At 38.7% G+C, this 66,246-nt stretch overlaps 1 protein-coding gene and 1 pseudogene across 1 annotated transcript; both read left to right on the top strand.

Annotated features, from left to right (window-relative positions):
- The first annotated feature begins 9,706 nt into the window (after window positions 1-9,706).
- Window positions 9,707-11,344, top strand: LOC114505540 (endogenous retrovirus group FC1 Env polyprotein). Its single transcript, XM_028523399.1, has one exon. It carries the CDS (start codon window positions 9,707-9,709, stop codon window positions 11,342-11,344), a length of 1,638 nt encoding a protein of 545 aa, XP_028379200.1.
- A 34,141-nt stretch (window positions 11,345-45,485) lies between these two features.
- On the top strand, window positions 45,486-46,471 carry LOC114505541 (annotated as a pseudogene).
- Window positions 46,472-66,246: the final 19,775 nt, after the last annotated feature.

Below are 66,246 nucleotides of genomic sequence, written 5' to 3'. Positions count from 1 at the left end.
ACCTCCCTCCCATTTCCACCTCCCTTCTAGTTTTTATCCTTATGTCCCTATACTTGTTAATGTAAACCCTTCCCCTTCTCCCCTGAAATTCCCTCCCCTTTCCCCTGTAGTCACTGTCAGCTTGTTCTCTATTTCAGTGTCTTTGGTTATATTTGCTTGTGTGTTTCTTTTGTTGTTTAGGTTCCTGTAAAGGTGAAATCATATGGTAGTTCTCTTTCACTGCCTGGGTTATTTCGCTTAGCATAATGCTTTCCAGTTCCATCCATGCTGTTGCAAAGGGTAGGAGCTCCTTCTTTCTTTCTGCTGCATAGAATTCCACTGTGTAAATGTACAATATTTTTGATACATTCATTTACTGATGGGCTCCTAGGTTGCTTCCAACACTTGGCTATTATAAATTGTGCCGCTACGAACATTGGGGTGCATAGGTTCTTTTGGATTGGTGTTTCAGGTTTTTAGAATATAGTCCCAGGAGTGAAATTGCTGGGTCAAAAGACAGAACCATTTTTAGTTTTCTGAGGAAGTTCCATACTGTTTTCCAAGTGGTTGTACCAGTCTGCAGTCCTACCAACAATGCACTAGGGCCCCCTTTTCTCCACAACCTCTCCAACACTTGTTGTTTGTTGCTTTGTTTATGATGGCCATTCTGACCACTGTGAAGTGGTATCTCACTGTGGTTTTAATTTGCATCTCTCTGATAGCTACCGATACTGAGCATCTTTTCATGTGTCTCTGGATCCTCTGTGTGTGCTCTTCAGAGAAGTGTCTGTTCAAATCCTTTTACCATTTTTAAATTGGGTTGTTTGTCTTCTTAGAGTGGAGTCATGTAAGTATTTTATATATTTTGAAGGTTAAACCCTTGTCTGAGATATCATTGACAAATATGTTTTCCCATACAGTTGGTTCTCTTTGTATTTTAATACTGTTTTCTTTAGGCATGAAAAAAATTTTATTTTGATGAGATCCCATTTGTTTATTCTTTCCTTTATGTCCCTTGCCCTAGGGGACATATCAGTGAAAATGTTGCTGTGTGAAATATCTGAGATTTTCCTGCCTATGTTCTCCTTCAGGACTTTAATGCTGTTACAGATTATGTTTAAATCTTTTATCCACCTTGAACTTATTTTTGTGTATGGTGTAAGTTAGTGCTTAAGTGTCATTTTTTTGCATGTAGCTGTCAAGTTCTCCCAACACCATTTGTTGAAGAGACTTTTTATTCCATTTTATGTTGCTGCCCCCTTTGTCGAATATTAATTGACTGTAGAGACTTGGGTTTATTTCTGGGATCTCTGTTCGGTTCCACTGGTCCATGTGCCTGTTTTTATGCCAGTGCCAGGCTGTTTTGATTACAGTGGCCTTATAATACAGTTTGGTATCAGGTATTGTGATCCTTCCTACTTTGCTCTTCTTTCTCAAAATTTCAGCAGCTATTTGAGGTCATGTATGGTTCCATATAAATTTTTAAAGTGTTTGTTCTATGTCTGTGAAATAAACCATTGGTACTTTAATAGATATTGCATTGTAAATTGCTTTGGGTAGTCTGGACATTTTGATGATGTGAATTCTTCTGATCCATGAACACTGTATATGTTTCCATTAGTTTGCATTGTTCTTGATTTCTTTCTTCAGTGTTGTGTAGTTTTCTGCATACAGTTCTTTTTATCCTTGGTTAGGTTTATTCCTAGGTATTTTATTTTTCTTCTTGCTATATCAAATGGGATTTTTGTCTTGTTTTCTGCTTCTGATGTTTCATTTTTGGTATAGAAAAATGCTATTGATTCTGAATACTGACTTTGTATCCTGCTGTTTTACCAAATCCATTTATTAGGCTGAGCAGTTTTTTGGAGGACTCTACAGGATTTTTTATGTACACTATCATGTCCTCTGCAAACAGTGAAAGTTTTGTGTCTTCCTTTCTGATCTGTATGCCTTTTATTTCCTTTTGTTCTCTGATCGCTGTGGCTAAAACTTGCAGTACTATGTTGAATAGAAGTGGTGAAATTGAACAACCTTGTCTTCTTCCTGATTTTAGTGGAAAAGATTTTAGTTTTTGCCCATTGAGTATGATGTTGGCTGTAGGTCTCTCATATATGGCCTTTATTATGTTGGGGAATGCTCCCTTTATTCCAACTTTGCTAAGCATTTTTATCATACGTGGGTGCTTTACCCTATAAAAGGCTTGTTCCACATCTACTGATATGATCATGTGATTTTTATGGTTGCTTTTGTTTATGTGAAGTATAAAGTTTACTGATTTACAAATATTGTACCATCCTTCCATCCCAGGGATGAATGCCATTTGGTCATGATGTGTGATCTTTTTAATATATTGTTGGATGTGGTTTGCCAATATTTTGTTGAGGATTTTAGCATCTATGTTCATCATCAATATTGGTCTGAAGTTTTCTTTCTTTGTTGTGTCTTTATCTCGTTTTGGGATTAGGATGATGCTGGCTTCATAAAAAGAATTTGGGAGTCTTCCATCATTTTGGATTTTTTTGGAATAGTCTGTGAAGGATAGGGGTTAGCTCTTCCTTCAATGCTTTCTAGAACTCTCCTGTGAAATCATCTGGTCCAGGGCTTTTGTGTATCAGGAAATTTTTTATTACTGCTTCAATTTCATCTGCTGTTATTGGTCTGTTCAGGCTTTCTCCTTCTTCTTCATTGACTTTTCAAGATTATATTTTTCTAGAAATATGTCCATTTCACCTTGGTTTTCAAATTTCTTGGCATATAGTTCTTCATAGTAATTTTTTACAATCCTTTGTATTTCTGTGGTATCAGTTGTAATCTCTCCTCTTTCATTTCTGATTGTGTTTATTTGGGTCCTCTCTCCTTTTTTCTTGATGAGCCTGCTTAAAGGCTTGCCAGTTTTGTTTACCTTTTCAAAGAACCAGCTCCTGGATTCATTGATCCTTAGAATTGTGCCTTTACTCTTTATATCATTTAATTCGGTCATGATCTTGGTTATTTCCTTCCTTCTACTTGCTCTGGGCTTTGTTTTCTTCCTCGAGTTCTTGTAGGCATAGGGTTAGGTTGTTTTGTTTGAAATGTTTCTATCTTTTTTTTTTTTTTTTGGTAGGCCTGTATTACTATGAACTTCCCCCTCAGAACTGCCTTTGCTGTGTGCCATAGGTTTTGGGATGTTTTGAGTTCATTTTCGTTTGTTTCCAGAAACATTTTGATTTCTTCCCTAATTTCATTGTTGACCCATTCATGGTTTAATTGCATGCTATTCAATGCCCATGACACTGAGTGTTTTTTTTTTTTTTCTTTCGGGTTTATTTCTAGTTTCAGTCCCTTGTATTCGGAGAAAATCCTTGGTATGATTTCAATTTTCTTGAATTTGTTGAGGTTTGTTTTGTGTCCTATGATGTGGTCTATCTTTGAAAATATTCGAGGTCCTAAGATAGCGGCTTAGTTGTGTGGCAGGAAAAGAAAAACCCCATGATAAGCTTCTGTGCTCTGCAGTTTCATTGGTAGGCAGTGCTCTCTGTAACACCTGCAAAAATTCACAGTGCCTTCTTTCTTTGTCTTCCATATATGGTAACCAGACCTGACTCCCTAACTACTAACTCCCTAACCCCTCTGCTTCTGGCTTCTGTAACTTTGCTTTGCCACGTAGGCAGGAAGCCTGGGGCTATTTAAACCCTGGGAGATCAAAGCTTATTGCTCAGGATTTGGGTAGTTAACCCCTCTGAGCCTGCGTGTAATAAAGGTTCTTGCCTCGCCATCTTCCCCATGTGTGTGAGTTATTTTCCGCAACATTTTGGTTCCCTGACCAGGAAATGCTCACTCGAAACAGGCATTTTGCCTCTGGAGAAGGCGATCTGGAGGTTTGGCAGGGGAGCCCCGATGCAGGGGAAGGAGCACATGCCCTGGTAGTTTCAGGCTTCCCGAGGAGGAGACTCCTGTGCCCCATCCCCGACTGTTCTAAGACCTGGGAGGAGGGGGAGAGATGAACCAGGAACTGTCGGAGGCACCAATCGGAATCGGTAAGTGCCCCAGGGACCGGGCCTGAGACCAGAAAGAGATTGATCACCTCTCAACCGGAAAATTCAGGAGTCTGGGCCAAGGCCCACACCATCAGACTCCTACTCGGGGGAGGAACAGTTATAACGTCTGTGTGTGGCTGTGTGTGAATGTGTCTGTGACTCCATGAGCCAGCCAGCTTATGGAGTCTGATTGGGCCCTTACCTGCGGTTCCTGGGTCGGTCCTACGGCATAACAGTTGTTAACCCAGATTCTACACAGGCAATCTCTAGCCAAGACCACCTAAGTTCTCACGAGAGGACAGGCCAGATGGGCGCGTGAAAGATCACCTCACCCTTTGTTTGTCTGTGTCGTAAGGGAGAGAGACATGGGGGCTGGATCGTCAACCGTCTTAGATTGTATGCTTCAGAATTTTGCCAGTTCCGAGGACAAGATCCCTCGATGAACCCAGGACAACTGGAAATTTTCTGTACCTCAGAATGGCCCTCTTTTGGGGTAGGCTGGCCCCCTGAGGGCACCCTTAAGCTGAGTATAATTAGAGAAGTTCACCTGATAGTCACCAGGAAGCCAGGACACCCAGATCAATATGTTTACATAGATAAGTGGCAGGAGTTAGCTCAGGACATGCCTAAGTGGCTCGAGCAGTGCACTAAAGCAGCCCTGAAGCATCTAGGCACCGCAGGGCAGAAGAAGAAGAAGTCTGGACCCCAAACCCAGATCCTAGTGGCTAGGGACCCAAAGCATCCGATCCACCAGGGGCACCCTGAGGATGACCAACCCTTTCTTCCACCGCCACACGGGGGACCTCCCACTGCTCCACTAGGGCCAGACACTCCTCCCCCATCAGTCTCGCCCCCACTGGAGGAGGCCCCACAAAAGGAGGGGGAGGCCCCATGAAGGCTCCCAGAAATTGCACCATCGCCAATCATGACCTGGCTAAGACATCACCAGGCCTATAAGATGCCACTGAGGGAGGCTCGGGGGCCCGGGCAGGTGGCAGACGACAGGACATTTAGGCTGGGACCTGTGGTTTTTTATTACCAGCCATTCACCACCACTGATCTCCTTAATTAGAAGTACCACACACCCTCATATTCGGAAAAACTGCAGGCTCTGACTGATTTAATGGAATCCATAATGCAGACCCACCGGCCCACTTGGTATGACTGTCGCCAGCTCCTGTTAATGCTATTTAACACGGAGGAGAGGCGCAAGATTTTGCAGGAGGCCCATCGATATCTTGAAACCCATCGACAGCAGGCACTGTCGATCCCACACAGTACGCCCGAGCGATGGCTCCAGAAGTTCAGCTGGACTGGGACCACAATACAGAGCAAGAGAGATTAGCTCTTGACAAATATTGGGAGGCCATCCTACAAGGGGTCAGGGCTGGAGCCAGAAAACCTACCAACATGGCTAAGGTTTCCAATATAATGCAAGGGGCAGACGAAAGCCCAGGAGATTTCCTAGAACGACTAACTGAAGCATACAGAATATACATTCCTTTTGACCCTGAGAGTACAGATAGCCAGCGAATAGTTAATATGGCTTTCATGACTCAGTTGGCACCCGATATCCGCAAAAAGCTGCAGAAATTAGAGGGTTTTGCCAGCATGAACATCAGCCAGTTAATAGAAGTGGCAAAGTTTATAACAATAGAGAAGAGGTGGCTGAGACTGCAGCCTTAGAAAAACAGAAAAGAAGAGCAGCACTGTTGGCAGCCACCCTGGCGGCCATGACAAACGGCTCACAGAATAAAGGGCAGAAAGGCCATTTTAAAGTGGACAAAGACCAGCATGCCTACTGTAAAGAAAGGGGCCACTGGAAATGGGATTTCCCAAACCGGAAGCAGAAGGGGGTCTGGTGTTTCGCCCAGCCCCTGGGATCCACAGTCTGGTGAGTTTGGATACTGAATGAGCAGGACTGGGCTCAATGAAACTCGGCCCCCATGAGCCCATGGTCCGAGCCAGAGTGGGGGGCCAACCATTGACTTTCATGATAGATACTGAAGCAGAGCATTCGGTAGTCACCGCCCCTGTGGCTCTGCCATCAGGCTGGGAAGTTTCCATCGTAGGAGCCACAGGGCGGCCCAGTGAGCCAAAGAAATTCTGTCAAGCCCGGACAATGGAGCTGGGAGGGCACCAGGTCTGCCATGAATTCCTCTACCTACCCGAATGCCCTGTGCCCCTCCTAGGCAGAGACTTGTTAAGTAAGCTTTCGGCACGGATAGCCTTTCACCCCTCCAGACAAGCCATACTCGAATTAGGTAGTGCAAGTATGGTGGCCCTCGTTATGACCTGAGAGGAAGAATACTGGATCTATGAAGAAGATAGAGGCATAGGCAGCCAAGATTCTCTCACGGAGGAATTTCCTGATGTGTGGGCAGAGGGAAAGCCGCCAGGACTTGCCACTGGCTGAACAGACTTAAAACCGGAGGCTCAGCCCCACTGCCTCAAACAATATCATATATCTGAAGAGGCCCGGCTAAGCATATCAGGGGTAATAAATAAGTACTTGTCTGAAGGAATATCGGTTCCCTGTCAATCACAATGGAACACACCGCTCCTCTCCGTGAAAAAGCCAGATGGGACTGGGTACCGCCTGGTACAAGACCTCAGGGCCGTTAATGAGGTCACCCTGACTCTGCATCCAATGGTGCCTAACCCCTACACGCTATTAAGTCAACTGCCCCCGACTACCTCGCATTTTACCTGCCTAGATTTAAAGGATGTTTTCTTTTGCATACCCCTGACCCCTGTGGGTCAGCCAATATTTGCATTTGAATGGGAAGATCCCCACACAGGCACAAAGACCCAATTAACCTGGACCTGGTTGCCTCAGGGGTTCAAGAACTCCCCCACTATATTCAGTGAAGCATTAGCCCGGGACCTGAAGCCCTTCTCAGTGCAGCATCCTAGCCTTGTTTTGCTCCAGTATGTGGACAATTTGCTGTTGGCAGGGCCAGGGAGTTACAAGTGCCAGGAAGGGACACGGGCCCTGCTCCGGCTCCTGGCATCAAAAGGCTACCGGGTGTCCAAAAGAAAGGCCCAGATTTTTCAAAAGGAAGTTCAATACCTGGGTTTCCGAATAAGCCAGGGGCAAAGGACTTTGGGAACTGAGAGGAGGGCTGTGATTAATCAACAATCCAGCCCAAAAACCAGAAGACAGCTCCGGGAATTCTTAGGAGCCATGGGGTTTTGTTGAATATGGATCCCAGAGTAAGCGGAAATAGCAAAGCCGCTATATCAAGCCCTTCAAGGGGCAGAGACTGCACCATTTAATTGGGGAACAGAGCAACACGGCGCTTTTGAGAAAATAAAAGAACTTCTGGTTAGCGCCCCAGCCCTCGGCTTACCCGACCCCGATAAGCCTTTCTCTCTTTATGTTCATGAAAAGGAGAAAGTAGCCTTGGGGATTCTGACTCAAGAAGTCGGACCATGGCAATGCCCAGAAGCCTACCTCTCCAAGCAGCTGGATAACATAGCAGCTGGATGGCCACCCTGCTTGCAGGCCATAGCAGCCGATGTTTCCCTCCTCCAAGAAGCTGACAAACTCACCCTGGGGCAAGAAATTAGCTTATATGTGCTGCATGCAGTACACAGCCTTCTTGAGGGGCAGGGACATTGGTGGCTATCCAACCCCCAGCTTACTCAGTACCAGGGAATGCTGCAGGAAAACCCCCGAGTACATCTAAAGGCAGTGTGCAAAATCAATCCAGCCACCTTCTTACCTGCAGAAACCGGGGAACCTGACCATAACTGTGAGGAGATCACGGATCAGATATATGCCAGCAGGCCGTATTTAAGAGACCAGCGTCGGCTCTGGGGGACCTCAACCTGTACACAGACGGGAGCAGTACTATAACTGAGAAGGGGGAGCGGATTGCCAGGTATGCAGTAACGACAAAGGACCAAATCCTTGAAGGGGAGCCTCTGCCCTCCGGGTGGTTGGCACAAAGGGCGGAACTTTATGCCCTCATTCGGGCCCTGGAACTAAGCAAGGGAAAGAGGGTCAACATATACACTGACTCCAAGTATGCTTTTGCCACCCTCCACATACATGGGGCCATCTATAGAGAAAGAGGGCTACTTACTGCCGAAGGGAAAGAAATAAAAAACAAAACAGAAATCCTCCGACTCCTGGAGGCTGTATGGAGTCTGGCTCAGGTAGCAGTTATGCACTGCCGGGGACACACTAAGGGCAACACAGAAGAGGCCGTAGGGAACTGGCTCTTGGATCAGGCTGCAAAAGCTGCTGCTAAGAGACAAGACTCTCCAAAAGCTGTAGTGAGCCCTTTGCTCAGTTCCCCCTTAAACACCCACAACTATCAGCCAGCTGAGGAACAATGGGCCAGGCAGAATCGGGCATCCAAAACATCAGAAGGCCTGTGGAGGCTCTCTGATGGACGAATTTATGTGCCCCAGAGCCAGGTGGCGCAGGTGGTCCAGAATTGTCACACCCTGACCCATCTAGGGAAAACAGCCCTAGAAAACCTGCTCCGAAGGTATCTATACATATCCAACCTCACCGCACTATGTGCCAATGTTTCAGCCAGATGTGTAACTTGCGCAAAGAACAATGCTGCAGGAAACAATTGGGTCCCGCCAGGAATACAGTACCAGGGAACTCAACCCCCGGAAGACCTGCAGATGGATTTCACTGAAGTCAAACCAAGCTGGGGATATAAGTACTTGCTTGTCCTCATATGCACCTTCTCAGGTTGGGTCAAAGCTTTCCCAGCCAGGACTGAAAGAGCCAAAGAGGTAGCCAGAGTTCTACTAAGAGAAATAATTCCCCAATATGGACTACCTCTAAGCCTAGGAAGTGACAATGGACCAGCTTTCATTTCCCAGGTGGTGCAGGATTTACTTAACAAGACTGCTAAATATAAGGTGGAAGTTGCACACTGCATACCGGCCCCAGAGTTTGGGGAAAGTGGAAAAAACGAATAGAACACTGAAAGAAACTTTGGCAAAACTCTGCCAAGAGACCGGGCTGCCCTGGACAGACTTGTTTCCAATAGCCCTGCTCCGAGTTAGGAGTACCCCAAATCTGGCAGGGTATACCCCCTATGAGTTAGTATACGTAAGGCCCACTCCCATAGTGAGAATAACAGGACCTAGCAATTTACCAGTACAAGGGGAGATAGGACAAAGAAGGTACTTAGAACAGCTAGGAAAGGCCTTAGACCAGATAGGAGAAGCCCAATTAGGGTTTGAACCTAAACCCCGAGGGGGGCCAGCACATCCACACCGTCCAGGGCAGTATGTATGGGTAAAAGACTGGAAAAAGAGGCCTCTCTAACCTGTGTGGACAGGCCCTCATTTGGTACTTTTAACTACCCCTACTGCCCTTAAGGTCACAGGAATCACGCCGTGGATCCACCATTCTCAGGTGAAGGCAGTGGCTGGGCCAGGAGGACCAGGAGAAGAAGCCGCCGAGTAGCGGGTGCCGGCCTTGAAGCTGCGACGACGGAAGGAGACTTCAGGAGCCCAGGACGTCTGGGAGGTTACAGCCTGACACCAAGATTATGGACAAATGCCCAGCTGAGTTCCTAGCCTCTATGGCCTTGGCAGCAGGAATCTTCAGGATAATACTGGTCTCTGTAACTCCTAAAGACTGGGGACTCATTGAAAATTCTCTTTTGGCTGCCACATATTTCTGTGTGATTTCCATTTTTGTATATCTAAACTGTTTCTTTTAGCAGATAGCCATGAGCAGAATTTTAGAAATATTATTTTGCACCCAAGTTTTATCTGGATTAGCTCTAAAGCAGCCATATGTCTGGAGATTCTATGCTAGGGAAACCTATGAAAAAGGCAATAATGTCATAACCCATACCGTGGGAGTCGTGACCTGTCCCAACTCAGGCTGCAGAGGACTCATGACTTTCACCATCAAAACCGCTGACCTCGAGTCCCTAAAAAGATGGTGGGGTCTATCCCCTGCTCTCCGCTTGCTAAAGGATCAGACAGAAGATTATTGCAAAAGGTGGGGAGACACTTATGGAGGATGTCCATACAACAGTTGTCGGTTTCACTCTGCAACTATATGGGACCAGATTTTTCCAATACAGGACCCTAATGACAAAGAATGGGAAAGAGGAGTAAAAGGGAAAATTCATGTAAATATCTGGCATAGTGGGCCGGTTGGAGACGTGTTTATTGTAAAGGTCAGAAAAGCACAAAACCCTGCCCTAAATACCATCTATCACATCCAGTCAGTCATAGGAGATCAAGAAAAGACACTAACTAGAAACTTGGAAGGTCAAAAAGCAGTAGGTCCTTTCTCTTGGATAAAACTAATACAGCAGGGGGCGCAGCTACTTAATCTAATCAGTCCAGGCAGTTACAATGACTGTTTCTTGTGTGCATATCTTAACAGGCCACCACTGACTGCAGTTCCACTTCAACAACCCCTCACTGTTTCCAAAGCTCAGGTCCCAGAACCCTTTTCTCTCCAAGGTGTTCCTCTATTCCAGGACTCATCCATCGGAGCACTTAAGTGCTACGGACCACCTGGTTCCTGCAATCAGACGTTGCCATCCTCCGGATCCATCACCAGCCCGCCAGGAACTTTCTTTTGCTGTAAGCGGACTCTCTACCGGTCGGTAAATCATACCATCCTAGCCCCTTGCTATCTCGTGGCCTTAGCCCCCCAGCTCATCTTGTATCAACCGGGCGAGTTGAGTACGCTGCTTGCCCAAGAACGTCAGAAGCGAGCAGTCCTCCTCCCCTTGATGGTCGGGTTAAGTTTCGCCACTTTAATCATCGGAACGGGACCGGGGAGTTCAGGACTAGCAGTCAGCCTCCAATCCACCAAGGAGCTCCGGGAAGAGTTAAATCAGGCCATGGATGCCTCAGCACTATCTATGGCCTTATTGCAGAGGCAAATAACTTCCCTAGCTTGGGTAGCCCAACAAAATCGGTGGGCACTAGACTTACTCACCGAAGAGACGGGGAGAACTTGTCTTCTCCTACAGGAAGACTGCTGTTACTACGTCAACAAAAGTAGAATAGTAGAGGAAAATATTGGCAAACTAAAGGACATTCACCGGAGATTGGGGAGCACGAGCTCCCCCACCGAAACCCACTCCTGGTGGCAATCAATCCTTTTTCCTATTTTGGCCCCTATTTTAGGCCCTCTTGTCATCCTCTTTCTTGCATTAACTATAGGACCCTGTTTACTGAGCACGGTAGTGCAACAGATAGAAGCAACAGTGACCCAACAAGCTGCTGCCAAGATCCTTTCTCTCCAGAGACACCACTACTGGAGATTACGGCCAACTCAAATGGAGAGTGAATATGCGGACTACGACACTGATGCTAGAACAGACACCAGTGCTGTTTAGCATCAAAGGGGGGAATGTGGCAGGGAAAGACAACCCCATGATAAGCTTCTGTGCTCTGCAGTTTCATTGATAAGCAGTGCTCTCTGTAACACCTGCAAAAATTCACAGTGCCTTGTTTTTTTGTCTTCCATATATGGTAATCAGACCTGACTCCCTAACTCCTAACTCCCTAACCCCTCCGCTTCTGGCTTCTGTAACTTTGCTTTGCCACGTAGGCAGGAAGCCCGGGGCTATTTAAACCCTGGGAGATCAAAGCTTATTGCTCAGGATTTGGGTAGTTAACCCCTCTGAGCCCGCATGTAATAAAGGTTTGTGCCTCGCCATCTTCCCCACGTGTGTGACTTATTTTCCGCAACAGCTGGAGGAATTGTGAACCCCTTCCTCTGTGCAGGGGAGAAAAACTTGTAATTGGCGGAGGAACAGAGCAAGGAGCATAGTATATCGAAATATTTATGAAAACAGGACATCAAAAATTATAGCGGACATTGAAAAACCTGATGGTAAGGAGACTGCTTCAGGAAACAGGGACCCAGGGATCAGTGCAGGGACCAGGAGGGTCGCTGCCCCCAGGCCCGGTGCTCCCAGGTCTGCCTCAAGGTACCCAGGAGAGCAGAGTTGCTGCTACCTCCCCGGACAACAGGGGTTGAGCAACACCAAGGGAGACCTTGTTGCTTGAAGGCACAGAGAGGGAAGTTGGACTGGCAGACAGTCTCACAGGGTTTCTGGGACCCAAACATAGCCCTGGGAGGGGTGAGTGTCCCCAGCCAGCATGACCAGAGGCGACCTGGACATGCACCTGCGGCCCCAGACTGGTGGGAGTGTTGATCTGTGGAAAACACAGACCTCGCTGCTCTGAATAAGGAAAGGGTGCGGGGGTTCGTGGGTTTCTGGAGCCTGTGGTAGTGAACTCCGGGAAGCAAGCGCCCCTTCGGGTTTCCCTACTCTTGCGCTGTGAACCCGGAAGGGACGCTGCGCTTTGGGGATTTCTGGAACTGGCAACGTGGAAATTGGCGGAAGTGTGTGCAGCCCCCTTTGCAAACCCGCAGCTTGCACGTGAATCCAGAAAAGATGCCGATGCTTACTGAGAACATAGAGCCTGCTGCGCTGAAATTTGGGGGAAGGTCGAGTCTCCTTGCGATCCCCGGAGCTTGCACCATGAATACGGAAAAGATGCAGGAGCTCTGCGGGGCCCCAGAGCAGGGGAAACCGAGGCAGTGAGCTCTGGAGAGCGTGCTCCAGAGCGCCCAGGGTCAAGCAGGGGGAAGTCAGATTGCCTCTGCGGAGAGCGCCCTGCTGGCCCTGGGGATAGTACCGGAGAGACTGAGTTTTGACTGTGAAGAGTAATAAGCATTTGCAAGGCCCCTCAGCCTGCTGAAGCCAGCAAGACCAGAAAAACTGGTTTGGCCAGTTAGAAACCAAAAAGAGTTGGGTTTTTTTTGTTTATTTGTTTGTTTGTTTTGCTGTTGTTGTTGGTTGATTATTTAATTTTATCTTGTTTTTAAGTGACTTTTTATTTTTAAATTATTATTTTTATATCTCTCAATTCGTTATGTTTCTCTTCCTTTCATCCTAGTATTATTCCTTCCACTCAAAATTTATCTCTCCTGCATTCCACCTTCTGCTTTTTTTCCCTTTTTTTTTTCTGAGCTTCCAAGTTACTGCAAATTTGTATTATCTTTTTCTCACTTTTCTGACATTTTTATTTTAATACTATTTTGGCATTCTTTTTCTTTCTGTATCATCTTCTTTGCTTGGCTGGTTATACTGTCATTTGATAGGTTCCCCCTGTTAGCTCAGTCATGGTGTGTTGATAATTTACTATCATTCATTTGTGTACCATTAGTACACCACTCAAGGTTCTATACTCCTTATTCTTGTTATAGATTCTGCCACATGATTGTTGCTTTAGTATTACTGTAAATAAGACCTAGTTCACACAATTGTAAATACTATTCAACACCCCTACCTGATCTCAGCCCACTTCGCAATTTCCTGAACAATATTATTGTGGGGGTTGTCTCTATTCTTTTACACACTACTCCTATTTACTAATCTTTATTGCCACCCTACCTCAGAATCTGACCTCCCACAGCCTCACAGCTTTCTAGATCCAACTAAAAATCCTGTCGTCTCCAATAAGAGTCTTATCTTCTTTCCATCTTTTCTAAAATGTGGCTAGCGGGGTGGAAAATCATGGTTAACACTATAAGTAGCCAAAGGATATCCCATCTCTTCTCTACTGGCTTCTACTGTAAATATCATAGAATACTGTCTTGCTGTCTTCAACCATTTTGCCTTACTCCTCCAACTCATCACAAAAAAGAGTAGGGGGAAGTTGTGAACACCAGGATACATGAAGGAGACTGCACCACTGAATCTCAGGTATTCAACCACAAAAGTTCATACCATAATCACAGGGAACAAAAACACATCAATTTAAGAAACAGAGGCTAACAAGAAGAGTCTCACAAACAACGAAAAAAAAGAAACAATGCCCAAATGAAGGGAAAAGAGGAAGCCTCAGAAAATATGCTAAATGAAATAGAGGCAACTCAACTATCACATATTGAGTTCAAAACAATGATTATCAGGAAGCTCACCTGCACAGGCTGAACTCAAAATGAGCTACCACAAACTAGAGGGAAGCTACAATGATCTCACTGCAAACTATATCAACATGAAAAAGGAAATAGAAATTATCAACCAGAGCCAAGAGGAAATGAAGAATGCCATTTCTGAACTGAGGAACACAGTAGAAGGAATGATAGGCAGGAATGATGAAGCAGAAGACCGGATTAGCGAATTGGAGGACAAAGTAGAAAAGAACACCCAGAAAGAGCAAGAAAATGAAAAGAGGCTCAGAAAGAATGAAGAGGGATTGAGAGAAATGAAAGACAAAATGAAATGTAATAACATCTGTATAATAGAGACACCAGAAGGAGAAGAAGAAGAGCAAGGGATAGAAAACCTATTTCAAAAAGTAATTTTGGAAAACTTCCCCAATTTGATGACAGAAAAAGTCCCAAGAATCCAGGAAACACACAGAGCCCAAATCAAGAGGAACCAAAAGAGGCCCACCACAAGACACATCATAATTAAAATGACAAAATTTCAAGACAAAGAAAGAATATTAAAAGCAGTGAGTGAAAAAACGAAGTGACATACAAAGGAGCCCCAATAAGGCAAACAGCTGACTTCTCAATGGAAACACTCAAAGCCAGAAGAGAATGGCAAGAAATATTCCAAGTAATGAGAACCAAAGACCTGCATCCAAGGCTATTTTATCCAGCAAGGCTCTCAATCAAGATAGAAGGCCAAATAAGAAGCTTCAGAGACAAAATAAGTCTAAAATAATACACCACCAATAAACCAGCTCTGCAAAAGATTCTAAATGGACTGCTTTAAGGAAAGGAAGGAAGAGAGAGAGAGAGAGAGAGAGATAGGGAGAGAAGGATAGAGAGAGAGAGAAAGGGAGAGAGGAACACACGTACATGAGTGGCAATAAATAAGTACCTATCAATAATAACCTTAAACGTAAATGGATAAGAAATAGAATAGCTGAATGGATAAGAAAACATGACCCATACATATGCTGCCTATCAGAGACCCACCTCAAGATAAAAGACCTGAAGAAGGCTGAAACTGAAGGGCTGGAAACAAATTTGCCAACCAAATGAACAGTAAAAAAATGCCGGGGTAGCAATACTCACATCAGACAAAATAGACTTCCAAAAAAGGGCCATAAAGAGAGACCCAGAAGGTCACTTCATAATACTCAAGGAAAGAATCCACCATGAAGACATAAATATTGTAAATATATATGCAACCAACATAGGAGCACCCAAATACATAAAAAAAATCTTACAGGACTTCAAGAAAGATATGGACAACGACACAATTACAGTGGGGGATTTTAACACCCCACTATAAAACATGGACAGGTCTTCCAAACAAAATATCAACAAAGATATTGTGACATTGAACAATACCGTAGATGAAATGGACTTAAATGATATATACAGGGCCCTCCATACCAAAGAAGCCAAATACACATTCTTTTCAAATGTGCACGGAATATTTTCAAAGATAGACCACATCATAGGACACAAAACAAGCCTCAGCGATTTCAAGAAAACTGAAATCATACCAAGCATTCTCTCGGACCACAAGGGACTAAAGCTAGAAACCAACCTCAAGGAAAAAAAAAACAAAAACACTCAAAATCATGGGGATTAAATAGTATGCTATTAAACAATGAATGGGTCAAGAATGAAATTAGGGAAGAAATCAAAAGGTACCTGGAAACAAATGAAAACAAATTCACAACAACCGAAAACTTATGGGACACAGCCAAGGCAGTCTTGAGAGGGAAGTTCATAACAATACAGGCCCACCTAAAAAAGTTAGAAACATTTCAAAAAAACAACCTAACCCTACATCTAGAAAAACTAGAGGAACAACAACTTAGCCCAGAGGAAGCAGAAGGAAGGAAATAACCAAGATCAGAGAAGAATTAAATGACATAGAGACTAAAAGCACAATTCTAAGTATCAATGGATCCAAGAGCTGGTTCTTTGAAAAGATAAACAAAATTGACAAGCCTTTAAGCAGACTCATCAAGAAAAAAAGAGAGAAAACCCAAATAAACACAATCAGAATTGAAAGAGGAGAGATTACAACAGATACCACAGAAATACAAAGGATTGCAAGAAATTACTACAAAGAACTGTATGCCAAGAAATTTGAAAACCTAGGTGAAATGGACAAATTTCTAGAAAAATATAATCTTCCAAAACTCAGTGAAAAAGAAGCAGAAAGCCTGAACAGACCAATAACAGGAAAAGAAATTGAAACAGTAATCAAAAGACTCCCAACACACAAAAGCCCTGGACCAGATGGTTTTACAGGAGAGTTCTACAAAGCATTTAAGGAAGAGCTAACCCCTATCCTTCACAGACTATTCCAAAAAATCCAAAAAGATGGAAGACTCCCAAACTCTTTTTATGAAACAAACATCATCCTAATTCCAAAACCAGATAAAGACACAATAAAGAAACAAAACTTCAGGCCAATATCACTGATGAACATTGACGCTAAAACACTCAGCAAATACTGGCAAACAGCATCGAACAATAGGTTAAAAAGATCATACAACATGACCAAGTGGGATTCATTCCAGGGATGCAAGGATGGTACAATATTCGCAAATCGGTAAATGTAATACATCACATAAACAAAAGCAAAGACAAAAACCGCATGATCATATCAATAGATGCAGAAAAAGCATTTGATGAGGTACAGCACCCATTTATGATAAAAACACTCAGCACAGTGGGAATAGAGGGAGCATTCCTCAACATAATAAAGGCCATATATCAGAGACCTACAGCCAACATCATACTCAATGGCCAAAAATTAAAATCTTTTCCACTAAGATCAGGAACAAGACAAGGCTGTCCACTTTTACCACTTCTATTCAATATAGTACTGGAAGTTTTAGCCACAGTGATCAGACAAGAAAAAGAAATAAAAGGCATCCAAATCGGAAGGGAGAAAACAAAACTCTAACCTTTTGCTGATGACATGATAATGTACCTAGAAAATCCTTTGGACTCCACCAAAAAAATTGCTTCACCTAATAAATAAATTTGGCAAAACAGCGGATACAAAGTCAATATCCAGAATTCAAAGGCATTTCTGTACACCAACAATGAAACACAGAAGCAGAGATCAAGGAAAAAATCCCATTTGAAATACGAAAAAGAAAAATAAAATACCTAGGAATAAACCTAACCAAAGAGGTAAAAGATCTGTATTCAGAAAACTACATAACCCTCAGGAAAGAAATCAAGGAAGACACAAACAAATGAAAACATATACCGTGTTCATGGATTGGAAGAATTAATATCATCATAATGTGCATATTACCCAAAGCAATTTACACATTCAGTGCAATATCTATTAAAGTACCAATGGCATATTTCACAGACATAGAACAAACACTTCAAAAATTTATATGAAACCATAAACGACCCCGAATACCTGCTGCAATTTTGAAAAAGAAGAGTAAAGTAGGAGGGATCACAATACCCTTCACTAAACTATACTACAAGGCCACTGTAATTAAAACAGCCTGGTACTGGCATAAAAACAGGCACATAGACCAATGGAACAGAACAGAGAGCCAAGAAATAAGCCCAAGTCTCTATGGTCAATTAATATTTGACAAAGGAGGCAGCAACATAAAATGGAGTAAAAATATCCTCTTCAACCAATGTTGTTGGGAGAATTGGACAGCTAAGTGGAAAAAAAATGAAACTCGAGCAACAACTTAAACCTTATACAAAAATAAATTCAAGGTGGATAAAATACTTAAATATAAACCTTGACACCATGAAAGTCCTAGAGGAGAATGTAGGTAGGACAATCTCAGATATTTCACGCAGAAACTTTTTTACTGACTTGTCCTCTACAGCAAGGGGCATAAAAGAAAGAATAAACAAATTGGACCTCATCAAAATCAAAAGCTTCTGCACAGCTAAAGAAAACAGAATCAAAATAGAAAGAGAAGCAACTGTATGGGAAAACATATTTGCCAATGATACCTCAGACAAGGGTTTAATCTCCAAAATATATTAAGAACTTACACGACTCCACTCTAAGAAGTCAAACAACCCAATTAAAAAATGGACAAAGGACTTGAACAGACACTTCTCCAAGGAGGACATACAGAAGATCCAAAGACACATGAAACAATGTTCAATATTGCTAGCTATCAGAGAGATGCCAATTAAAACCATAATGAGATACCACTTCACAGTGGTCAGAATGGCCATCATAAACAAAGCAACAAACAACGAGTGTTGGAGAGGATGTGGAGAAAAGGGGACCCTAGTGCACTGCTGGTGGGACTGCAGACTGGTACAACCACTATGGAAAGCAGTATGGAACTTCCTCAGAAAACTAAAAATGGATCTGCCTTTTGACCCAGCAATTCCACTGCTGGGACTCTATCCTAAGAACACTAAAACACCAATACAAAAGAACCTTTGCACCCCGATGTTCACAGCAGCAAAATTTACTATAGCTAGGTCCTGGAAGCAACCAAGATGCCCATCAGTAAATGAATGCATCAAAAAACTGTGGTACATTTACACAATGGAATTCTATACAGCAGAAAGAAAGAAAGAGCTCCTACCATTTGCAACAAGTTAGATGGAGCTGGAAAGCATTATCCTAAGCGAATCAAGCCAGGCAGTGAAACACAAATACCATATGATCTCACCTCTAAGTGGAACCTAAACAACAAAACAAAGAAATAAGCAAAATATAACCGAAGACACTGAAATAGAGGACAGGCTGACAGTGACCAGAGGGTAGAAAAGAGGGAATTTCAGGGGAGAATGGGAAGGGTTTACAGGAACAAATTTAAAGGACACAGGTACAAAAACTAAGGGGGTTCATAATGGGAGGGAAGTGGGGAGGGTTGGGTGGGTGGGCTGGATTGGGAGTAAAAGGGAGAAAACTGTACTTAAAGAATGATTTAAATAAAAAGTATAATCAGAAAAGGGAATAAAATGCCCTCTCTGAAGAGGGGGAAAATTAATCCTCTCATCTATTGAATGACATCTAGGTTCTTTGGTTCGAATACATTTCTTTTTAACTAGCAGTGACATCCAAGGATTATCTCTGTCTGATGGATGGGATGTGGGGCTGTATATGTCTCTGCTTAGAGGGCAAGCACCAAATGTGGCTGAAAAATTCTTAAAGATCTGTGTGTATAGATGTACTGTCTTTTTTGCTTTTTTTTTCTTTTTTGATTTTGAGGTGGGAAGGACACAATTTATTGGCTTCTGGAAGATATCTTGTTTCAGGCTTTGCATGTGATTTTTGAGGAGGAAATTACCCTGATGATCACCAGCTCTGTGGAAGCTGAAATAGTAAACTTTCTACATGTTGCCATGTGAAATAAAAAGAAAGAAAGAAAAAAGAAAATCTTTCATGTGCACTTGAAAATAATGTGTGTTTAGCTTCTTTGGGATGAAAGGCTCTTTATATATCAGTTAAGTCCATTTCATGTAGGGCATTTTTCGATGTCACAATATCTTTGTTGATATTTTCTTTGGAAGATCTGTCCTTTTTTGACAGTGGGATGTTAAGATTGCCTACTATAATTTTGTTGCTGTCAATATCTTTCTTGAAGTCCTCTAAGATTTTCTTTATGTATTTGGGTTCTTCTATATTGGGTGCATATATATTTACAGTGTTGATGTCTTCTGTTGGATTCTTTCCTTGGAGTATTATGAAGTGACCTTCTGAGTCTCTTTTTATGTTTGTTTGTTTTATTGAAATCTATTATATCTGATACAATATAATTTCTGGTATGATCTGATATGATCTGATATGATCATAAGGTCTTATATGAGTGTTGCTACCCTGGCTTTCTTTTCCTGTCTGTTTATTTGGAAAATTTGTTTCCAGCCCTTCATTTTCAGTCTGTGTAGGTCTTTTATCCTGAGGTGGGTCTCTTGTACGCAGCATATGAGTGGGATGTGCTTTCTTCTCCATTCAGCTATTCTATGCCTTTTGATTAGAGCATTTAATCCACTTATGTTTAAGGTTATTATTGATAGGTACTTATTCATTGACATTTTCGTAACTTTGTTCCTCTTTATCTCTTTTCCTTAAATCAGTCCCTTTAGCATCTCTTGCAGAGCTGGTTTGGTGGAGGTGTATTATTTTAGACTTATTTTGTCTGGGGAGCTCCTTACTTGGCCTTCTATGTTGATTGAGAGCTTTGCTGGGCAGAGTAGCTTTCATCATAGGCCTCTTGTTCTCATTACTTGGAATATTTCTTGCCATACTCTTCTGGCTTGGAGCGTTTCCAATGAGAAGTCAGCTGCTAACCTTATTGGGGCTCCCTTGTATGTTACTTCCTGTTTCTCCCTTGCTGCCTTTAAGATTCTTTCTTTATCTTGGAATTTTGCCATTTCAATTATGGTGTGTCTTCAAGTGGACTTCCTTGGGTTCTTCTTGATTGGGACACTCTGTGTTTCCTAGATTTGTGTGACTTTTTCTCTCATCAAATTAGGGAGGTTTTCCATCATTACTTTTTCAAATATGTTTTCTATCCCTTGCTCTTCTTCTTCTCTTTCTGGTATCCCTATTATACAGATATTATTATGTTTCATTCGTTCCTGCATTTCTCTTCATCCCTCTTCATTCTTTTTGAGCTTCTTTTCCTTTTCTTTCTCTTTCTGTATTTCATTTTCTACTTTGCCCTCCAGCTCACTGATCCAACCTTCTGCTTCATCTATCCTGCTTTTGATTCCTTCTACTGTGTTCTTCAGTTCAGAAATTGTATTCTTCATTTCCTCTTGGCCCTTGTTGATAGTTTCTATTTCCTTTTTTATGTTGATATGGTTTGCAGTGATTTCATTGTAGCTTCTCTGTAGTTTTTGGTAGCTGATTGTGAATTCATTGAGCTTCCTGATAACCATTGCTTTGAACTCAGTATCTGATAATTGATTTGCCTCTGTTTCATTTTGCATTCTTTGTGAGGCTTCCTCCTTTCCTTTCATTTGAAGATTGTTTCTTTGTCTTCCCATTGTTTGTGAGACTCTTCTTGTTAGCCTCAGCTTCTTAAATTGATCTCTTTTGACTCCTTGGGTTTATGGTGTGAATTTCTATGGTAGAATACCTGTGAGATTCAGTGCTGCTGTCTCCTTGATGTCCCGAGCTCACTGGTCTTGGGCTGTTGTTTTAGTTGGCTCTGTGTTTCTCTTTGGGTTTTGATTGTTGTTGAGTATTTCTTTGGTGGTTCCTTCCCACCAGCTGGTTAACCGAGGGTCACTCTGTCCACTACCTCTTGTATTTTGTTATGCTGGTGTGGGCAGGTTGTGTTGAAGCTGGTTCTTCCGTGTGTACAAGGTTTTGAGGATTCTCTCTTGTTCTTGTTCAGTTGTTTGTTCTGAGTAATTTCTCCACTATTTAGTTGTATTTCCAGATAAGCCCTGGATTGAGGTTAGTGTGGCTTCTACTCCCTCCTTCATCTTCTTCTGTTATCTGTTGGTGGTTCCTTTGTTGTTGGGTTTCCTTTTCCAGTGGGTATCCTGGTGTTCACAGCTTCTACCGTCTGGTTTTTCAATATCTGCTACAATTGTTGGTCTCCTATTTGTATATATACTGGGGTACTGTTGGCTGTTTGCTGTGTTCCTCTGTGGATTGGCTAGGTTTTTCTCCCGTGTGTAGGGGGGAGTGAAATTTGCTCCCTCCTACAGCTCTGCCATCTTTCTCCACTCCAATAAATGGTTTTGAGAAAAGTGAACACATACATGCAGAAAAATGAAACTAGACCACCTTCTCACACCACACACAAAAATGAATTCAGAATGGATTAAAGACTTGAATTTTAGACCCGGAATCATAAAAATCCTAAAAGAAACAATAAAGGCCATAAAATCTTGGACATTGTTCATAACAATATCTTATCTGATACACCTCACCAGACACGGGAAATGAAAGAAAAAAATAAGAATGGGACTACATTAAACTAAAAAGTTTTTGCACAGCAAAGGAGACCAACAACAAAATGAAAAGACAACCGACAGGATGGGAGAATATATTCACTCATACATCTGATAAGGGGTTCACATCCAAAATTTAGAAAGAACTTACAAAACTCAATACTAAAAACACAAATGAACCAATTAAAAAATGGGCAAAGTACCTGAATTGACACTACTGCAAAGAGAACACATACCGTGGCCAATGGATGTATGAAAAGATGTTCAACATCACTAATCATCAGAGAAATGCAAATTAAAACCATATCAAGATACCATCTCACACCTGTCAAAGGGCTATCATCAGTAAATCAACAAACAACAAGTGCTGGCAAGGATGTGGAGAAAGGGGAACCATTTTGCACTATTGGTGGGAAGGCAGACTGGTACAGCCACTGTGGGAACTCGTATGGAGATACCTCAAAAAATTAAAAGTGGATCTATCTTTTGACCCAGCAATCCCACTTCTGAGAATATATCCAAAGAAACCCAAAATACTAATTTGAAAGAACATAAGTACCCCTGTGTTCTTTGTAGTGTTATTTTGTAGTGTTATTTACAATAGCCAAGATTTGGAAGCAGCCCAAGTGTCCATCAATACCATGAGTGGATAAAATAACTATGGGACATTTACAGAATTGAATACTACTTGGCTAAATAAAAGAAGAAACTTTTGTCCCTTGCATCAGTATGGATGGACCTGGAGAACATTATGCTAAGTGAAATCAGCCAGTCAGAGAAAGACTATTACCGTATGATTTCACTCATATGTGGAATCTAATGAACAAACTGAACTAACAAACAAAATAGAGACAGATTCATAGATAGAGAGCAGGATGACAGCTATTAGGGGTGGAGGTGAGAGGGTGGAGGGATCAAGCAAAAAAAGGAAAAAGGACTCATGAACATGGTAACAGTGTGGTGAATGTAAGAGGAGTGGGAATAAGTGGGTTAAATGGTAATGGGTAGAATACAATAAAAAACAGGTATTTATTTAAAAAAATGGTGGAGAGACTACTGCTTGGGTCCTGTGTGGCATTCTTCAATGTCATATGTCATGACATTTTATAATAGTCCTTGTAAATGAGTTTATGTTTACTCGAAGAAAATTTTTCAAAAAGTAACCTAGGTTTATTGGGGTGATCATTTTGTAAATTAAATAAATGTTAAATCACTATGGTGTATACTTGAAACTAATATAATATTTTATGCCAACTATAATTAAAAACATTTAAAATGAAAATTAAAATGTAAAAATTGTGAAATTTCCTATTGTAAAAAATTGTCTGCATTTCCTGACAAGGACAGAATTCTAAGATTGTATGTACATGTTTTTTCCATTTTTGTAAAACAAACACATTTAATATATGTCTGTATGTACTTGAAAAGAAGCTGAAAAGAACCAACAGTCCTCTCTATAGGAAGTAATATATGTCTCTATGTCTACTGCACATGAATATGGATTTTATAATAAGAAAGTAATTACCATGCCTATAATTAAAGAAAGAGCTATACAGACAAACAAAACATCTTCCAGAGATGTTATGTGATACCTTCAGGAAATTAAAACCTCTCAGACTAAACATAAAGGAATGTTTGGTCATAAAAATTTGTATGATTATTTAAATGTTTTATATAGTATTCATTTCTTTTTTATGCTATTTTAAAAAGGTATAAATTAGCTCTGCCATAATAGATAATAATATTTCAATTAATACCAAAAGAACCAATGGATTTGAGAATGAAGTTTCTATCACAGTCTGATTTTGCAAGCTACAACTTTGGTCTAAACTAAATATAGTCAACTCTACATACCTGTGTAGTAAAAGAAAAACAATTCTATAAATAACAGAAAATAATCGTACACCCAACTTGGATTTACATCTAAATAAATCTCATTCTGATGGCCTTAAAATCATCATATAAAATAGTGAAAACGGCCTTTCAAATATTCTACTATCCAATTTTCTTATCTTGTTCCTGATCAATGACTGTGTATCTTCCTCCATGCAGTAAAGAGACATTTTTACCTTCACAGACTCATACAAAAGATGAGAATGATGACAAACTTCTCTTAAAACTTGCTGATTATATCTAGGGTAAAGAATCATCCCAAATGGTTATAAATTTGTAGTCAGACACCTGAAAACTGCTGCTTTAAAAGGGTGAGCAAGTTGCCCTGGTTGGTGTGGCTGAGTGGATTGAGTGCAGGCCTGCGAACCAAAGAGTCGCCAGTTCAAATTCCGGTCAGGGCACATGCCCGGGTTGCAGGACAGGTCCCCAGTAAGGGGTGCCCAAGAAGCACCCACACATTGATGCCTTTCTCCCTCTCTTTCTTCCTCCTTTCCCTTCTCTCTGAAATAAATAAAATCTTTTTTTTAAAGGCTGAGCAAGTAAACACACTAGAGCAGAAGACAAGATGAGTAGGGGGAAGAAACAACTCAGGGTAGCTGGTATGGAGTTGAGATATAGCTGATGGAGAAATGGGTAAAACATAAAGTAAGGTTGAATAAAACAGCAATAATGGATGAGCTAGTAGCAAAGATAGTAGTTTGCAGGAAGAAATTTTAGACTTAGATAGGTAGGGGGTGGGTAATGGCAGAATCACCAAAAAGCCTACCAATTCATATTTCAATGGCTCAACATGACTGAAATAATCAGTTTTTTGTTCAGAATTTTATGGGGGAAATTATGTTTTGTTTTGTTTTTTTTGCAAATATGGTAACTTGTAAAGTTCTCAAGACACTCCTTTCACAACTCTCATAGATTGGCCAGGTAGTGTAGTACATAGGACAAACTCAGTTAAGTGTTGGTTGTGCAGAAGAATATATAAATAGATGGCTGTATGTCTTTGTTTATATATATATATATATATATATATATATATATATATATAAATATGTCTTTGTTTAGGAATAATTACTTTAAGGTTAAAAGGGATTGACTTTTACTTTATGCCAGGTTTGCAGAAAGATTAATTTTAGCCCTAATCAAATGTTTGGGGTAAAAACAAACAAGACTTGCTTAAAATGTAGTCTGATATAAGTGACAGATTTAAGTAGCAACTGTCTCCTAACCACCCAGCTCACCATAGCTATAAGGCAATGGGTAACCAAGTTTTCTTCAACCTACAACCTAACTAGCTCCTAACTGGAAGAAATAAATTTAGAATGGGTATATAGGTATAAAGAAATTCTTATAATCAGCTTTAGGAGAGGGACAACTTTAATGCAGATAAAAAATTAACTTTTAGAGGAAAAAATATTAATTACAACATATTGCAATCAATTTAAACACTATGATCAAAAATAAAAATTCTTAAATTTAAAAGTTGACAAAAATTTGATAGAAGTTTTGATTGTAGTTATCTCAAAGGAGTAATATCATAGATATCAATTGTCTCATTGTACTCATTGGTAATCATCAATAGAGGCATATCTTTTGATGAGATGATCAAAACCTAGTTAATCCTGAAAGCTACTGAATACAAACTACTTACTGCTTGTTATACAGTATACTTCCAATGATCATCCAAACACATCCCAATAATTCTTAAATCTTGGTAGATATTGCTCCACCTGCTTCAGGGAATTTTAATCCAAATCCCAAAGTTATATATCACCAAGCATTGCAGCCGAATTTACTGGGGCACCAACTTTATGGGAAAAACATAATAGTACCTATTACCTGTTTAATAAAAAAGTGAGAAATTTATATAGACTTTTTCATCTGAAGAGACTTTTGGCTAAACTTAAAAAAAACTAAGGTCAAATCCATTTAAAAATTTATCTTCAAATCAGGATTTTTTTTTTTATTCATTGCTTTTAAAGAGAAAGGTAGGGAGAGAGAAACATTGATGTGAGAAACATCAACCGGCTGCCTCTTGTATGTGCTGGAACCAGGTATCACATACACCCAGACAGAATATCAGATCCATAATCTTTCAGTTATTGGATAATGCTCCAACCAACTAAGCCACACTGGGCAGGACTATGGTCAATCTATTTATATAAAATGTCCAGAAAAGGCAAATCTATGGAGGCAAAAATAGATTAGTACTTGTCTTGGGATGAATGATCTTATTGGGGTGATAAAAATGTTCTAAAACTGAATAATAATGATAATTACAAATGCTGAATTGTACAAAGTAAGTTAATTTTATGATATATAGTTATATTTTATTAAAGTTAATTAAAAAAAATACTGTGGTCAAGATTTCATTTTGCAGGCAAGGGCACCAAACATAGAAAAGGAAAAAGAACTATCAAAAGTAAAAGGGCAAGTTTTTTTTTATTAAAAATGGAATTCATTCAATAATTTTAACTTCCAACCTCAGACATCATCATATTCACAATATCTATTGTAGTTGAGAAGGATATTGCTTACATCTATCAAAAGCTTTCAAGAATCTCAGTAATATCTTAAATTTGGAAGTCTACTTGGCAGAAAATACAGCTCAAGTAGTAACCAGCAATTTTAATGTTTATCTATGCCAATTGCACAAGAGGGTGGGGATAATAGGCCACTATTTTTCATGCTCATCTAGGCATCAGCAATACCTGTCAAGTTTTATTCCCAGGTATGGTAACAATATTTCTCTAATAGGGCTTTAGGGGAACCATATTACAGCTAGCATTACAGTAACAAAAACTAAGGATAAACATCATGGCCCTGGGAAGATACCTCGAAAGCACAGTCTGCTTATAGACCTACAAAAAAAGAATTGCCTAACACATATACAGAATTCAATATTCTCAACATTTGCCATTATTCTACTAATGGAAGATGTATAGCAAAGAAGTTGTTGTTACAAGATAATTAATGCCCCACTTAGGTTCAGAGGTCCAGATGTTCCCTTCAAGGGGAGAGGCCATGAGACATCACATAGTGTCAATTAAAACCCAAAACTACAGCTGGTCCTTTTGTCATATAACACTTCTGATAGGTAAAATGTAAGGACCACAAGCCTTGTCTATATAGAAGAATATATTGCTATAGCAAGACTTCCACAGCATTTATTTCCTTATGTTATCTTTTTCACATGGATAATGAGAATCCTTCCCTTCAGAAATACTTGGCAAAACTCCCACTCTTCCTATTCACATTAGTTGAATAGTTGTTCAAAACATTTGAAGTTGTTTCAAAACATTAAAATGATAATTAATCATATGCTTAAAATGATCATTGTAAGCTGTAATAATCATGTTAATACAAAACTCACAGCTACAGCCATGACAACTAGGTTCTTTAACAAAGTTACTGATATCAGCACTTATAGATGGGTCCAAGCATAATGACAATTTATAAGATGCAGGAGATTCATAGCTTATATTGGAAAATTGAGTTAAGTGACTTGATGCAAAATGATAACACTTGTTTTGCAACCAGTAACTTACATGAGAATCCAGTAAGAACAATGAAGATGGGAACATTTGATATTGGTGTAAACAGCACGGTGCTTGAACTAGTAGTGGTGGCAACAGTAGTTGCTGGAGTCAAACCTAAAAATCAAAGTATAAAACATAAAAATATGTCACACTGAAAATTACAAGACATTGTTGAAAGAAATTGGAGAAAACACAAAGAAATGAAAAGATATTCCATTTTTATGCATTGGAAGAATTAACATTGTTAAAATGCCGATATTGCTTAAAGCAATCTATAGGTTTAATGCAATCCCTACCAAAACCCCAATGGCATTTTTCACAGCAATAGAACAGAAAATTCTCAAATTTGTATAGAAACTTGTACAAAAGACCCCAAATAACCATGGAAACCCTGAGGGAAAAAAAGTAACCTAGAGGTATCACACTCCCCAGTATGGTATTGTCAGAAAAAGACACACAGACCAATGGGACAGAATTGAGAACCCAGAAATAAACCCACACATAAATAACCAAGTAATTTATGCCAAAGGAGCCATGAACATGCAATGGAGAAAGGAAAGTCTCTTCAATAAATGGTGTTGGGAAAACTGTACAGCCAGATTCAAAAGAATGAAACTAGACCACTATCTTAGACCACCCATAAAAATAATTTTACGATTCCCAGCCAGGGTACATCCCTGGGTTGCGGGCCATAAACCCCAGCAACCGCACATTGATGTTTCTCTCTCTCTCTCTCCCTCCCTCCCTCCCTAAAAATAAATAAAATCTTTAAAAATAATAATTTTAAAACACCATTATAACAGCGTTCATTTATGTGCAGAAATAAAAACAAAGCAAGAAAAATCAGCTACTCTGAAATCTAATAAATGTGACATAGTAAAAGCCTGATTAAAAAAAAAAAAAAGCCAGCCCTGGCTGGCATAGCTCAGTGGATTGAGCGCAGGCTGTGAACCAAAGTGTCGCAGGTTTGATTCCCAGCCAGGGTACATTCCTGGGTTGCAGGCCATAACCCCCAGCAACCACACATTGATCTTTCTCTCTCTCTGTATCTCCCTCCCTTCTTTCTCTAAAAATAAATAAATAAAATCTTTAAAAAAATCTTTAAAAAAAATGCCCTGGCTGGCATAGCTCAGTAGATTGAGCATGAGCTGTGAACCAAAGCATTGCAGGTTCGATTCCCAGTCAGGGCACACGCCTGGGTTGCAGGCCAGGTCCCCAGTGGGGGCCATGTGAGAGGCAACCCACATTGATTCTCCCTCTCTCTTTCTTCCCCCCATCCCCTCTCTAAAATACATAAATAAAATCTTAAAATAAAATAAAATAAAAAATACTTCAGTATGATTTAGTACAGCAACTCCTCTACTACCATTGTAACAGAGAAATTCTACTTTGCTAAAAAATTAAACATAAGAAGAAGATCCACTTCCAGAATTGTGACATAAGAATTCCTGGGGACCCACTGTCCAGTGAAACAACTGTAACTTGTAAAAAATATATTTTAAAAACATTTAAAATCTCTAGAAATTGTCCTAAATATATGCAGCAAATGAACCAATATTTATTAAAGAAAATCTACTAAAACTCAGTAATACCAGTGAGGGTCTATGGCATATGAACCCCAACCCACTTCCTTCTTCCTTCCATTCCCCTACTAACCTTGATGAGCTACACATGCTCACCTGCTTACATGAAGCTATACTTCAGGCACGAGTAGCCAAGAAGGCTGGACTCCCTCTTTCCACAGCTCCCAAAGAAAGAATACAGTATTTCATTGAAAGAAGCAAGCAGCCAGCATTTTTCATCACCTCCAACACAGTTACAGGGCTGAAATTCCTTGTGAATATAGCCAAAAGTTGAGGGACTTCGTTCCTCAAGTTAGCCCCCACTTACAGGACAGAGGCTTTGTGCTAGGCCCAGCAGACTGAGAATATTGGGGTGCCATCATCCTTACCATGATTGCAATGTAGGGCTGAGGTTCCTTGCCTGAAGAGATTAGCAAGAAGACCAAAGGCAAGTGTCACTGCCCAGTGCCCAAAGTACTCATTCAAAGATTTTGCCCAGGGATAAAGGCCATCCATTAGAATGTAGTTCTCCCAAAAAGAATTGACTTTATTAAAAATACAGTGTGAGGAAGTTCAAGTCAAAGGACTCTCTAAGAAAAAAAGCAGATTTTGGTAGCAAGCAGGAAGAGGAGGCACGTAACTTCATGAGCACCATTTATAACTAGGGAAAGAGAAAAGTGGAAAAGAGCCCTCCTCCTTAGATCAGAAGAATTGTGTACTCATACATGTCATACCATGCATGAATCTTGAAAGTATTATGCTAAATGAAAGGAGTCAGACACAAACGACCACATACTGTATGATTGAATTTATATGAGATGTCCAGAAAAAGCAAATCCATAGACAGAAAATATGTTATTGTTTGTAAAGAGCTGGGAGAAGAGGAAAATGAGGAATGCTGCTAATAAAAACAGGACTTCTTTTGGGGGTGATGAAAATATCCTGGAATTACATAGTGGTGATGGTTTCATGTTCTGTGAATATATCAAAAACCACTGAATTATATACTTTAAAGGGCTGAGTTTTTAAGATATGTGAATGATACCTCAATTACCCTATTTTTTTTAAAAAACACAGATTATCTCAAAGGAAGCAGAAAAAAAAAACATTTGAGAAAATCCAACACTCTAGGAAAAGAAGGGAAATCCTCACGGACATTTACAAAAAGCACACACAGGTAACATCAAATACTTTCCCGCTGCAATCAAGAGCAAAACAAGGATATGTGCACTTACTACTTTAATTCAACAATACATTGGAAGTTCTAGCCATGAGAATTAGGCAAGAAAGCAAAATAAATGGCAACCTGATTGAAAAGGAAGGAATAAAACTATCTCTATTCACAGATATGATCATGAATATAGAAAATTCTAAGGAATCCACAAAAATGTATTAGAATAAACCTATTCAGCACAGTTGCAGGATACAAGATCAATTTATAAAAATATAATTCCATTCATGATTGCTCAAAAAGAATAAAATACTGAGAAACAAATCTAAAAAAAAGTATAAGGCTTGTACCCAGAAAAACCCCAAAAAACAATGAAAGAAATGAAAGACATCCTAAATGAATGGAATACTCTGGTTTCTCTTCAGATCATATAAATCTTTCATCTTTTACTAAATGAATGGAAATACAGTCATACCTTGATACTGCTAGGTTTCACAACTCATCAAACCCTGTACTCATAGCATTTTGATGAGAAAAATATGTTCTAGAATGAATTACCAAGTACCAAAATACCGTTGTATCTCATGTTTATGGATCCAAAAATGTAATATACTTAAGAAGATGTGGTAGATAGAAAAATGGTCCCCCAAAATGGCCACATTTGAATACACAGAGGCTTATATATGCACATTACCTTAGTTGACAAAAGGCACTTTAAGTTATGATTAAGATTAAGTACCTTTTTTTCTGTAAAGATTTTTTTCTACTGGTGGGAAAAGAAGGATAAATAGAACTATTTCTCTCCACTGTATATACACATACCCACATGCATACATAAACATATACACACCAGAAGTATCCCAAACAAAAAAACAAGAATAAAAAATCAAAATACCCTCAAACTACACCAACACTTCATACTTGGACCAAAAGAACAGATCCTAGGAGGAAAAGCAAAATTCAAAATCAAATGACTAAAAAATGCTAAACAAACAGCATCATTAATGTACAAAATATTTATATTACTGACCTGGTAACAACTGGTGTTCTCTGTGTCTGTAAAACTTTGGAACTACACAGCTAATATGTTAAATATAGACCATGTCAGCTTCCAAACACCAGAAAAAATTTTAGCTAGCCTCATTCTTTGATGCCTCATTTTCCACAAGATCTGTAACATTGCCAAGGGAACTATTCAACTAACTTCCTAAAATTGTTAAACTGCCAGCATCAAGTTGACTGAATATTGCAGAAAGAAGTTCTTTGATTGATTTGGCTTCTACATGACTGGTAATTGCAAAGGTGTTAGCAGAAAGGGAAGCTTGGACTTTGGGATTTTTGAAATGAATAACTGTTTCATCATCCTTAATCATGTTTACCTCTCAAATACCAGCTATATTATTCATAGCCAGTTTTTTTATAGAACTCTGAGATTTTTGTTGTTGTTGTTGTTATTTTTTTTTGTCATCAACTGTAGCTGTTCTATGTTCTGCCTTCTTTCTGTGAGTTGCAGTCTTGGCCCTTATCTAGACCTGGGCCTGAAGTTTTGCTAACTTTTCTTGATTAATGCTTTTGGTAAATCTGAAGCAGGAAGGGCTATACAACATGAGTACATGGCAAGACCCAAGGCTAAGTACCCAAGGAGATTCAAGATGGAGATGGAATAGGTGGAATCTACCACACTCACCTACTCTCAGGTTCCAAGTGGAATTACAACTTAGTTATGGAACAATCATCCTGAACAACCAACTGAAGACTAGCTGAAGAAGTCTCATAACCAAGGATTTAGAGAAGCCACATTGAGACTCCTTCAAATAGGTTGCTGAGAGTCAGTCACAGGCAGCATCTTACAATGGTCTGCACTAGAGTCTCTCCCAAGAGATGCAGAACCAACACACCCAAGCGGCCAGCTTTTGATGTATCAAAGATCCAATAAGCTTCACAAGCAACATATCCAAAGGGATATCTCAGTAGGCACCAAATCCCCTGAGGTGAATTCTGCTTCACATGGTCAGCAATTGCACAGCCGCTCACACTCAGTGAACAAGCTTGAGTCTCACAGTCAGCTAGCCTCAGGGTCAATTCCACATATGAACAACCTAATAGCAATCAAGACTCAATTTCAAGAGGAGGGCCCAAATCCACACAAGGGATGTTCCTGGAGCACCCAGCTCAGGTGATCAAGGAGACTGTGCCATTAGACCCCACAGGACACCTACTGCATAAGGCCACCCCATGAAGACTGGGAGTCATAGAAGGGCTTTCTAAGACATAGACACAAACAAAAAGAGCCAGCTAAAATGAAGAGACAAAGAAACAGTCCCCAAATAAAAGAACAAGAGAAATCTCCAGAAAAAGAGCTAAATAAAACAGAGGAAAGAAATTTATCAGCTACAGATTACTAAGTAATAGTTGTAAGGATGATCAACAGCATGAAAAAGGACTTAGAAACCATAAAAAATAAGTGAAGACAGTATCTGAAATAAAGACACTGGGGATCTAAGATGGCGTCGGAGTAGGAAGGAGCAGATTTGGCTTTCCTCTGCTCAGGGGAGAGAGTCCTGACCGATCTTTGGAGTGGAAAGGCAAGCAACCAACATATTTCAGCATTTTTGAGAACGGAGGACCAAGGATTGAGGCAGAACCGAAAGAACAAAGAACAGATCGCTGCATCAAGGTAGGCTCCCGGGACAGGCGTGTGGTACCGGGGCTGCAGCCCCAGGCCCGGGGGCCGCGGCTGGGTTTGCCCTAGGGTTAGTGGGAGAGAGCCAGGTCAACTGCTCCCTCCCCAGCCGAGCAAGGTCTGGGCGGCTCTGGGAGGAGTCCAGGTGCTGGCGGGCACACCGGGTGGCGAGCAGCTTTGGAGGCGGTGAACGCCAGAGCCAAGTCACCCTGCGGACCCGGACTCCCAGGGTCACTGTTCTGGCTGGAGCTTTGGCGGTGAGAGAAACCGGGCCATTGGAGAGCGGTGGGCTCGATCAGGAGGAATTTCCCAAGAGGAAGGAGTGGATGGACACAGACACTGTTTGGGGAATTCTCCTGAAGGGATCAGTGGCTCTGGCCTGTTTGCTCCCCAGCTGTGAGCGCGCAGGCTGCGGACAGGCCACGCCCGCCCGCCCACGGGGGCACCGGCGTGCGGCAGACGGCTGTGCAGGCGCAGACGGGCCTCGCCTGCTCACCGGAGCGCGGGGAGCGAGGGTTGCGCTGGTCGCGCCGGGCGGCGGCCGGGCCACGGAGCCAGTGCGAACCCCACGGGCCTAGGAAGAAAAGCCAAACAAGTCAACCTTCAGACTGCCTCAGCCAGCAAGAGCAGAAAAACCGGTTTGGCCACTTTGAAATCAAGAGACTTTTTAATTTGATTCTATTTTTTTAACAATTTTTAATTTTTTAAGTTTTATTGTTTTTATTCTCTTTTGATTTCTTTTTCCTCTCTTACCTGATTTCTTGTTTTATTCCTTCCTCCTTCCTGTCCTCCAATTTTATCTCTTCTTCCTGCCTTCGTCTGCCTTTTCTATTTTTTTTCTTTTTTAAATTTTTTCCTAAATACCTACAAGTGAGACAAAAGCCTGGAACGGTGAAAAGACCAAAGTTGAACCCAAAGAAGGGGCATCACAACAGCTGGGACAGTGAGATAAATGTCACTCTGCTATTACAAAGAACCTGCAAGTTATTGCAAATTTGTATTATTATTATTTTTCCAGTGTTCCTACATCCTTTTTTTTTTTTTAAACAATATTTTTATATCCCTCTTATTTTTGTATAGCCTGCTTTGCTAGGCTGGTTTTATTGTATGACCTCACAGCTTTCCCCTGATATCTCTTTCTATACCGTATTACTAATCTACTGTCCATTAACTCACCTGTGTCCTATAAGCATACTACTCAATGTTTGGTACTTCATATCCTTATTACCTAGATTTCATAGACTCTGCCATATGAATGTTGCCATAATATTATTGTAAATAACTGCTGTTCCATGCAAGTGTAATTACTTCACAACACCCCCCCCCAGATCATAGCCCATTTCAAAGTTTCCTGAACTCTATTACTGTAGTGGTTAACTCTATTCTCTCACACACTACACCTATTTACTACCCTTTACTCTCACCTTACCCCAGAATCTGACCACCCACAACCTCTCTGCTTTATAGACCCAACGCACAATCCTTCCTCCCCCAACAAGAGTCTTATCTTCTTTCCATCCTTTCTAAAAATCAGCTAGCTGGGTGGAAGATCACAGTTAACACTATACATAGTGAAAGGATCTCCTATATCTTCCCTACTTGCTACTACTGTACATAGCATAGAATTCTCGGTAGCTGTCTTAAACCATTTTGCCCTCCCCTCCATCTGATGACAAAAAAGAATAGGTGGAGGAGGTGAACACCAGGATACCCACTGGAAGAGGAAACCCAACAACTAAGGAACCACTAACAGATAACAGCAGAAGAAGGTGAAGGAGGGAGTAGTAACCACACAAACCTCAATCCAGGGCTTATCTGGAAATACAACTAAACAGTAGAGACAGTACCCAATACAAACAACTGAACAAGATTTCTTTAAACCTTGTACACACAGAAGAACCAGCCTCAACACAACCTGCCCTCACCAGCACAACAAAATATAGAAGGTGGTGGTCAGAGTGACCCACATTTAACCAGCTGGAGGGAAGGAACCATCAAAGAAAGACTCAACAACAATCAGAACCCAAAGGCAAACACAAAGCCAACTTAAACAACAGCCCAAGACCAGCGAGCTTGGGGGGTCAAGGAAACAGTACCACTGAAACTCACTGCTACTCTACAAAAGAAGTTCACATCATAAACCGAGGGAGCCAGAACAGATCAATATAAGAAGCTGAGGTGAACAAGAAGAGTCTCACAAACAATGGGAAGACAAAGAAATACTCCCCAAATGAAAGGAAAGGAGGAAGCCTCAAAAAGAATGCTAAATGAAACAGAGGCAATTCAACTATCAGATATTGAATTCAAAGCAGTGATTGTCAGGAAGCTCAATGAGCTCACAATGAGCTACGAGAAACTACAGGGAAGCTACAATGAACTCAATGAAAACTACATCAGCATAAAAAAGGAAATAGAAACTCTCAACAAGGGCCAAGAGGAAATGAAGAATACAATCTCTGAAATGAAGAACACAGTAGAAGGAATGAAAAGCAGGATCGATGAAGCAGAAGATCGGATCAGCGAGCTAGAGGACAAAATAGAAGAAAACACCCAGAAAGAGCAAGAAAGGGAAAAGAGGCTCAGAAAGAATGAAGAGGGATTAAGAGAAATGCAAGACAATATGAAACGTAATAATATCCGTATAATAGGGATACCAGAAGGAGAAGAAGAAGAACAAGGGATAGAAAACCTAGTTGAACAAGTGATGATGGAAAACTTCCCTAATTTGATGAGACAAAAAGTCACACAAATACAGGAAACACAGAGAGTCCCAATCAAGAGGAACCCAAGGAGGCCCACCTCAAGACACATCATAATGAAAATGGCAAAATTTCAAGACAAAGAGAGAATCTTAAAGGCAGCAAGGGAGAAGAAGGAAGTAACATACAAGGGGGCCCCAATAAGGCTAACAGCTGACTTCTCAATGGAAACACTCCAAGCCAGAAGAGAATGGCAAGAAATAATCCAAGTAATGAGAACCAGAGGCCTGCAACCACGACTACTTTACCCAGCAAGGCTCTCAATTAAGATAGAAGGCCAAATAAGAAGCTTCTCAGACAAAAGAAGTCTAAAAGAATACACCTCCACTAAACCAGCTCTGCAAGAGATGCTGAAGGGACTGCTTTAAGGAAAGAAAGGAAAAGAGAGAGTGAGAGAGGATCACACGTACATAAAAGGCAATGAATAAGTACCTATCAATAATAACCTTAAACGTAAATGGACTAAACGCTCCAATCAAAAGACATAGAATAGCTGATTGGATAAGAAAACATGACCCACACATATGCTGTCTACAAGAGACGCACCTCAGGATAAAAGATCTGCACAGGTTGAAAGTGAAGGGCTGGAAACAAATTTTCCAAGCAAATGGACAGGAGAAAAAAGCCGGGGTAGCACTACTCATATCTGACAAAATAGACTTCCAAAGAAGATCCATAAAGAGAGACCCAGAAGGTCATTTCATAATACTCAAGGGAAGAATTCACCAAGAAGACATAAACATAGTAAATATATATGCACCCAACATAGGAGCACCTAAATACATAAAGAAAATCTTAGAGGACTTCAAGAAAGATATGGACAGCAACACAATTATTGTGGGGGATTTTAACACCCCTCTATCAAAAATGGACAGATCTTCCAAACAAAACATCAACAAAGATATTGTGGCATTGAACAATACCCTAGACGAGCTGGGCTTTAGTGATATTTACAGAACCCTTCATCCCAAAGAAGCTAAATACACATTTTTTTCAAATGTACATGGAACATTTTCAAAGATTGACCACATGATAGGACACAAAACAAGCCTCAACAATTTCAAAAAAATTGAAATCATACCAAGCAATTTCTCAGATCACAAGGGACTGAAACTAGAAACCAACCACAAGGAAAAAAACCCAAAACACTCAAATTCGTGGAGATTAAACAGCATGCTATTAAACAATGAATGGGTCAAGAATGATATTAGGGAAGAAATCAAACGGTTTTTGGAAACAAATGAAAACGAACTCACAACAACCCAAAACTTATGGGACACAGCCAAGGCAGTCCTGAGAGGGAAGATCATAGCGATACAGGCCCACCTAAAAAAGTTAGAAACATTTCAAACAAACAACCTAACCCTACGTCTACAAGAACTCGAGGAACAACAACAAAGACAGCCCAGAGCAAGCAGAAGGAAGGAAATAACCAAGATCAGAGCAGAATTAAATGACATAGAGGCTAAAAGCACAATTCTAAAGATCAATGAATCCAAGAGTTGGTTCTTTGAAAAGATAAACAAAATCGACAAGCCTTTAAGCAGACTCATCAAGAAAAAAAGAGAGAAAACCCAAATAAACACAATCAGAAATGAAAGAGGAGAGATTACAACAGATACCACAGAAATACAAAGGATTGTAACAAATTACTACAAAGAGCTGTATGCCAAGAAATTTGAAAACCTAGATGAAATGGACAAATTTCTAGAAAAATATAACCTTCCAAAACTCAATAAAATGGAAGCAGAAAGCCTCAACAAACCAATAACAGCAAAAGAAATCGAAGCAGTAATCCAAAAACTCCCAACACACAAAAGCCCTGGACCAGATGGTTTCACAGGAGAATTCTACAAAGCATTTAAGGAAGAACTAACACCTATCCTTCACAGACTATTTCAAAAAATCCAAAAAGATGGAAGACTACCAAACTCTTTTTATGAGGCCAACATCATCTTAATCCCAAAACCAGATAAAGACACAACAAAGAAAGAAAACTACAGGCCAATATCGCTGATGAACATTGACGCTAAAATCCTCAACAAGATACTGGCAAACCGCATCCAACAGTACATTAAGAAGATCATACACCATGACCAAGTTGGATTCATTCCAGGTATGCAAGGATGGTACAATATACGCAAATCAGTAACTGTAATACATCACATAAACAAAAGCAAAGACAAAAACCACATGATCATATCAATAGATGCAGAAAAAGCATTTGATAAGGTACAGCACCCATTTATGATAAAAACACTCAGTAAAGTGGGAATAGAGGGAGCATTCCTCAACATAATAAAGGCCATATATGAGAAACCTACAGCCAACATTATACTCAATGGGCAAAAATTAAAATCTTTTCCACTAAGAACAGGAACAAGACAAGGATGTCCACTTTCACCACTTCTATTCAATATAGTACTGGAGGTTCTAGCCACAGCAATCAGACAAGAAAAGAAATAAAAGGAATCCAAATCGGAAAGGAGGAAACAAAACTGTCACTGTTTGCAGATGACATGATAGTGTACATAGAAAATCCTATAGACTCCACCAAAAAAACTGCTTGACCTAATAAATGAATTTGGTAAAACAGCGGGATACAAAGTCAATATCCAGAAATCAAAGGCATTTCTGTACACCAACAATGAAACAGCAGAAGCAGAAATCAAGAAAAAAATCCCATTTGAAATAGCAAAAAGAAAAATAAAATATCTAGGAATAAACCTAACCAAAGAGGTAAAAGACCTGTATTCAGAAAACTACATGACACTGAGGAGAGAAATCAAGGAGGACACAAACAAATGGAAACATATACCGTGTTCATGGATTGGAAGAATTAATATCATTAAAATGTCCATACTACCAAAAGCAATCTACACATTCAATGCAATACCGATTAAAGTACCAATGGCATATTTCACAGACATAGAACAAACACTTCAACAATTTATATGGAACCATAAACGACCCCGAATAGCTGCTGCACTTTTGAGAAAGAAGAGTAAAGTAGGAGGAATCACAATACCTGACATTAAACTATACTACAAGGCCACTGTAATCAAAACAGCCTGGTACTGGCATAAAAACAGGCACATGGACCAATGGAACAGAACAGAGAGCCCAGAAATAAACCCAAGCCTCTACGGTCAATTAATATTTGACAAAGGAAGCAGCAACATAAAATGGAATAAAAATAGCCTCTTCAACAAATGGTGTTGGGAGAACTGGACAGCTACGTGCAAAAAAATGAAACTCGAGCACCAACTTACACCTTATACAAAAATAGATTCAAGGTGGATAAAAGACTTAAATATAAAGCGTGACACCATTAAAGTCCTAGAAGAGAACGTAGGTAGGAGAATCTCAGATATTTCACGCAGAAACTTTTTTACTGACTTGTCTCCTAGAGCAAGGGACATAAAGGAAAGAATAAACAAATGGGATCTCATCAAAATTAAAAGCTTTTGCACAGCTAAGGAAAACAGTATCAAAATAAAAAGAGAACCAACTGTATGGGAAAACATATTTGCTAATGATACCTCAGACAAGGGTTTAATTTCCAAAATATATAAAGAACTTACGCGACTCCACTCTAAGAAGACAAGTAACCCAATTAAAAAATGGGCAAAGGACTTGAACAGACACTTCTCCAAGGAGGACATACAGAAAATCCAAAGACACATGAAGCGATGTTCAATATCGCTAGCCATCAGAGAGATGCAAATTAAAACCACAATGAGATACCACTTCACACCAGTCAGAATGGCCATCATAAACAAAGCAACAAATAACAAGTGTTGGAGAGGATGTGGAGAAACGGGGTCCCTAGTGCACTGTTGGTGGGACTGCAGACTGGTACAACCATTATGGAAAGCAGTTTGGAACTTCCTCAGAAAACTAAAAATGGATCTGCCTTTTGACCCAGCAATTCCATTGCTGGGACTCTATCCTAAGAACACTAAAACACCAATACAAAAGAACCTTTGCACCCCGATGTTCATAGCAGCACAATTTACAATAGCTAGGTGCTGGAAGCAACCTAGATGCCCATCAGTAAATGAATGGATCAAAAAACTATGGTACATTTACACAATGGAATTCTATACAGCAGAAAGAAAGAAGGAGCTCATACCCTTTGCAACAGCATGGATGGAGCTGGAAAGCATTATGCTAAGTGAAACAAGCCAGGCAGTGAAAGACAAATACCACATGATATCACCTTTAACAGGAATCTAAACAACAAAACAAAACAAAACAAAAAACTAGCAAAATATAACCAAAGACACTGAAATAGGGGATAGTCTGACAGTGGCCAGAGGGGAGAGAAGAGGGAATTTCAGGGGGGAATGGGTAGGGATTACAGGAACAAATTTGGAGGACACATGGACAAAAACTAAGGGTGGAGGGTGGTGGGCGGAAGGGGGGAGGGTTGGGTAGAGGGGCTGAAACGGGAGTAGGGGGCAGAAAATTGTACTTGAACAATGATTGAAATAAAAAAAAAGAAAAAAAAAAGACACTGGAAAGAATGAAAAATAGGCTGAATTAAGTAGAGGATCCAATTAGAGATTGGGGAGACAAGGTATGAAAAAAACACCCAATCAGAGCATTGAAATGAAAAAAAAATTAAAATGAGGATGATTAAGGGACCTTTGAAACAACAAGAACCGTAACATCCACATCATAGGGGTACCAGAAGAGAGAGCATGGTATCGAGAATGTGTTAGAAGAAATGATGACAGAAAACTTCCCTAACCTGGAAAAGGAAAAAGAAACAGCAGTCCAGGAATCACTGGGAAATGCAAACAAGATAAACTGAAAGAGGCCCACACCAAGACACATCATAATTAAAATGGCAAATATTGAAAACAAAGAGAAAAACTTAAATGCCACAGAGAAAGACAGTTAGCTACCTGCAAGGGAGCTCCCATAAACCGTCAGCTGATTTCTCAACAGAAACATTTCAGGCCAGGAGGGACTGGCATAAAACATTCAAGGTGATGAAATATGAGGAACTACAACCAAGACTACTTTACCCAGCAAGGCCATCATTTAAAATTGACAGAGAAATAAAGAGCTATCCAGACAAGAAAAAGCTAAAGGAACCAGACCAGTATTACAACAAATGTTACAGAGCTTACTTGAAGAAGGAGGAAGAAGAAGGGGAGGAGAAACAAAGAAACATAGTTAAAAGAATAAAATGGCAATAAATATGTATATAGCAATAATCATTTTAAATATAAATGACTTAAATGCTCTAATCAAAAGACATAAGGTAGCTGAATCGATAACAAAAAATGACCCAAATATGCTGTCTGCAACAAACCCACCTCAGGACAAAAGATACATGCAGACTAGAAGTAAAGGTATGGAAAAAGATATTTCATACAAAAGGAAAGTAAAAAAAGGGAGGGGTAGCAACACCTATACTTGACAAAACAGACTTGAAAACAAAGGCTACATAGTAAGAGACAAAGGACACTATATAATGATAAAGAGAACAATCCAATAAGAGGATATAACCCTTTTAAATATATACACACCCAATATATATGAAGCAAATACTTAAAGCAAATTTTGATGCAACACAAAATATGTAAAGAACCTAAATATGTAAAGCGTATCTTGAGGGACTTAAGGGGAGAGATTGACAGTAGTACAATCATAGTAGAGGATATTAACACCCCATTGACATCAATGCATAGATCTTCCAGACAGAAAATCAACAAGGAAATGGTGGCCTTATATGGCACACTAGATCAGATGGATTTAATTGATATCTTCAGAGCATTTCAGCCTACAGGAGCAGATTATACATTATTTTCAAGTGCACATAAAACATTTTCTAGGATAGACCACATGTTAGGACACAAACAAGTCTCAGGAAATTTAAGATATTTGAAATCATATTAAGCATCTTCTCTGGCAAGAATGCTATGGAATTAGAAATGGACGCTAAATAACATGTTACTAAACAGTGAATGGGTTAACAATGAGATCAAGGAAGAAATCAAAAGATATCTTGAAACAGCCCTGGCTGGCGTAGCTCAGTGGATTGAGCGCGGGCTGGGAAGCAAAGTGTCCCAGGTTCGATTCCCAGCCAGGGTACATTCCTGAGTTGCAGGCCATAACCCCCAGCAACCGCACATTGATGTTTCTCTCTCTCTCTCTCTCTCTCTCTCTCTCTCCCTCCCTTCCCTCTCTAAAAAAATAAATAAATAAAATCTTAAAAAAAAAAAGATATCTTGAAACAAATGACAATGAGAACTCAATAACCCAAAATCTGTGGTACTCAGCAAAAACAGTCCTAAGTGGAAAATCCATAGCATTATAGGTCTATCTCAAGAAACAAGAAAAGGCTCAACTAAACAATCTAACTTTACCTTAAAGGAACTTGAAAAAGAACAACAAATAAAGCCCACAATGAGTAGAAAGAAGGAAATAATAAAAATCAGAGAGGACATAAACAAGAGTTTAAAAAAACAATACAAAATATCAATGAAATCAAGAGCTGCTTGTTTGAAAAGATAAATAAGATTGACAAACCTTTAACCAGACTCAATAAGAAAAAAAATGAGTGAGGACCTAAGTAAATAAAATTAGAAATAAAAGAGGAGAAATAACTGACACCAAAGAAATTAAAAACATTGCAAGAAAATATTACAAATCTGTCATCAAATTGGACAATCTGGAAAAAATGGATAAATTCATAGAAACATACAATCTTCCAAAACTGAATCAGGAAGAATCAGAGAATCTGAGTAGACAGATTACACTCAGTGAAATTAAAACAATAATCAATAAATTCCCAAAAAACAAAAGTCGTGAACCAGATAGTTTTGCAAGTGAATTTACCAATCATTCAAAAAAGAACAACACCTATCCTTTTCAAACAATTCCAAAAATTTCAATAGAAGGGAAGACTACCAAGCTCATTTAGAAGGTCAGCATTAAACTAATTCCAAAACCAAATAAAGACACTACAAAGAAAGAAAAGGAACATGAATAGAGGGCTAATGGGCATGGACAATGGGGGAGGGCTGGCTGTGGGAGTTGGGGGGACAGGGTAAGGGAGAGCACTGGGGAAGGTCCAGGACAAATATAACTGAACCAATTTTTAAAAAAAATTTTTACGTGTTTATTTGAGTCAAACTGATGGCACATGCTGGGGAGCAAGACCTCAAATGCTCCAGAGAATAACAGTTTTGCAGCATCTTTTAAGTATTTGAAATTAAGGAGGGAACAAAAGGAAGATCCCAGGAAGGTGGGAAGAAGCAATGCAGAGATCAGATTACAGGATAGTTAACAAGATTAGTACTGTCTTGAAGGTTAATACCCCCTTCCAGGGCCATTGCTTCTGGTATTTCAGACATATGTTAACCTAGATGCACAGCAACAGTGGACAGGCCTTACTTAGGGCAAAGAAACCTTTTACTAAAGAACTTATATGACTGGGGCTTGACTACCCACATGATCTGCCCAGTTAGGAATTTATGATCCAATCACCCTGTGAGGTTACTTTCCATAGAACCCTCTTTTTTTCTTTACCTTTTAAATATATTTTATTGACTATGTTATTACAAGTATCCCAATTTCCCCTTCTTTGCCGTCCTCTGCTTGGTACCCCCATTCCCTCCAGTAGTCCTCCCCCTTAGTTCATGTGCATGCATCATGCATATAAGTTTTTGGCTTATCCCTTTCCTATACTGTTCTTAACTTCCCACTGTCTATTTTGTACCTACCAATTTGTGCTTCTTAAATCCCGCACCCTTTCTTTCATTTTCCCTTTTCCCCTCTCAGCTGATAACCCTTCATGTGACCTCCATATCCATGATTCTGTTCCTGTCTGGTTGTTTGTTTAGTTTGATTTTTTAGGCTGAACCAAAATTTTAAAAAATCAGAAAAAAGTATAGGCCAATATTCTAAAATCCTCAACAAAATGTGAACAAACCAGATCCAGCAATACATTAAACAGATCATACACCATGATCAAGTGGGATTAATTCCAGGGATGAAAGGTTGGCACAATACTGGAAAAATCATAAATCTGATATACCATATAAACAAAATAAAGGATAAAAATGATCATACCAATAGATGCAGAAAAAGCATTTGATAACACCCAGCACTCATTTATGATAAAAACTCTTGGCAAAGTGGGAATAGAGGGAACACACATTAACCTAATATAGACCATATATGACAAACCCACAGCCAACATCATGCTCAATGGGCAAAAACTACAAATGTTTCACTTGAGACTGGGAACAAGACAGGGATGTCTGCTTTCACCACTCTTATTCAACACAGTACTGGAAGTCCTAGGCACAGTAATCAGACAAGAGGAAGAAATAAAAGACATCCAAATTGGTTGCTTCCAACACTTGGCTATTGTAAATTGTGCTGCTATGAACATTGGGGTGCATAGGTTCTTTTGGATTGGTGTTTCAGGGCTCTTAGGGTATAATCCCAGCAGTGGAATTGCTGGCTCAAAAGGCAGTTCCATGTTTAACTTTCTGAGGAAATTCCATACTGTTTTCCATACTGGCTGCACCAGTCTGCATTCCCACTAACAGTGCACTAGGGTTCCCTTTTCTCCTCATCCTCTCCAACACTTGTTTGTTCACTTGTTTATGTTGGCCATTCTGATTGGTGTGAGGTGATATCTTATTGTGGTTTTAATTTGCATCTCTCTGATGGCTAGTGATGCTGAGCATCTTTTCATATGTCTCTGGGCCCTCTGTATGTCCTCCTTGGAGAAGTGTGTGTTCAAGTCCTTTGCCCATTTTTTAATTGGGTTGCTTGTCTTCTTAGAGTGGAATTATGTTAGTTCTTTATGTATTTTGGAGATTAAACCCTTGTCTGAGGTATCATTGGCAAATATGTTTTCCCATACAGTTGGTTCTCTTTTTATTTTAATACTGTTTTCTTTAGCTGTGCAGAAGCTTTTTATTTTAATGAGATCCCATTTGTTTATTCTTTCCTTTATGTCCCTTGCTCTAGGGGCCGTATCAGTGAAAATGTTGCCGCATAACAAACACCATATGATTTCACCTTTAACAGGAACCTAATCACCAAAACAAACAAGCAAAATATAACCAAACACACTGAAATAGAGAACAGGCTGACAGTGACCAGAGGGGAGAGGGGAGGGAATTTCAGGGGAAAAGGTGAAGGGTTTACAGGAACAAGTATAAAGGACACAGGGACAAAAACAAGGGAGGGGGTAGAAATGGGAGGGAGGTGGGGAGGGCTGGGGGGTTGGGCTGGGATGGGAGTAAAAGCCAGAAAACTGTACTTGAACAACAATTAAAATTTTAAAAATTTTTAAAAAGACATCCAAATTGGAAAGGAAGTTGTAAAACTGTCATTGTTTTCAGATGGCATGATACTGTACATAGAGAACCCTAAAGATACCACCAAAAAACTACTAGAACTGAAAAATGGATTCAGTAAATAGTAGGAAACAGAATAAATATACAGAAATTGGTTTTATTTTTATACACCAATAATGGACAACATAAAGGGAAACTAGGAACAATCTCATTTACAATTTCTTAAAAAAGAAAGTAGTACCTAGGAAATAACTGAACCAAGGATGTAAAAGACCTGTACTTGGAAAATTGTAAGACCTTTAAGAAACAAATTAAAGAAGATACAAATAAGTGGAAGCATATACCGTGTACATGCACAGGAAGAATTAACATCGTTAAAATGCCTATACTATCCAAAACATCTAGATTCAATGCAGTTCCTATCAAATACCAATGGTGTATTTTATGGAACTAAAATATTCCAAAAATTTATATGGAACCACAAAAGATCTTTTGTGGTGTGGCATAGCCACACCATCTTGAGAAAGAAGAACAAAGTTGGAGGTATCACACTACATTATATCAAACTATACTACAAGGCCATAGTTATCAAAATAGCATGGTAGTGGCAAGGGAGCAGCAGAGAGGAAAGTTACCTGACCCCTCCCCTCTCTCCTCTCCCCAGAATTGCCATCTCCCCATGGCTGCACGGTTTTATGACCCAGAAGATTCTCCTCAGAGGCCTGGCCAGAGAGAGGACACATGCACCAAGCACAGGAGCAGCAGGCAGGCACAATACCCATGGCCTAGGCAGGTATCTGGACAGTGGCCTGGGCAGTTACTGAGATGTTGGCACACCTAGGCCCATGCCCTCTCCCTGAGCTGCGTGGAGCGGCAGCCGACCTCCTAGGCAGGCTGGGGTTAAGCCTGGTGTCAGTTCATGGTGTAAGAGGGAGGGACTGTGCCTGGAGGCTGGCTAGCCACAGCATGGCTCGTGCACCAGGCACCTGGTGCACTGATGCTTAAGTGTGTTGTGGTCATGACTGCACAGTGAGCAAGATGTGCCTACTCACGAGCTATGCCAATGACTCATTCCTGGAGGAGTATGTATTCAGCATTAGACCACTACACAGTCAGGTCACCCTAGGTGGCAAGCAGTACTTCCTGGGACTCTATGACACAGCCAGACAGGAAGCCTATGATTGTCTGGGGCCTTTATCTAATAAGTGATGCCTTCCTTATATGTTTCTCTGTGGTAAATCCAGCCTCAATTGTGAAAGAGGAGGGGATACCAGAACTTAAGGAAAGTGCACCAAATATACCCTTTTTTATTAATAGGAACTCATCTCCAAGGTGATCCTAAAACTTGAGCAAGAATGAGTGACAGGAAAGAAAAACCTGTATGTGTGGAATAAGGACAGAAACTAGCAAAAGAGACAGGAGCACACTGATGTATGGATGGTCAGCTTGAAGACTATTTTTGTGAGGCTATCATAGCTATTTTAACTCCAAAGAAACACACAGTAAAAAAAAAAGAATCAAGTATAAACTGTTGATTATGTGAGAAACATCTTCAGTGGCCAAGGAAACTTCCCATTTCTCTCTAAGAAAGCATATGAAGTGCTAAAGCTATACTCAGACCTCTTATAAATACTGAAGCAGTTTAAAATTTGAAAGGAAAAAAAATCCTGCCCTCAGAATTCTATAAAACTCATTAAGAATGATTCTTAAAGATCCAAGAAGCAGCAAACAGCACTCAAAGCCACAATTATTACGAATACTTTATTTCAGCTAGAAGGTACAATGTCTTAATGGTTTCAGTTTTAAAAGATAAAATCATGTCATATAACTACATAAAAATGGTGCTGTAAATAGAAATGCCTCGCTTAGATCATATACATTTCAGCAGTCTTCATGGAATCTGTGCAAAATAAAACGTCCTTTGTTATAATTTATTGTTCTCGTATGTAAATCACTTTCAATTCCAGTACATTGACAGTGGTGAAATAACAAGGCCAGCCACGTAGCCAAAGGTCGTTCCAAGTGTACAAAAGATGGGAGGGCCATACCAGAGGAGAGCATGTATGAAATCAAAAGAGAAAAAAATACTTTATTATTAATTGAACACAAGTTAAATGTAACCTAAATATTTTTATATTAAAGCTTAATGTGGTTTCTTAAAGAATGCCAAATTGTTATAAAGTCAGAGCTGCATTTATCATTAACACCAAAAATGTACATGTTTTAGTTAATATGCATTCAACTGTAATAAGGCTTCTGGCAACTGCAAATTTAGTCTGATGCTCCCCAAACAGCATGAGAAACATGCTAAAATTACAAATTAAAAATCTAGGTCAGACTTTGACATAATCTTGAACTCAATTTAGCTCTCTAAAGTTGGTAATTCTGTTTTTAACTTCCACATTGGCTTGTATATCAAATGAAATGAGAAGTGTGTATGATAATCAAACCACAAGAAACTTTAAATTGTATTAAAGAGAAAAGACCTAGAATTCAAGCATGTTACATGGAATTTATAACAAAGCAGTTGTTTCCTTGGCTGGTGTGATTCAGTGGATTGAGCTCCAGCCTGCAAATTGAAGGGTTACTGGTTCAATTCCTGGTCAGGGCACATGCCTAGGTTGCAGGCCAGGTCCCCACTTGGGGGTATACAAGAGGCAACGGATGTTTTTCTCTCACACTTTGATGTTTCTCCTCCTCTCTTCCTCCCTCCCTTCCCCTCTTTCTGAAAATAAATAAATAAATAAATAAAATGGAGACAACTGTACTTGAACAACAATAAAAAACAGAAAACTATACTTAACAACAATTAAAATAAAAAAATAAAAATGAATAAATAAACAATTGCTTCCATTATAAAACTGATGTCACCTTTCAGATGCAGACACTGGAACCATAGCACAAGTTACAGAACTACAATGTCTATCAAAAATCTACAGTTTAAGTTAAATAAAATACTGGCTTCCAGATACCCTTTTTTTTTCAGCCAGAGTGTAATATTTCACAATATTACACCAAGCCAGAGGTAAATAATATTGATTTATTTCATCCATAAGCAATGCATGTTGGCCCTTAAGTGAAAGGTCCTGTTTTTGTGTTTGTTAAAAAAAAAAAAAAACATGTTCATGTTATCTGTGAAGTTTTAGTAAACTTTAACCATTTCTAACCTTTTTCTGGGTGAACAAGCCATTGAACTATGTTGTAGATAAACCATCTTAATTATCTGTTATCTAATTAAGCTTCCTTGTTTGGTCTGCTGTGGATCTGCCTTATTCCAAATGCCATGCAACAGACAATAATGTTAGACAAAGTTTCAGTGTAAACAAACCATTGTAGTTCAGAGAGAAGCATAATCTAATCCATATATTTCCCTCTTTCTAGCCTTTTCTACATTTAAAAATGCTGTTGCCAAAATTATGATTTTGTGTCTTTGTTTTTATGTCATTATGTATTGATTTCCATGACTTCAGCTTATAGTTATGCCTGTTGTACAGACTGGCTAATAGAATGTGTTAGAGTGAACTGGGACATGGACTTAAGCCACCACCTATGCTGAAATAAAGAAGGTATACATCACTGGTTAAATACCTGACCACGAGATTCCCCATATCAGAAGCAACTGAGGCACAGCCACTGGCATCCTGCTGGAAACCAGTTGAACCCTCACTGCCCACTCCCTTCTCCGAATTTTCTATAGAATCAGCCCTCCCTGATCAGATACCCAGGACACCTGGAGCAGATCAGCAGGGTGATTCACCCTCCCTAAGGGTCTGCTACACACCTTAAAAGCCCTGCCACCCTCTCCTTTTGGGCTGTCCTCGGTTTGGACCCCACCTGCCTGATCGCAGTGTCCCACCTAGAATAAAAGCCCTTAATTGTACTTTTCTGGTTCCAGGTCCTTTCTTAGGCATCTAGCTACCTAACAAAACACTAAACCTTTATACTTGAAAATGACAGCCTTAAATAGTTAACAAATCTAGAGTGGACTGTTTGTATATGAGCTTTGTAGAAAGTGTTTAAATCATAAGCACCATCTTCCCCATTGAAGAGTGGACAGTCTACCAGGGAACAAGCAGTGGTTTTCTCTCTGAACTGGACAGTGGATGTGTTCTTTCTCCCAAGAAGTGGTGGTTCACAGTTTATTACCTTGGCCTTTTATACATTCAAATGGAATCTTATATAATGTTCTCATTTAATGTTGGTCTGCTATTTTTAGATAGAATTAAAAGGAATTGTATATGTCAATTAATATATTAGCTAAATTGTCTAACACATGATATAAAAGAATTAATACATAAACTATTATACATTTCCAATGTGTCCTTGGGGATTTGATGGGAATTTATTTTTTCTCAAATTCACATCTCTGAAACTCTCCACACTTGGTTTTACTAGCCAATGAAACTAAAAATCTACAATTTGTGCTACCCTAAGAGAAATGGACTAGAAATCTAGAAACACAGCTCTGGTGTCACTAGTTTCATGAATGGGCCTGTTTCCTCATTTATAAATATGGAAGATAGAACAGCTGATTTCCAATATGACTCCCATTTATCAACTCTTGTGACTCTTCTTTTTCACAATGCTCACAGGTGGACATTACCCTTTCAGGTTCACATTCTTCAGATGATAAAAATCCTGTATATATATTATTAGAACTCTAAGTGAAGATGATTAGATCATCTGAACTTGACTTGCCTTAGGTGCTTTGTTGACCTTGACGGGGTTTGGAGTTTCCCATTGCTTACTAAGAGCCTTTTCATTGCTTTGGCTCTTTAGTATTTATTTTTGCAAAATCCTTCCTGCCACTTTAACTAAAAACCAAAGATTTGTTTTCTATTCATATGCAGATTGTAGAAACTGCCTTATTTTCAGAAACATGTCTTCATTAAAGACTTATGTCTCAAAAGAAACTCAGACTAGTCACTGGAACACCTAGTCTAACGTAGTGAAATATCTGGAAAAGACTATACTTGAAAAATATCTTATTGACATGAATTTTGCTAGTGAGTATACATACACTGCTTTAAATAAGGTCATGCATGAATAAACTTAAACTTATAGTTAATATTTTAATATATAATCAGTTCTGAAGTTCTTAAAAGTAATTTTAGAGGTTCCCTGGAATCTTACTTAATACTTTGCTAACTTATACCCACACTCTATTGCTAAAGGTACATTTTAGGTTGGCTCATTTTGAATTATTGTATTTCCAATAAGTAGAAACAGAATTATAGTTTTATTGTAAATTATCTTAGTAACTTCAGACATTACTTACATTTGATTTTTAATTATTAATTTCTAAGTACTAAATTAAAAGTGTCCCATATTAATACATGAGGTTACAAGTAAAATAACATGCATAGTTTAAAAAACAGACAGATAGTTCAATAGGATATAATAGACAGTCCAGAAATAAGCCCATACCTTTATGGTCAATTAATATTTCACAAAGGAGGCAAAAACATACAACGTGGTAAAGATAGTCTCTTCAATAAATGGTGCTGAGAAAATTGGACAGATACATGCAAAACAAATGAAACTAGACCACCTTCTTATACCACACACAAGAAATACTTAAAATGGATTAAAAACTTAAATGTTAGACTCAAAACTATAAAAATCCTAGAAGAAAACATAGGCAATATTATCTCACACACTGTTTGTAGCAATATTATTTCTCACATATCTCCCCAGGCAAAGAGAAAAAAATAAAAATTTTTAAAAATGGGACTACAGCAAACTAAAAAATTTTTGCACAGCAAAGGAAACCATCAACAAAATGTAAAGACAATCCATTTAAATGGGAGAACATATTCACCAATGATACATCTAATCAAAGGTTAATATCCAAACTTTATAAAGTACTTAAAAAAATCAACACCCCAGAAAACAATCTAATTAAATATGGACAAAGATCCCTGGCTGGTGTGGCTCAGTGGACTGAGCACTGACCTGAGAATGAAAGGGTTGCTTGTTCGATTACCAGTCAGGGCATATGCCTGGGTTGCAGGCCAGGTCCCCAGTAGGGGGCACACAAGAGGCAACCACACATTGATGTTTCTCTCCCTCTCTTTTCCCCTCACTTCCCCTCTGTCTAAAAATAAATAAATAAAACCTTTAAAAATATATGGACAAAGTACCTGGACAGACACTTCCCCAAAGAGGACATACAGATGGCCAACAGACATGAAAAGATGCTCAACATCACTAATCATCAGAGAAGTGCAAATTAAAACCACAATATCACCTCATACCTACCAGAATGGCTATCATCAATAAATAAACAAACACGTGTTGGTGAGGATGTGGAGAAAAGGGGATACTTGTGCACTGTTGGTGGGAATGTAGACTGATGCAGCCACTGTGAAATGCAGTATGGAGTTTCCTCAAAAAAATTAAAACTGAACTGCCTTATGACCCAGTGATTCAATTTCTGAGAATATATAATAAAAAAACCCGGAACACTAATTCTAAATAACATAAACACCTCATGTTCATTGCAGCATTATCTACAATAGTCAAGATTCAGAAGCAGTCCAAGTGTCCATCTATAGATGAGAGGATGAAAAAACTGTGGTAAATCCACACAATGGAATACTACTCAGCCATAAAAGGAAGGAAATCATACCTTTTGTAAGAGCATGGATGTACTTGGAGAGCATTAATCTAAGTGAAATACACCGGTCAGAGAAAAACAAGTACTGTAGGATTTCACTCACCCTTTTGTGGAATCTAATGAACAAAATGAAATAACAAGCAAAATAGAGACAGACTCATAGAAGGAAAGCAGGCTGACAGCTGTCAGAGGGGCAAGGCTGGGGGTGGAGGGATAAGAAAAAAAGAGAAAAAAAACTCATGGGCACAGAAAACAGTGTGGTGATTGCTGGCGAGGTGGGGGTGGTAGAGGAAAAATGGTGTTGGACAAAGACACGACTTGTGGTGGTGAACACATGATACAGTGTACAGATTAAATCTTGTTAAGTTGTGACCTGAAACCTGGATAATTTTGTTAACCAGTGTCACCCCAATAAATTTAATAAAAAGGGAATAAAACAGCCAAGGTTAAGTACCTTGAGATAGGGAGGTTATGCTGTATTATCCAGGTAAATGAAACCAAGTGACATCAATCCTTAAAAGCAAAGACCTTTTCCACGCCATGGTCAGAGGGAGATGTGACTACCAAAAACTGGTAGAAAAATGCAACGTCACTAGTACAAATGGCCATCTAACAGGTGAAAACATACTCAATGTCATTTCATTCGTATGTGGGATATAAAACTGAAAGCAACAAATGAACAAATAAGAAAAACAAAAACTTATAGGCACAGAAAACAGTATGGTAGTTACCAGACAGAAGGGGTTGGGGGGTAAGTAGAGATTTAAGGGGGCAAATATTTGGTGATGAAAGCTTTGGCTTTGAGTGGTGGTCACACAATTGCAATATACAGGTGATGTATCATAGAATTATATACTTGAAACCTACATAATTGTATTAACTAATGTCACCCCAGTAAATTTAATTGAAAAAAAAAAACACAGTGAGATACCCCTTCATAGTAAGTAGCATGGCTATAATGAAACAAAAAGAAAGATATAAATTATTGGTGAGGATGTGAAAAAACTGGAAACTCATATGATGCTGATGGAAGTATAAAATAGTGTAGCCTCTTTGGAAAACTTTCTGGCATCTCCTCAAAGTGTTACACATAGAGCTAACTTATGAGCCAGTAATTCCCTCCTAGACATCTACACAAGAGAAATAAAAATATATATCCACATATGAATGTGTACATGAATGATCACAGCAACATTATTCGTAACAGCCAAAAGGTGGAAACAACCCAACTGAACATCCAGTGATAAATGGATGAACACCCATACAATGGAATTTTACCTGGCCATAACAAGTACTTAGAAAACAAGTACTGATACAGGTTAAAACATGGACAAGTCTTGAAAACATAATGCTAAGTATAAGAAGCTAATCATAGCCCTGGCTGGTGTGGCTCAGTGGATTGAGCACCGGCCTGAGAACCAAAGGGCTGTCAGTTCCATTCCCAGTCAGGGCACTTGCCTGGGTTGTGGGCCAGGTCCCCAGTATGGGGCACACCAGAGGCAACCACACATTGATGTTTCTCTCCCTCTCTTTCTCCTTCCCTTCCCTTCTCTCTAAAAATAAATAAATAAAATCTTTTTTAAAAAAGAAGTTAATCACAAAGTACCACACATTATATGATTCCACTTAAATCAAATGTCCAGAATAGGGAACTACATAGAGCCAGAAAGCAGATTAGTGGTCACCAGGGATGGTGGACAGGCAGTAACTGCTAACAGGTACAGAATTTCTTTGGAGGTTGTGTTGAAAATGTTCTAAAATCAACTGTGGTAATGGTTATATAACTCTGTGAATGTACTAAAAACCAATTGTACACTTAAAATGGGTAAATTGTATGGTATGTTAATCATATAATAATAAAACTGAGAAAGTCTGGAATAAAGTTTCAGAAAATAGATGTTCAGCCTTTTGCTTTAAATTTTAAAATAAAAGCTATAAAAGAAATAAAGCTGGAAAAATTAAGTACAATATATTAATTGATTAGTTGAAAACAAAGTTCATCTTTTCATTCTTACTGTAGATTATTGTACATGATACATGATAGTAAGTGCTCAGTAAATGTTTCTGCTGAATTGTACCAATTTTTTCCAGATGCCAACACATAATTACAGATGATCCATTTACTCTTCTAAAGGAAAAACTGCTTAATAAGTAACTGCATTTGAATCTATTGCTGCCTGCATCCAATTGTTGAACAGCTGATGGCAATATATGACATATGACTCTCCTACCCAAAACATCTAGGGCCACTGGGTGAAGGTGATACAAAGGAGATGCTGGGAAGGAAATGGGAACACCACCACACATTTCAATTATTTAAAATGTGTATTTGGACAATTCCTATATTTCATTTAGAAGAAGCACTACATGTATACTTTTAAAGAAATAACCAATTTTATAGAAAAGGTGTTTTAATATTTATAATTCATTATACTCAGAGAAGCTAAACTTTTAATGGCTACTTTCATTTCTTCATTCAAAATTGTCTGTTCATGTCACCTTCCCATTTTCTCACTGGAGTCCAATCTTCTTATTATGATCTTAATAAATGTTTATATCAAGGTTATTTAGTTAAATGTTGCAAAAATTTCCAAAGCTGTTTTTCATCCTTTAATTTTTTATTGTTTGTGTGGTCAAATCTATCCATCACTTTTCTTTATTCCTTTATGGTTTATGTCTGTATAATGTTTCAAAAAGTTTTCCTCTTAAAAAAGCAAAATGTGTTCAACCTCATTTTTAGAAGAAAATTACATATTGTAACTAAATTGAGAACAACTTCACCTAACAGATGGGAAGAAATAAAAAGTAACACACCCTGCCTGTTAAGAATATTGTGAAGAAGCAGGCGGCCTTCAAGCTTCCTAATGGGAGTATAAAATTACTGTATAATCCCAATTGAAAACAGGTGGAGAATGTTTTTAAAATTACAAATGCATATATCTTTTAAACTAGCAATACTTCTGGAAATTTATTTATAAAGATGTAATTGTACACTTGTAAATTGACAAATAAATTATATCCAGGGCATTACTTTTTGTACTAGCAAAAGAAGAAACAACTCAAATGCCCATCAGCAAGGGACTAGATAAATACATTATAATAAACCAGACCATGGAATTCTATGGTGCTGTAAAAATTACCGAGGAAACTCTCTATATACTGATTCACTTGAAAAAGATCTCTAAAATGTTTAAAATTAGTGTATAAAGTTTAAAAAACAAGGTTTAGGATAGTGGTTAGATTATACCACTAGATATATATTAGATATATATTGTTAGATATATATATTATATAATATATATATATATAAAATAAAGGTAGAGGGCTAAGAATTTTTATTTGCTAGCAAATCCATGAAGAAATTCTGGAAGGATACGTACAATTACTGTGGTTAGCTGAATAGAGGAGGTGAGGGAGGGATGTGAATAATACAGGGTAGATGGGCAAGAGTATACTTATTTATACCATTTATAGTTTTATTTTAAACCATTTGACTCACTGTATTATATATTTTTAAATTATGTACAAATAGTCCTCTCCCCAACCCAAGAAATATTTACATTTTCATATTCAGCCACGCTTTTTAAATGTTTATGGTTTCATTTTCTACCTTTAATTCACCTAGTGTAGATTATGATTAATATTTTTAGGCAGAAATTAATCCCCTTCACCCAAAATCACCCAAATGGCCAGCTATTGCAATTAGCTCATCACTTCACCCTCTCCCAAACCGATTTGAAATCTTATCTTCATAAACTCAGATTTGTTTCTGTACTTTAATTTTTTTCACTGTTTTTTCTCTCTGTTTCATGAGAGTTTCAATTACTGTGCCACTAGTATTCATTTATTTTTATATTACATAATATTTTAAACTTACAGAAGAGAATAAACTTATAACACATTTTCATATATTTTCCTACAAGCACTCCATCATTGCTTTTTAAAAAAACAAGAGATAACTTAGTCTTATGCATTTATTCATTTGAATCATGTCAAGTCCTTCTCTCTTTTCCTTTCTGCGAAGATTCCCAATGTGGTTTTACAAAAATTATATTAAATGTATAGATTAATTTGGGGATAAATGGAAATTTGTATACTATTGAGTCTGTGTATTCAGTGGTCTCTTCATTTACTCATGTCTTCTTTATACATTCCTCAGTAAATTTTTGAGGTTATCTTCATAAAAGTACAGGTCATGTGCATTTTAAAAGTTCATTCCAAGGCATTTTATACTTTCAGTTGAAATTGTTAATGGGACCTTTCTCCATTATATTTCCCAATTAGTACTGTTTAAACATGGGAAAACTATGGATTTTTGTTTTATTTATTTTGTCTCTGGCCATACTACTGAAACCTCTTCACTAGTGCTAATTAAATCTGCACTTGATTTATGCCTGTATTTTTAAATTCTCAAGTACTGGCATAATTTCAGGGGCCTGATCTTAAATAACAGAGGTAACCAGGGAAGCAAATACCATTTAGTATGATTTGTTTTTAAGTTAAAGGAATCTTGCACTTAAATAAGCAACTATTCAAGAGACAGTTTCATTTCCCTAATCACAGGAATAGAGCAGGGTTTTTCAACATGGCACTACTGACATTTTGAGCCAAATAATTCTTTGTTTTGAAGGACTATCCCATGCTGGGATATAAGAAATGTATATTTGGTGTTTGTTCCCTTTCCTATACAGAGATCCTAAAACCCTTGTAATTTCCAAAGTGATAAGAGTTATAGGAGCATCTTTATATTGTAACATAGTTCCTAGAGCAATAAAAGAGAACAGAGTCTCTTCAGTTATTTGTAACAAGCCCTTTTCAACCACTCATAGTATATGTTAATGAGGTAAACCTTAGAAAGCCCTTAAGAATGAGGTGTTGGGCAGAGCAGGGGAGAGCAATGGGAAAAATGTGGGAGAACTATAACTGAACAATAAAAAAATAAAACTCAGCCAGCACAAAGCATTAGAAACACAGTGTTATGAATACAGAACAACAGAGGATACCACAAAGGGTGATATCCTCAATCTTAGTTGTTAAACCCATTTGAAAAATGAGGTGCTAGTACCAGAGGAACCAACCAAGTGATTTGAGGGTTGAAACTTTTAGCCCCACCCCTTTACCTCCAGGGAGGGAAGAAGAGCTATAGATTAAATTACATCACCGGGGGCCAAGATCTAATCAACCATGCCTACATAATGACACCTGCATCAAAACCATAAATAAAGAGTTTTGGAGAGCTTTTGAGTGGTGAACACAAGGAGGTACTAAAAGGTGAGGAACCTGGAGAGTACATGGAAGGTTTGGGCTGTTCTCCCATACCTTACCCTATGCATTGCTGCTGTTTGGCTGTTCCTAAGTTGTATCATTTATAACAAATGAGTAATTGTAAGTAAAGTGTTTTTCCAGAGTTTTGATCTGTTCTAGAAAATTATCCAACCAAGGGAGGGGGTCATGGGAACTTCCTGATGTATAGCCAGTTGGTCAAAAGTACAGGCAATTGGTATCTGAAATGGGGAACAGGCTTAGGTGAATAAGACTTTAACATGTAAGGGCTACACTAACTCCAGGTAATGATCATCATAACTGAACCATAAGACACCTAGTTAGTGTTGAGAGAGTTGAAGACTTGGGTGAAATGAGAATAACATACAATTCATAGCTAAATCACAGGATATCCATTTGGTGCCAGAAGTGTTATATGTAGAGGACAAAAAGTTTTCTTTATGTGCACTATAGGATATTTAGCAATATACCTGGGATCTACCCACTAGATGCCAGTAACACCTCTCCAGTATTGAAAACTAAAAATGTCTCCAGAGATTGCCAAATATCCCGAGAGAGGAGGCAAATCACCTCCAGTTGACACCCACTAAAGTAGAAAAAGGGTTCAATATCATAATTTCTTCCATCTAATGCTATAAAAATAACAAGATCAGATGTAATTCCTTGATGTTTAAGAACAGAAGAAAACGTTGACTATAGTAACAAATCGTTGACCATAGAAAATATGCAAGATTTTTTTTAAAAGAATGGGAGAAGGCAGAATTAAACTACAAAATAGCGGGGCATGCTATAATAACTAAAGTGGTAATAGCAGAACAAGAAAGGAGAGATAAATAGAACAGAATAGGAAGTCCAGAAGCACAGCAAGCATATACAATAATTTGGTATATGAGGAAGGCAGCATCTCAAATCAACAGGGGAAGATAGTGGATGGCTATTTACTGAAATACAAAGGTTTAATTCAGTAATCATTTAGAAAAAATAAGATTCCTAAATATATAAACCATAAAATAACAAAAAGTTAAGAATCTCGAGATGGAAAAGGCCTCTATAAATAAGTCCAAGAGAAACTCAGAAAAATAAGAGATTTGACAATATAAAACTTAAAACCTTAATGACTTCCAACTCCTGAAAATAGAGTATATGTACTTTTCCCCTATTCCTCCTGCTAAATACAACTAAAACCTCTAGGCATTATATATAAAACAAACATAAGAAGATCCTGGAAAGTGGACAGAAGGCGGCAAACCAGCTAGGGATCTTAAGACTGAAAAAACAATATGGTGGTAAGTTCCATAGGTTTTGTTTTTGCCTCGTATTTCCCAAGATTGGAGTTGAATGGGCTGGCATCCCAGAAACACCAATAAATATAGTTCAAAAGCAAAACAAAACAAACAAAAACACCCTCCCCCCCAAAAAAAAAATCCTGCTCTGTAGAAGAAAGACAAGGAACAGGGAAGGCTAACAAGAAAGAACACTTTGAGACAATAATCACTCTACTACAACCAAACACTCCTACCTATACCATCAAACCCTAAACAAGGAGCCTAGACTTCTACCCTTGTGAAGCTGTGATGAGGTATCCCAATACCCAGGTCTGGGTGATGTCAGAGAAGGTCAAGTAGGTAGCCAGGTTTTCATCCTTGCCAGTTAATGAAATCTGTCTCACAGTGTCGGTGAAAACCATATCAGAATCAGAAACTCCCGCCCTGACTTGGAAGTAACTAGAAAACCCTCACCTTAAGTAGCAATGGGATATATGTGAGGAAAATGAAGTTTTACTTCAACATTGAAGTTGTGAAGCAGCACCCCTTCTTCCCCTACCAGAGCAATGTCAAATAAAGCCAGCTAAAGAAAAAGGTTGAAATCGGATTCAGAATCTTATAACATAATATCAAAATGCTCAGGTTTCAATTAAAAATCATACGTCCCACCAGAACCATAAAGATCTAAAAATAAATGAAAAAGGAAAATACCAAGATGACAGAAACATTAGAATTATATGTCAAAGACTTTTAAAGCACCCATGATAAAAATGCATCAACAAACTATTACAGACACACTTGAAACACATGAAAAAATAGCCTCAGCCAAAAAAAAAAAAGAAGAAAAGAAAACATCAGCAGAGAAACAGAAGATATGAAGAAAAATCAAATGGAAACTTGAGAACTGAAAAGTACCACAATCAAAATGTAAAGCTAGTTAAAGGACCCAGCAGAACACAGCGGGTAGAAATAAGAATCAATGAATTGAATGATATAATAATAGAAATCCAAACCAAGATACATAATAATTAAACTTAAGAACACTACACAAAGAAAAAATCTTGAAAAACTGCAAGAGAAAAAGGCATGTAACCTATATGGGGAAAAAATATTTGAATGGAAGATTTATCATCAGCAATGATGGAGGCAAGAAGGAAGGAGCACAACATTTTTCAAGTGCTGAAAGAAAAGAACTGCCAACCTAGAATCTTATACTTAGCAAAAAACATCTTCTAGGAATGAAGAAGAAACCAAGACATTCAGAAGAAAACCCAGAATTTGCTGTCAGTAGACCACCCTAAAATATACCTAAAATTCTCTAAACAGAAAGGAAATGATAAAAGAAAGAATCTTGAAATGTTAGGATGGAGAAAAAAACAAATAGAAGAGAAAAAATATGCATAAACACAATAGGCTTTCCTTCTTGCATTTTTAAAAAAAATTTTGATGGTTGAGGCAAACATTATAACCCTGCCTGATATGGTTCTAAATGTATATAGATGAAATATTTAGAGAATTATATTACAAATATTGAAGGGTTATGGGACATATGGGGTGGGAGGTCCTATACTTAAACTGGTAAAATGACATCAATAGACTACGATAAGTTATGTATATATAATACCTATGGCAACTACCAAAAATGCTATACAGCGAAGTACTTTACAAATCACTATAGATAAGCCAAAATGGAACTTTGAAAAATGCTGAAGTAATCAATAAGAAGGCAGGAAGCAGGAAACGGAGAAATGGAAAACATAACAAAGCCAAAAATAAACTAGAAGACTTAAGCTCAAACACAGCAATAATTACAGTAAATATAAATGGCCTAAGTACATGAATTAAAGAAAGATTGGCCGAGTATTAAAAAAAACACACAACTCACCCTGGCTGGTGTGGCTCAGTGGATTAAGTGCCAACCTGCAAACCAAATGGTCACTGGTTTGATTCCTGGTCAGGGCACATGCCTGGCTTGTAGGCCAGGTCCCCAGTAGGGAGCATACAAGAGGCAACCACACATTGATGTTTCTATCCCTCTCTTTCTCCCTCCCTTCCCCTCTCTCTAAAAATAAATAAGTAAAATCTTAAAAAATAAACACAATTCAACAGTATGTTGTCTATAAGAAACTTCATTCAAAAATAATGACAAAGGCAGGTTGAGAATTAAAAGTAGGAAAAATATACCACACAGTGTTAACTAAAAGAAGTAGAAATGGATAAAGTAGACTTCAGAGTGATGAAAATTACCCGAGACAGAGATGGGTATTACAGAATGATATTAAATAAAGGATCAAACCCCCAAGAAGTCTTAGCAGTCACTTGCATGCACCAAACAACAGAGTTTCAAAATATGTGAATCAAAAACTGATCACACTAAAAGAAAAAAACAGAAAAATCTACTATTACAGTTAGAGGACAACACCACTCAATTACCAACTGATAGAATAGCTAGACAGAAAATCAGCAAAGATATAGAAGAACACAGTGAAACAATTAGCCATCAGAATCCAATTGACATTTATAGAGTACAAGCCAATAAAGTAGAATACACATTCTTTTCAAGTGCCCATGGAACATATACCAAGATAGACCTTACCCTGGGACCACAAAACAAGCTTCAAGTAATTTAAAGAATAAAAATAATACAGAGTGTGATCTCTAACTACAATGGAGTCAAACTAGAAATCAGTAACAGAAAGTAACAGAAAAAAATCTCTAAACTTTTGGAAACTAAACACATGTCTAAATGACCCATGGGTAAAAGAGGAAGTCTCAAGGGAAACTTTAAAAAATACACTGAACTGAATGAAAATGAAAATATGTGAAGACTCAAGATGGCGAAGGGGTAATGGAAGCTTCACAAACCTTCTCCAAGGATCAAAGTGGAATTAAAACTAAATTGCAGGGAAATCATCCCGAATAACTAACTGAACACTAGCTGGAGAGAAGCCTTATAACCAAGGACAGACAGAAGAAACAGCTTCACCACAATGTGAATGATACAGAGTTCAGAAGAGATGTGAGAGTGCTGGCTGGGTTCCCATGGGTGACAACTGAAAGTTGGAAGGGGTTTTGCAGTGGCCATGGGGTTCCCCTGAGAAGTGTGGGGTTTAGACCCCACACTGGGCTCCCCAGCCTACAGCACCAGAGTCAGAAAGGAGCCCGGATATCATCCAGCTGTGAAAAGCAGCAGGGTTTCTGTTGGCCAGGGAGAGACTGCGGGAGATGCAGAGACTTCTTAAAGGGCCAATGCACAAAAATCCATTTCCAGCCACTTACCCTGGACTCTGGCAGAGGGAGGGCAGAGTGAACCAGAGATACTTAAGGAGAGTCTGGGGTTTGTGGCTCTGGGGACAGAACTGAAGGAACAGCCTCCAGGATCCCTGTGCTGAGTCATTCCTCATATTGCAGAAGCCATCTTTCTCAGGTAGAGCACTCCTCTCTGAATGGTATCAGCCTGAGGGAAAGCAATAGCCCCACCCACAGGAATTACTCTGCCTCACCCTGTGGAGCATAAGCAGGGCTCCTGAAGAATATAGTTTGAGACTATATGATTGATTAAGTTTAACAACTAAGGCGAATCTCTGGGAGCTGAGATTTTAGCTGAACCACCCTCAGGCCCAGTGCTATAAAAGACAGCCTTTGTGCACAGTCTGGTCACTTTTGCACACAAAGGAGACCAGTAGAGGAAGCCACAAACTGTGGATCACTGATAGTTCCAAGCAGGTTTCCCAGGGCCAATCACAAGCAGTGTCTGACAAACATCTACACCAGAGTGTTTGTGGATCTACCTAATACAGAGCAACAAATACAGAGAAGCAGCCAAATAGGAAGACAAAGAAACAGAGCCCAAATGAAAGAACAAGAGAATTCTCTAAAAGAAGAACTAGATGAAATGGAGGCAAGCAATTTATCAGGCAGAAAGTTTACAGTAATGATTATAAGGGTACTCAACAGCATGAAAAAAGACACAGAAACAATAAAAAAAGGTACAGTCAGAAATAAAGAATGTAGTATCTGAAATAAATAATACAATGGAAGGAATAAAGAGTAGATTACAGGAAGTAGAGGGTAGAATAAGTGATTTGGAAGACAATGTATAAAGAAACACCCAAACAGAGCAGAAAAAAGAAAAAATAATTTTTAAAAATGAGAGACATTTTGGGCAACATGAAATGTAACAACATTTACATCATGGGAATAGCAGAAGGAGAAGAGAGTAAACAAGGGATCCAGAACTTTTTTGAAAAGATAATGACTAAAAACTTCCCTAATCTGGTGAAGGAAAAAGACACAAGTCCAGGAACTTCAAAGAGGCTAAAACAACTTGGAACCAAAGAGGCCTACACCTAGACACATCATAATAAAATGATAAAGCTTAAAGACAAGGAGAGAATCCTAAATGCCACAGGAGAAAAGCAGGTAGTTATATATGAGAGAACACCAATTAGACTGCCATCTGATTAATCAACGGAAACATTTTGGGCCCAAAGAGGATGGTGATAAATGTTCAAGGTGATGAAAAGCAAGGACCTACAACCAAGGCTACTTTACCCAGCAAGGCTATTATTTAAAATCAAAGGAGAAATAAGGAACTTCCCAGAGAAGAAAAAGCTGATAAAGTAGTTTGTTAACACCAAACTAGTACTGCAACAAATGCTAAAGGGAGAAGAAGAAAAGAAGAAGAGAAAGAGGATGAGGAAACGGAAGAAGAAGAGGAAGAAAAGAAGGAAGAAGAAGAGGAGGAAGAAGAAGAAGAGGAAAGAGAAGAGGAAAAGGAGAAGAAGAAGAAAAAAGGAAAAGGACAAAATAGTTTAACAATAAAATGGCACCATATAAATATATGTGTGTGTGTGTGTGTGTGTGTGTGTGTGTGTGTGTATAATCACCTTAAATGTACATGGCTTAAGTGTTCCAACCAAAAAACATAGGGTAGCTGATGGATAAGAAAGTAAGACCCATATATATCCTGTCTTTAAGAGATCCACCTCAGATATAAAGATGTACACAAACTAAAAGTAAAGGGATGGAGAAAGATATTTCATACAAATGGAAAGGAACAAAAGCTGTGGTAGCAATAATTATATTTGACAAAATAAAATTTAAAACAAAAGCTATAGTAAGATACAAAGAAGTACACTACAAAATGGTAAAGGAAAAAATCCAACTAAAAGATATAATCCTAGTAAAAATTTACATACCCAATATAGGAGCACCTAAATATGTAAAGCAAATCTTGATGGACATAAATGAGAGATTGTCAGAAATATAGTGATAGTTGGGGAATTAACGCGCCATTGGCTTCAATGTATAGATATTCCAGGCAGAAAATCAAAAAGGAGACAGAAGCCTTAAATGACACACTAGGTCAGACAGACTTAATTGATATCAGAGATTTTCACCCCCAGACAGCAAAATATACATACTTTTCAAGTGCACATGTAACATTTTCTAGGATAGACTACATGTTAGGACAAAAAACAAATCCTGATAAATTTAAAAAAGATTAAAATCATATCAAGCATCTTTTCTGACAACAATGCTGTAAAACTAGAAATCAATCACAAGAACACTGAAAAACACACAAGAGCATAGAAGCTAAAAATGTGTTATTAAACAATAAATGTGTCAACAACAAGATCAGTGAAGAAACCAAAAGAAACCTTGAAACAAATGAAAATGAGAATACAACAATCCAAAATCTGTGGCAAACGGGGAAAGCAATAAGAAGAGGGAAATGCATAGCATAACAGGCCTATCTCAAAAATAAAACTAAAATTAAAAAAAAGAACAAGAAAAATCTCAAATTAGAAATCTAACTGTACACTTATAGGAACTTTAAAAAGAAGTACAAACAAAGCCCAAATTGAATACAAGGAAGGAAATAATAAAGATCAGAGTAGAAATAAACAAAATAGAGTCTAGAAAATGATACAAAAGATCAATGAATTCAAGAGTTGGTTGTTTGAAAAGGTTGAAAAAACAGGAAAGAACCCCAATAAATACAATCAGAAACAAAAAGGGAGGAATGACAACTGACAACAAAAAATACAAAGAGTTTTAAGTAAATATTATGAACAACTATATGCCAACAAACTGGACAACCTGGACAAAATGGATAAATTCCTACTAACATATGATATTCCAAAACTAAATCAGGAAGAATCAGAGAATCTGAATAGACAGACTACACCTAGTGAAATTGAAGCAATAATAATAACAATAAAAAACTCCAAACAAATAAAACCCTGGACTAGATGGCTTCACAGTTGAATTTCAATTCGAGATAACTAACCAAACAATTCAAGAAGAACTAACATCTCTCCTTCTCAAAGAATTTCAACAAAATTCAAGAGGAGGGAAGGTTCCTAAGCTCATTTTAGGAGGCCAGCATTTTCCTAATTCAAAACTAGATAATGAAACTACAAAAGAAGAAAATTATAGGCCACTATCCCAAATGAACACAGATGCTAAAATCCTCAACAAAATATCAGCAAACCAAATATAGGAATGCATCAAAAAGATCTTACAACATGATTGAGTGGGATTTATTTCAGAAATGTAGGGTTGGCACAACACTCACCAATCAGTAAATGTGATTCATTACACAAAACAATGAAGAATAAAACCCACATGATCATATCAATACATGCAGAAAAATCATTTTATAAAATCCAGCACCCATTTGTTATAAACACTCTCAGCAAAGTGGGAATGGAGGGAGCATACCTAAATATAAAAAGGCCATATATGACAAACCCACTTCTAGCATCATACTCAACAGGCAGCAACAAGTGTTCCCCTTAAGATATGGAACAAGACAAGGATGTATTCTTTCCTCTCTCTTATTCAACATAGTACTGGAAGTCTTAGCCACAAAAATCAGACAATAAGAAGAAATAAAAAGCATCCAAATTGGAAAGGAAGAAGTAAAACTGTCTTTATTTGCAGATGACATGTTACTATACATAAAAAACCCCAAAGATTCTACAAACTACTAGAACTGATCAATGAATTCAACAAAGTAGCAGGGTAAAATATTAATATCCAGAAATCAGTTACATTTTTATATGCCAAAAACAAACTATGAAAGGGAAATTAAGAAAACAATCTCATTCACATTTGCTTCATAAAGAATAAAATATCAGGAATAAACCTAACCGAGGATATAAAATAACTGTACTTGGAAAATTACAAGACACTGAAGAAAGAAATTAAAGAAGATTCAAATAAATGGAAGCACATGCCATGTTGATGGAAAGGAAGAATTAACATCATTAAAATGTCCATGCTACCCAAAGCAATCTATATCTTCAATGGAATCCTATCAAGATTCCAATGATGTATTTTCAGAACTAAAAGAAATATTTCCAAAATTTATATGGAACCACAAAAGACCCCGCATAGCAACAGCAATCCAGAGAAAGAAGAATAAAGTTGGAGGAATCACACTAGCTAATATGACATTCTACTGTAAGGCCATAGTAATCAAAAACAGCATGTTACTGGCACAAAAACAAACATAGACCAATGAAAAAACTAGAGAGCCCAGAAATAAACCCACATCTTTACAGTCACCTAATATTTGTCAGAGGAAGCAAGCACATACAATGGGCTAGAGATAGTTCATTCAATAAATGGTGTTGGGAAAACTAGACAGATACATTCCGAAAAGTGAAACTAGACCACCTTCTTATATACCACACACAAAAATGAATTCAAAATGTATTAAAGACTTAAATGTTAAACCTGAAACCATAAAAATCATAGAAGAAAACATAGGCAGCAAAATCTCAGACATTGTTCATAGCAATATTTTATCTGATATATCTCCCCAGGAATGAAAACAATAGAAAAAAATAAAAATGGGACTACATCAAACTAAAATACCTTTGCAGAACAAAGGGAAACATCAATTAAATAAAAAGACAATCCACAGAATGGGAGAACATATTAGCTGATACATCTGATAAAGGGTTAATATCCAAAGTATATAAAGACTTTACAAAAATCAACACCAAAAACCAAACAATTCAGTTAAAAAATGGACAAAGGACCTGAATAGACACCTCTCCAAAGGGGATATACAGATGGTCAACAGATGTATGAAAAGATGCTCAAGGTCACTAATCACTAGAGACATGCAAATTAAAAACACAATGAGATATCATTTCACACCTGTCAGAATGGCTATCATCAATAAATCAACAAACAACAAGTGCTGGCAATGATGTAGAGAAAGGAAAATCCTTTTGCACTATTAGTGGGAATGC

Source organism: Phyllostomus discolor, chromosome X, assembly GCF_004126475.2.
Source record: "Phyllostomus discolor isolate MPI-MPIP mPhyDis1 chromosome X, mPhyDis1.pri.v3, whole genome shotgun sequence".
Classification (NCBI taxonomy): domain Eukaryota; kingdom Metazoa; phylum Chordata; class Mammalia; order Chiroptera; family Phyllostomidae; genus Phyllostomus; species Phyllostomus discolor.
Note: the sequence above shows the minus strand (reverse complement) of the source record. Positions and strands in the feature narration are given on the sequence as shown.

What these genes read in the sequence shown, in the direction of transcription:
- LOC114505540 (XM_028523399.1), top strand. Translation starts at nt 9,707, where the DNA reads ATGAGCAGAATTTTAGAAATATTATTTTGCACCCAAGTTTTATCTGGA.